The sequence below is a fragment of the Coenobita brevimanus genome, chromosome 61 (genome assembly GCF_032717465.1).
Source record: "Coenobita brevimanus isolate Jiangsu-jjx chromosome 61, ASM3271746v2, whole genome shotgun sequence".
Taxonomy (NCBI): Eukaryota; Metazoa; Arthropoda; class Malacostraca; order Decapoda; family Coenobitidae; genus Coenobita; species Coenobita brevimanus.
Genome location: NC_137014.1, coordinates 3,068,739 through 3,140,827, shown reverse-complemented (window position 1 = coordinate 3,140,827; position 72,089 = coordinate 3,068,739). Strand labels below are relative to the sequence as shown.

General features: G+C 40.4%; 1 protein-coding gene across 2 annotated transcripts; it reads right to left on the bottom strand.

Moving 5' to 3' along the window:
* Window positions 1–17,659: 17,659 nt before the first annotated feature.
* Window positions 17,660–70,281, bottom strand: LOC145403609 (protein lifeguard 2-like). Of its 2 annotated transcripts, XM_080275285.1 has the most exons (7): window positions 70,208–70,281; window positions 65,187–65,391; window positions 60,396–60,628; window positions 52,750–53,020; window positions 50,038–50,187; window positions 42,061–42,212; window positions 17,660–17,693 (listed from the first exon to the last, which is right to left on the bottom strand). In XM_080275285.1, exons 2-6 carry the CDS (start codon window positions 65,388–65,390, stop codon window positions 42,066–42,068), a joined length of 1,005 nt encoding a protein of 334 aa, XP_080131411.1. In that variant the 5' UTR covers window position 65,391; window positions 70,208–70,281; the 3' UTR covers window positions 17,660–17,693; window positions 42,061–42,065. The 2 variants fall into 2 exon arrangements, with proteins under 2 accessions (XP_080131411.1, XP_080131410.1); XM_080275284.1 differs by lacking the exon at window positions 17,660–17,693 and having other exon boundaries at window positions 41,469–42,212.
* Between the last annotated feature and the right edge of the window lie 1,808 nt (window positions 70,282–72,089).

The window sequence follows — 72,089 nt, the reverse complement described above, 5'->3', positions numbered from 1 at the left end:
AACCTGAAATAGCAGGATTTAGCAACTTAGGATGAATTAAGTACAAGTATGCTAACACAGCATGAATGATACTTGCTTAAAACTCCTTCAATATAATGCTTCTTACTGTAACTGAAATATATTGCTAACTGTAACTTATAAAAGTGACCTGTTACATATATCAACCACTTCACTGTGATGATCTCTCTCTAAATTATGCATGCTACCTACCAGATGATTAAGCCTGCTTCATAGAGACTTTTCAAGCTGGAGGAGTCAGATTTGGCCTTTACTGACCTCCGTGCATAGGTCATTTATGTAAGTTAAATAAAATCATCAGTAGGTAGCAAGAATAAAATAAATCACCATACCAAAACTGTCAAAGGAACACCATAAACAGAATATTACTGATACAGAACTGCAGATACATGAAATCTTATGGTACACAACATATTTACAATACCTGTACTTTTACGACAATATCTGAGGGCCATATTACAGCCTTTTTGACACTGAGTGTACAATACTATTAATCCACTGAGTCTGGGGATGCCTTTTTCAATCTATTATTATTATCTCCTGACAATTTTATTCAGCTTATACAGTAACAGGCTCTTTTAACTGGAGATGTGAGACAATTTTGACCCTGTGATTATGAGGATCTGGAAGATGCAGGCATGTCTGGTATGGAGATATTTCATTTACCATTTGTTTTAAGTACATGAGAATAGGATACATACAGTATACAGATTTGTTTACTGTAGTGACCACTGCTGGTGAGATGTGGAACTACAGAAGAACCTCATCTTATGGTGAACCAGTATGTGATGAATTTTTAATACAATGACTAAAGAGTGTGGTCCATTTTCAATGTATGATCACATTTCACCAATGAGATCATTATGATCCCGTATGAAGCCTTACTGGCCAATGTATGATTGCTATTTTTGCTTAAACAATTGCCGACATGCAAGCTCACAATCGTCTGTTTGTTCCACGATAGCCACTGAACTCACTCACAAACAGGTGTATTAGTGTCAGTAAAGAAACAACAGTATGGTGTTGGAGTTCAGTCAGTAAGTCATGTGCATGAAGTGAAATAACTACCAGTTTAGGTGAGTTTGAAGCTAATTTTGATACTTAATTTTGGTGGTAAGCAGCATATGAAGTGCAGTGAAGTTAAATTCCTACCAGGTTAGGTGAGCCAGAAACCTGGTTTTTTACTCTGTTGGGCAGGTGACCTGTGGACTGTGTTACAGTGTAATTAACTTTTATGCGATGGATTTTTTCAAATGCATCCTCATCACAGAATGAGAGTATGCTGTATTTCCATTACTGCCTGGGGCATTGATGATCTGTGCACCTGGCAATGAAACAGTTCCACTTCTCATTACCTGCAGAAACTATACTAGAAAATATGAGCAGATCTGTACTTCTACTGTACTTATGAACATAGCAATATACCACCCGTAACTACCTAATGAACCGCCACGGGAGTGCCAATACTACACCCTTAGTGTTAATGAGATCCTTCAATATGAGGCATTTTCTAAGCAGAATAAAATATTGTGGCAGAAGCATGAATAAACTAAAAAGGACACCACCCAGATCCACATGGCTAAAAGAAAACTCCAATCAGCTGAGTTACAATAAGTTTGGTTACCTCATTTAATGGAAATTTCAATTAGATGAGTTACGATAGGTTAGGTTAGGTTACGTTAATTTAGGTCAGGTTATACTGGGCTGGATTATTTTGGGATAAGATGAAATGGATTTGTTGACTTTACTATATGCAGTTTTTAATCCCTTCACCATGAAGACACCATTTCCATTTTGTTCTTGCTGTCTCCTGACTAATGTATTTGCAGTTTCCTAGTGTTGGAGTTAAAAACACACTCTTTGAACCCTCTTCACTTTGAGAAATATCTCCTGAACTGAACACAATTATCTGGCAGCAGCAAGAATAAAATATAAATGACCCCCTCAGGCTGAAGGTGTTAGGAATACAGTACTACACTGTATCTACCACCATCAATAATATAGTCTTACATCTTATAACTCTACAGTGTAAAAGTAATAAATCTTTAATTACCACTGGCTAAAATTCATGTATAGCATTTTTAGTGCTTTACCACTAATGAAAGAACACATAATATACTGTACAATGGATATTACAGCAAACTCTTTGTTAATATGGCTACCTTCCAATGGAAAATTTCAGCACGGTACCAAAACCCAAACCAACTCCACGTTAATGAAATATTGGGAAACCATTATAAAGGCATACCTGCTGCTGGCCACTCAAGTCACCTCTTTTTTCTCTTATCTCTTTCAAAATTATTCTAAGCACTTTGTGCACATGCACATGCATGCATGTGTGTGCACACACACACACACACATATGGGAGCTGACTACATTTGACTGGAGTGACATCACACTGCCTGTTATTATAATATTTCTCTCTCTCCCACTTATGGAGGAAGAGCCATAATTTCACCTGTGCTAAAGTATGCTAAAAGCTGATGCAATTAACCAAGGGTTTGCTGTACCATGACATTTTTCAGTCTCTAAAAATACATCAATCAGTATTTCTACATTCACAGGAACTTGTTCACTGACACAGTATATATAATATATATCTACTGTTACCAAATACATTATACACTTTCACTTTCCTGACACACTTTGCACCAACCACACTTTCATTTGTAACATCCTATGTGACATACCGGTATCTGAAGTCTGCGGCAGCCAATGTTTATTCCACTATTTTGGGTTTTAAAGTTCATTAAGCTTGATTACCCACTCCAACCATAGATGTGCAAAGTGGGAGTCTGGGGAGGTGGTAATCTCCCATGACAAGGAAAATGTGTCTTTCAGGGCAAAAGTTATTTTTGGGGGCACATCCTTCTGATTGTGTACTGATACCTTTAAAGATCATATTCATACAATACTGCATATTGACTTTATTTTAATAGTGTCTCATTCTCATATGACTGCACTCAACTTTCTCCAGCCAATCTGAAGTGTATTGTATTGTGAAAATTTTCTTATCAGACTTCTAATCCTCACACCGCAACATTCAGCTTTACTCATTTTTATAACTGTCTCTCTAACTCATCACGGGGATGGTAGAACTTACATATTTTATTCTTACTAACTCCATGTTATCTTATTTAGCAGAGAAAAACTATGCATCACCAAAGAGTTAAAGTCCATCTCTTTATCTCTTCACTGAGATGACAGAAGTACTGCACTGGCAATTTTCACAAGAAAACAGAGAAAATCCTATGCAGTGAAAGGGTTAATTAAACTGGGTCTTGCCCCAATTAGTCAGAACCAGTATGACTGAAAGTCATTAACTCCATTCCAAAATATGTGACACGAGCCAATGTCTCAATTTTAATATTTTAAAATTATCTCTTGACCTGAAATTTCCAGTATGAGAATGTGTTTTCCATTTTTATTTGCTATAAATTATTTTATTCAGTTTAAGGGAGACTTTCAATTGGAGGGACTAGACACAACCTTTCCGAGGCTGAACAAATTTGTCAGTGAACAGCTGGAATGAACTGTAACAACAAGTCACCATACTTAAATGGTTAATGGTAACTGACAAAATAACTCTATTCAGCAGGTTTATATGACCTGAATCTATAAAGAACAAAGGGTATTATGAGACTAGCTCGTATGTCCTATAAGTGATCCGAGGTCAAATGTCGGACCCTGCCTTGCAACCACGATCTTCAACTGATTTCTCTTACGTTCAAATTACATCTTCCTTGCCTGACCCTCAACCCTTCCAAGATTGGTCCAAATTGAATAAATGTGTTTAAGCTGACATTGATTTTTTACCTATTATTTTCAAAGCAGAACAACTGTATCCTTAGCTGACCTTAAACCCCTCCACCAAGTTAGGTTCACAGGAGAGAGAGAGAGAGAGAGAGAGAGAGAGAGAGAGAGAGAGAGAGAACCTTTGACCTAAACCTTTGACTGACTGTTCTCAAAACTATATCACTCCATCCTTTCCTGACCCTCAATACTTCCACCAAATTTGGTCTAAAATGGATCTGTAACTGTGTTGATGTTGCCCTTGATGTATGACCTTCTTTGAATAATATTTAATAATGTTACAACCAGGGCTGGGGTCAATTATGAATTGGATTGGAATTGAATTGGAATTGATTAAAAAACTGTGAACTGGAATTGAATTGGAATTGAGGAAAATATAAAATTAAATGAACTGAACTGGAAATGATATCAATGAATTGATATGACTGATGACCGAACAAATAAAATAATAATTTATACTGTAATACACAAATTCATTATTGTACAATAATTAACTTACAGTATACTCAAATAAACTGTAAAATACACAGTTTGCTATCACAAAAAAAGTTAAAAATAATTTGAAACCTCATTTTTATTTCTTTCCAATAGATTAATGGTACTGGGTCGATTAAAATTGATTATGAATTGAAAACATTTTAACTGAATGAAATATCAACCATAATGAATTGAACTGAATTGGAGCTGAAGATTTCTTTTTTTACGAATGAAGTGAATTGAATTGGAACTGATTAATTCAAATTTTATTCTGAACTAGAATTGAATTGAACCGAGAAAAATGCATTGACCCCAGCCTTGGCTACAACAATTTAATAATTTCTTGCAAACTAGACTGATAACAATGTACAGTATATCAGTATATGTCTAGTACTATGTAAGTGTGGAATTGTAAGAATGTTCCTGGCCTATGTGACAAATTTTTGTGGTACTGTATTCAGCAGGCATCACTTTCAAAAGATGCTGATTTAGGTCTTGCAAGAGGAGCAGCCTGACTTCTCTTCAGCACTATCATCAGTTCTCAGGCAGGGCTAGTACAGGCAGCATCTGTGTTCCTAGGAAAGTTCTCATCATTATTCCAAATATCGTGCAACCCCATTAAATCGTTTTTCATAACCTTGATAACAGAGACAAACTAAACCAAACACATACCACCCTCGTGCTACATGCATCTGTAAAAATACATAAAAAATATATGAAAATGGTTACTTACATGAGTGGAATCATGACTTTGGGGTTTTAATGATGTGTGAAAGACTGTATGGGTCATTTTCCTGTTGTCAGTGCTACATAACTGTTTTCTTATTCCATGTTTCTGGATCCTACCTAAGACCTGTCTTTGGGTGGAAGTAAGAGTTGGAATAATAATAACTAATAATGACTGCTGCTGCTGCTGATGATGACGATGAAGGCAACTAATTCTTTAACAGATGTATAAATATGATACTTTAACAGAGGTACTACAAATTTTAAAATAATAAGAAAAACAAATGAGGTGCTCCGAGCCAGAGGGGTGACCATGCATTTTGCTTATTTGCTTTGACATCTAATTATCAAACTGTAATATACTTTAAACACGTCATGTTTACCACCATTTTAATTGTCTTGGCTAGCACTTTCAAGCTAAACAATAAAATGCTGTATAATTAGCCATGTCAAAGTTTAACAACTAATTACCGAAAATAAGTAAAATGCACAGTTGCCCCTCTGGCTCGGAGCACCTCAAATGCTTTAGCCTTTCACTATGCTGACAACTTTTTAAATGTATTTTTTCCTCACCAGACAAATGTATTCAACTTAGAAGCTGTCTTTATCCAAAAAATGACCTTTCTTATAAGACCCTTTGTTGCTTCTCCATTACAGCTTTTATTTATTTATTTATTTAAAAAGAAAAGAAAAAAAAAAAAATGTATCTTTTAGTTTTGTATTGTCGAACAAATTTTAGCTTTCTGAGATTTCACTATTCTAAATATTTAAATATGAATTCAGGTACTACACATGCATGTACACCCCCCCTACCCACCCACCCACATACACACACACACACATGCACACACAAACACACACAAGCATGCAAGTACTCACACAATTTAACCCTTTCATTAGAATGATGTCTTTTTCATTTTATTATGGTTACCAACAGATGATTTAATTCAGCTCAGGGAAGACATGTCACTGTGAGAGGGATAATGAACACTATAGTTAACTATCTCAGTTCAAAAAGTCTTCCCCCAGCTAAATAAACTCTTCTGGAGACTACACAACTAAAATAAAAATGACGACCTCGTAGTGATGGGATTACCGTACTGGTAAGATGCCTGTATAGTTCTAATATTGGCAGTCATATCCAGAGATTCTACAATGAACTAAAATTATTACACAGATATTTATATATATAAATATACCACATACACTTTCCTACAATAAAATAAATAAGGAAATAAATAATTTTATATCTATATATTCTACAGTATAGCTACTTTAGCTTCCAGTATATATTCAATATGGCAAATAATGCTGGTTTCCTACTAGTTACAATTTTCCATGACAGACATACCTGAGAGCTTTATATTTTTTTCTGGAGGTAAATATCTGAAAATGGCCTGAAAATTTACATAATTATTAAACGCTAACACCAAGCAATACATTATACAAGAAGAGACTAAAAAGCACATTCAGCTGACATAAAGAATAAATTCCTTATTAATAATTATGTGTTGTCAGGTAACTTGGTATGTTCCAATCAGGTAGTGAGACACCTAAGAACAAAAGTATTACACATACTTATTCCTTAACAATACTGCAAAAGAACCATTTGACAAAACCAATGGTATTCCAATGACACCAAGCTTCAACGCACACTTTACATTTCGTAAGACTAAAATTAAACTAGCTGTGAATTTCCTTCTTATCATGACATGTGCAGCACAGGTACAGCTGAGGGCTCTGATGATTTCACTCAGATGAATCATATCATCATGTATTAACCAGAATAAAAAATGATAGTGATGTACTGTCCATACTGTACATATACAGCATACCTAAACATACACGGGTTCCCACAAAACTCACTTCAAAATGGGATAAATATAGACATCAGCCAAATCTGGATAGAAAATCCAGGCTTTCAACTAAATACTAGTACATTAATGGATTAACATAAATGCATATCAATATATACTGTAGGAAATTTACTAAAAACACATTTTTCTGAAAGAGATTAAAGTTCACAGCACAGAAACATGCTCAACACTAGGCGGCCACACTAAATTGGGCACTGATTAAGCTGGGAGGTTCAGTATTACAGTGAAAGTGATGATGGCTACATGCTTAATAATTAACCACACTATTTCAAGAAACTCAGTGTTTGAGGTACGACCATACTATTGCACGTCTCTTTCATATTTTGGATATCCTTTTCCTGATTTACAGTAGGTTGATGGTAGAACTAGCCAAGCAGCTAGTAGACAGGGTTTATAACCTTTCTATCAGCTGCCTGATGGTGGCTTAGTGCTACTGGTGGCAAGACTATATAGGTGTCCCAGATGTGACATAACTACCACTTAACCTTCTGTCAAGTGATATCCATTTTATCACATTCCTACAAACTCAGCAAGATTTTATTTAGCACAGGACTAAATATAGCAATCATTAAATCCTTCACTGCTAGAGCTCCTTCATATATTTGCTAAAACTGTCTGGCAACATCAAACATAAAATTATAATGCAGTACTGTATATGTTATCATCAAACTGAAGGGGTTCTAGGGGATGATGTGTGTCATGTACTAAAGGGTATAGGACAGGCAGATTTTACTAGCTAGGAGTTAGGTGGCTAAATCATGGCATTTCCAAAATTCATATCCAAAAAATGAAAAAACCAACAACTGCGGATGAAACAAATGTGATGGACCCAAACCATCAGAAGGTGAGCTTCCTCCAAAATATAAAGCAAACAATTGAACATCAGCAACATCAGCACAATGAGAGGCAGAAAAGTTATATAGAAGACTTCAAAGAGATAGGTGAATGTATTTCATGTGCATCATGCTGAAGGAGAGCTCAACTACAGTGACTATGGACAAGAGTAGTTTAGAATCTTTCAGAGAGGTAAAGATTCAGGTATGGGTGAGGTTAGAATCCTGGTCATTAATGGACTAAGTCCTCGAGGTAATAAGGGTGAAGAAGGAAATAATGAAACTGAGCTTATTATCATGAAATTCTAGTGGTTGTATTAGTAAATGCTCTCCAGGCTGGAACAGGTGAGACAGAAAAGAAATGCCCAGGTGTCAAGAGTTGAGTGACAAATTGCATGTTGGGTGGAGACTTGAACATGTAAGTGAAAAAGCTATCGAGTACACAAAGGTGTATGACGGGCTGAAATATGGCACTGGGAACGCTGAAAATTAGATATTTTGATTCTGTGATGCACTGTACAGTACATGGTCACAAACAATACGATGCTGCAAACTGAAAAAGTATTAAATAGGGTGCTAGCAGTCAGACTGATTACTGTACTTCTTAGTTAGGTAATTTTAGTGCAAACATGTCAAAGCAGTAAACATAATTGGTGGGGAAGATGGGGACCCACAGCAGAATCTACATATGTGTCTTACTGTGGGGGCGGGGGAAGGGGAGGAGGAAGATGCGTGGCATGACCTAAAAAATAGAGCAAATTCATAGTATTCAAAATTGCGCTGGAATTTCATGCTGAGATATGTAAAGATGTGTGGAACAGTGTAGGATTGCTAAGGACCCAGTGGAACATGCTAAAACTTGCTTCCTTCAAGCAACACTGAGATGGCTGTGAATAGGGAAGTAACAGTTTTGTGGTAATGAAAATATACACCCACAAGAAAAATCTGATAGATCTGATGGGTTTCAAAATGAGTACAGTACTAAGACTCAACCCATGCTCATTGGTGGAGTTAGCATTTCTGAATTCATGTATGCGTGTTATATAGTATTACATCACAAAAGTCAGAACAAGATTTTTTTTTCTGACAGTACAACAACTCAGGAACATATGAATGACAGAGGACCTGAATGTGTAGAATTTAAAGGAAAACTGACTTTACGATGTCTGTTGAGAAAGTATCTGACCGTAGACTCTAGAAAAATAAAAAGCTAACCTGTTGAGCTAGAACATTAATCCACCTCAAAGTAAGCCCCTTCTGACTTCATACACATAGCTCAGCATTCTTTCCAGTGCCTGAAACATTTTTCAAAGTTGGTTTTCAGTATTTCCTGTAGGTGCTTTGTCACATTTGTCATGATCTCTCTTGTCTCAAATTGGGAACCCTTCAGAGGAGTTTTGAGCTTTGGGAATAACCAAAAGTTGCACGAAGCCATGTCTGGTAAGTACGGAGCCTGCCAGACCTGCAGGATGTTGTGCTTGGCCAAAAATTCCTGAATCGGTTGAGAAGAATGGGCATGACCATAGGATTTTTAGGTTATAGTTGTAGTGGAAGTTGCTGTATTCATGCAATTTGGTACTGAATGCTGATAAATAGAAAGCTGATGAGGAGAAATTCAAGAATTGGAAGGAGGGTATGCAATATATGGGATAGTGAGTAAATGTGGAGAAGACAAAAGTTATGGTTGAAAGGGGTGGACAAAGTACGCTGGTGGAGTTGCAAAAAGCTCTATGACATAATCAGGTATAGGGTTGGTTTTTGATGGGAGGGTATGTCAACAAAGCAGTGGAATGAAAGGTAAACTGCCTGATATACCTAATTATGACTTGCATTATATACAATGGAAACTGGTTCAGCCAAGGTTACTTACTATCATAGCTCTGGAGTGTGTTGGTAAATTCTGTTACCTGGGTGACACTCTGATACAGAAGTACAAAGAGATGATGGACATTAGAGATATATTTAACCTAAAACAAAATACCACTCCTGCCCACTATCATCTGTTTCTGTGCTATGAACCCACTTAGATATTAAATTTTTCATAATACTAAAAGATTTTACTCAGATGAGACAAATCCTTCAGTCTTATCTACTAATTAACACGTATTTTCATGTCTCTTTTTTCATAAATAATGTAAATATATGTACAGTACAGTATATATCTATGGCAATGCAGAAAAAAAAACAATATACCTTACTTAAGCAGGCTGTCTACTATGAAAAAATGCAATTCCAGTTTGCTTTAATGTTCAGACCAGCCATGGCAGTTTAATTATTTATTCCTTGCCAACATCAGCTTCTCATGTGAGTGGCAGTGTGTGTGTTAATGGGACTATTTATGAATTAAGCCATTAACCACTACAAGGAAAGCTCAGCATGTTACTTCCACACTCTCATGGGTCTTTGCCTCAACTGCTTTCAATGGTGTAAGCTGCAGAGTCACTTCCCCTATAATCATGTGCAGCTACAGGCTACCAAGCCAACTTGAAGATTCTCTAATATTACAATGACCAAACTGACTAGAGAATTCTGCACTGAGGATGAGCTTATTGTATAGATACAGTATATTTGGTGCCTTATTAGAGGAGTGAAAGCAATGGGGAAGTTCAAACCCTTCAGTGCAATGTTGACTTTTTTCGTTTCAAACTTATGACCCTAAGATGATTGATTACAGCTAAGGAGAACTCCCTTGTAGAGAAGGGGTTGATGAAAGCTACATCTAACCCCTCCACTGTTTAAAGTGCCTTCCTTAAGCTGAAGACAATCATCTGGAAAGAAAGAAAGAAAACAAAAAAAAATGTCATTTGCTGAATGTTGAAAGCTGGAAAAAAAAAAGTCAGCTAGGTTAGAGGCCATGCATCATACTCTTGTAGGCTAAGATGGCTACTTAACACTCTTCCTTGACAGTGTACCTCCACAGACAGAAACTTAATATTCTCATTTAAGTTTATAAACAGTGCATCCCTTTGACTGTGAAATGTGAAGTTTCTGTTTTCTTCCAATGCTCTGCTTGGACAAAGTTAAAAACTATATTGATCGATGTTTCAGCTGAAAATTACAAGCTCGACATTTTATTCCCTCTAGCACAAAACATTTATATTTGACTCAGTAACCCTATAAAGTATGACGATTAATCAGCTATGATATAAGTATGTGCACCTTTATATTCTTACCTTTTACAATAGTGCACACATTAACAGTTCAGTCTACAATTATTTTACACATCTTAATCTTTTTGTGTATGATTTTTATGTACACCTTAATACAGTATTTCCACCTGATATTTATATGCACCTATGATATCTATGTGTAGATAATATTCTCATGGATAATAATTATGCACAGCTTAATATTCTAGCTAATGATATACATGTGCACCTTACTATGGTCATCTGTTTATGTGCACTGTAAGACAGTAATCCCTGTACTATTTGGATGCCCACTATCTGCACTCCCCACTTACCGGACATTTTGGGCCCGGGCCTTTGGAACCCCCCCCCCCAAAAAAAAAAAGAAAAAGAAAGAAAAAAAAAAAAAAATCCGGCATTTTTTTTCAACCTTACCTTGAAATTGGCGCGCAGAGCCAAACAGCTGTGTTTACGCTCGCTGCTTGCTTCACGCCTTCCCCCATCCCTCCCCAGTTACCACCTAACTACCATCCTGACTAGACGCTCATTCAATGGATGCCAAACATGCTTGTTTTTGTGAATAAACAGTGAATAAACTGCAATACCTCACCACTAAACCTTGTGGGAATTTACAGTGTTGTGCAGTGTTATGAAATTAGAATTCAGAGTGCAAAGATTAAGTGCAGAGTGTAAACTGGCGGTTGAAATTGGCGTGGTGCAATCAAGAACAGAATGTGCAGTTAAACAATTATAACTCATAGTGCAAAGGATTAAGTGCAGCACAACACTGGATTACTGTACATGCTTCAAGAACATTTTCACCACTGCCAGAGCCTTAAAGGAGGTGGGTTAACCTTCGTAACGAACAGCCACGGACGTGTTGTAAGTACCCTGTACACTGCTAATATTTTCCATACTCACTTCTAATTCCTCATTCTCTGGTTCCATTTCATTTATTTCTTATTTCTATCCCTTATTTGTGTGAATAAGGTCTTAAATAAGTGCTGTGCATGTCCAGTAGAGAGTTATGTAGGTGGTTTTCTGAGTTACGGTCCATAAGTACCACTCCAGGAGGCAGGGGCCCACTATCTGGACGTACCCACTTTCTGGACATACCTTTGGCTCTATTACATCGGATAGTGGAGGGATTACTGTATTCTCATCTGTGATGTTCGTGCACCTTATAATGGTATTTATGTGCACCTTGATATCCCATCTATTCTATTATATGCACATTAATGTTCCCATTTATGATATTTAAAGTGCACCTTAACATTTATTTTGTATGATATTCATGTGCATCTTCATATCCTCAAAGCTATAGTGGCTCAAGGATTAGCTTACTCATTTCTCAATATGTGACCCCCAGGACTAGGGTTCAAGCCCACCATGGCAGACACTTCAAGAGGGCGCTGACGCTGTCATGTCATACGTCTGTACTCTGTCAGTTTTGGCAATGACATATGCAGATCCTAACACAAACATATCCATTACAACACTAACCTTCACATGCATTACTCTTCCTACAGACACCACTCCCTCATTTATATTTCAACAGCATGGGAAAGGTTAGTTCTGGCTATCACTTTCCCTCCAAGGACAAGGAGCGGTCCTGCATTGATCTAATATTGACTGATACTGATATTGATCATATTCTCATTTGACATATATATGCATCTTATTATTTGCAGCAGTGATACTTATGCTCTCCTTAATATTCTTGCATATATTCACACAGACATTAATTTTCTCAGCTACGATGCATGTATTTGTGCGCACCTTACTATTCACATCTACAGGTAAGATTAATTATATACACCATATGTTCATCTATGGTACTTATGTGCACCTTATTATTCTGGTCTATGATTATTATGTGCACCTTAATTTTCCCACATATAATATTAAAGACACATGCAATATACAGACAACTGGAGAGGTGTCTATCTGTTTACAGTGAGACACCTTAGTCCAGGATGGGATGCCCATGAACACAACACTTCAATATTGTCTGGTCCTCCACTATCAAGCTAAGAAAGAGTTGTTAGGGAGCCTCCTCAACCAGCCACACTACATGTCCATATATGCTGAGCTGCCGAGGGTCTATTGCGGTTTTGTTTTATGCTGCCGCGGTAAAAATGTGTCATAAATCTGCTTGCATTATGAAACTCTGTCAAGGCCAAATACCAGGGGGAAAAAAAAAAAAAAAAAAAAAAAAAAAAAAAGTTCCTAAAGAGAAATATCACGTCTAGTATCATTTAAGGCTAATCTGCTTGCACAGTACAATAATATAGGATGGATTTCACTGATGGTGTAAAGCTAACAAAAAAAAAAAAAATTGCATACATATCTAGAATATTTATGACAGAATAAGGTTTTATGCTACAAATATGAAATGGGGCTCGAAAAGGTCAGTATTGTCTTGGAATGAAGAGGGCCCCAAGGTTACACTACTGCAGTTCAGATCATTTAAAGGTAGGAGACCAACCTACTTCCTTGTCAGTCTTTCACACTACAGAAAACTCTTGCATACTCATAATCTCTTCAGGGGTTTGAAACATGGCATGCAAGACACAGCCTCCATCCTCTGACTTGAAAGCTCTACCACATTTATGCTTTGAATATCAATGGCAGTGCTAGGCAACTTTACACCATCTGTCATCTTTATCCCATGTCATGGTACCATACTCAGCAGGTCAGTAAAGAGATTATACCACAGACAATATCATCACAACTCTTACACTCTCCAAGTTTAAACAGTATTAATTAAGCATCATATATTCTCTATCTATCAAGCATTGCTGAAATTTCATATCATGCAATAAAATAACTTTTTTTGAAACCTCAGCTTGACTGTCTAGTGTATAATGTAATGCTGACATTAGGGTTCACTTGCCAGGCAGTGTACAACATTGAGAGATCACCAACTGTATTCTCAGAACAAAGACCATCATGCTGCAGGCAAAGCTCCAAAATCTGTGAATCACTTATAAAACCTGCTATGAGAGTAAAGCTGCTTGTTTTACTTCTCTCTCCTTTGCTGCTGAATGCACACTAAATGTGGCAAGTGGGATAACCCCCCCTAATGCTCACAACTATGTCGTAAATGTAAAAAACCATGAGAGTCAACCTTTAAAAATCCGTGAGGGCTCTACAGGGTTCAGAGAAGGCTATTCCATAAATGATCCTCAGAAAAGAGCAGCTTGCATTACCTGCACCCTCTCAATTTTAGCAATATAGCTGCAAGTCCAAGCCATTATACCTGACATCATTGCCAAAGAGTGCACTATATAAACTTCTAAAATTTAACTGGGGGTAATGTCAGTAAAAATGGCCGTTTTATTAAAACAGAGTGCATGAGGATATAAGCAACCCCTTGGTTTTTTATGTCATTAATGGAACAACTGTATTTATTAGATATTTTCAGAATACATCCCAGAACACAGATTGTATTTAGCAACAGTACAGAAATGTCTCATATATTCAATTACCTGATTCAGAAATTAATGTCAAAAACTGGGGGCCCCTGTCCATAGCTTCATGCTCTTGTTTTAATTATATAACTCAAAGCTCCATAGGTCTTATCTGTCAGCGTGCAGTATAAACAGTACTGTACGGAGCCTAGACACCCAACACAAGATGGCTACACACAAAACTGTGGTGTCAAGGTTTCCACACCCTAAAAATCTTTGTTAGTTTTTATGAGGCACTTCACACTCAAAAAGCTTCAACATATTCCAGCACTACATTATGTGAATCTGAAGGTATTACACATCTGAGGTTATAACTCTATAATGGAGATAGTGAGCTCTTTACAGATTAACACGATGCAAATATTCACTGGTCTCATATTCTTGTTAGATTAGGAATCTTTCTAATACATTTCCTTTACCAGTATGCTTCTGCAGAAAGCACATTAATATTATCTTGCATGTCATTTATGCAACTGGTGCCTACTATCAAAAAGACAGTAATAAACAAGAAAATATTAAAGGTGTTACATAAAATGAAGATGTTTAGGTAAAGGTGGAAGAAAGCCTCCTCAGCTTACAAAAACGCAGCCCAGTTCACTGATAAAATATGTTATACAACACCTAGTTCCAAAACCCTTACAATCACTAGTATTGTATGAACCTACATTAGTGTCCTACTGTTCATTAACTATAAAGTTAACTTGTCTATGCACTGACAAAATAATATTTAGACTAACTTGACTTTCTATATATATAGTGAGAAGCATTCCTAAAATACACAATAAACTCTTTGCTGAATGACTTAATAAAGGCTAACTGTGGTGATTCAACTGTTGAGTTTCATGTATAGCTCAGTGTATTCCCTTCAATACAGCAGTGTCATTTTTACTTAATTCTTGCTGCTACCAGATGATTATACTCTTAGCCTGGAGAAAGTTCTATTTTGGCCTTTAAAGTTTCAAAAGTCTCTCCTGAGCTGAAAATAATCATCTGGGGGTACCAAAATTAAATATAATGATATCAATGGATTGTAGGGGTCTATGAAGAACTCAGAATATTAGCAAAGAAAACATTAAAATAGCAGAATACTGGAATACAGTACTTGCCATCAAGTAATTTTTAAGACAAATACAGTCAATCCTTGACTAACATGTGGTAGAGTACCGCATTTTTAACATGGTCAGCATAATGCAACAGGTTATATTCAACATGGGGAGAAACTCAAGCTTACATAGTAAGTCAGCTGGCTTGGTGATGCAATTTGAATGTCGCACGTGGTGACATCATCCGCCAGACTCACCACGATTGGCCACCTTACATCCAGATACCTGTCCAGGGCACACTCCGTCCTTTCTCACATCTCACAGAGTTCTACCTGTGCTGTGCAGCAAGGTTTTTTTTTTTGTGTTTGAGTGTCAAGCAAGGACACTGATTCTTGGTCATGCCATGTGTTCAGCCCCAGCCACCCAGAAAGTGGCACATCTTCACACAGAAGTATGAGATAGTAAAGGATTTAGAGCAGGGAAAGAGACAGATAGAAATGGCCAAATAGAATAAAGCACAATAGAAGGATTAGACTTCTATGTTGAAGAAGGAAATGCAGGAGCAATAAACATCTCAGCAATGACAACAACACTGGGGATGGGGAGAAGGGGGAGAGTGCGGTGGACTACAACACACAGGTACCCAGCCTAACTTTTGTTTTTGTTCCATCCATCCATCCATCATCTATTCCTGTGTTGCCCCATGGGGAGTGTAGGAGCCCGGGGCTAGGCAAGCTGGTCCTGACATTTAAGACGAGTGACCAGCCTCACTAATCCCTGAGTGGCATTACATGAGCAATAAACCCCAACCACCCCTTGGTTATAAACCTGTTTTTGTTAAGGCTACTTTAATACCATTCATGTTCTTAACTGCAGTAGTTACATCTCTTTCCGTGTTTTACCTGATGGTGGGTAAAAGTAGGGGGTAATTTATGTAGGGTAGGGTGGTAAGAAGGTGTAAAAGTAAGAGTTTTGGAAAGTCACCAGAACACATTGTACCATTATACATGCAAATATATTGTTTAAGTAACACGGGTTTGAGTTACATGGCCCTTGCCTGGTCCCTATTGTCCACATTAATCAATGATTGACTGTATTTTCTGAAATATTTGACATTTTCCATGACTGTAAAATAATCATATGGGCTTCACACAACCACCTCTGAACACTACCCATTGCCAGACTGATGAAATGGGAATCCTTGAAGATTTTAACCTCCTTCTGCACAGTAGTTTTTTTTTCTTTTATCTTATTCTTGTTATCTCCAAACTATTTTAAGATCCTGCTTAGGAGGAACTTTTCAAATTCAAGGAGTTAAAACATGCAGTCTCCAATAGCTCCTTCACTACAAGATTTCTTATACTGAATAAAATCACATGGGAAAAGCAAGAATAAAACAATAATGTCCTAATAAAATAAGGGAGGGAGAGAGAGATGAAAAGCCTCTCATACAGAAGGGGTTTACTAGTGTTATAGCTAACTCTTCTAGTTTAAAAAGTCTCTCCTAAGCCAGATAATACTGTTAAAAGATAGCAAGAATAAGATGAAAAAGACATTCTCAGATTCAAGGGGTTTGTTTTATCCCCAGCGGGTGACAAGTGCAAGGATGATCTGAACAACGTTGGTGAGGAGGATTAAAGTCCGGCTGGATAAAATGTGTCTGAAGACTGTACGAATATATATATATATATATATATATATATATATATGAGGGTTAAGTGGGAGAGGTAAGCTTGATGAAGAGCTGGAAAATCAACAACTGATCTTACAGTAATCCTCTCAAGCCAACTTATGAATATTAAGTGGCAAAAGTAAACTCGATGGCAAAACAGAGAAGCAACACTCTGGTTCATTTACCTTAACTTGGCAGAGATTTTCATCCCTTGGAAGCTTATTTCCCACAGCTCAGTAACACAGCAACAGTGCTATGGCTCTACAAGCTTTCCATGACACTTCTTCATGACTAGCACTGTATTCTAGTGTTAATCTCTTACAAAAGCTCTGCATTCAAGATGGAGTGATACAGTATCGGTTTTATGCCAAGTTAAAGCAGACAGAGAACTGTATACTAAAAAAGACAGAAGCTCACTCACTCCTTAAGCATGAGGAAGAAATGAGACCCTATTACATAAAGAATCTGAGAATTGTGAGGTCAATTTACTCCTTTGATCCAAAGAGGGTGAGGAGAGCAAGGAAGATCTGGACGATGTCAGTGTAGAGGATGAGAGCACCGTAGATGTGTTCCTCAGGGCCAAGTTCGTGTTTCCGCCCTCCCACCACCATCTGGGTGTCGTAGACCAGGTACTGTGCCATCCGGGAGAGAGAGATTTCAGATTGAAAAAGGCAATTTTAAAAATATAAGTTCAAATCACAAAGCGAGGGGGGTTTTTCAAGAATACTCCCCCAGTATCCCTGCTTGTCGTAAAAGGCGACTAAAAGGGTTGGCGGAGGGTTAGTGCCCCTCCCCGGAAAACAACTAACTAAAAAAACAATAAGCTTCGGACAAGGACTGACCAAACGTTGACGACCAAGGACCGGACAAAGGACATTGCAATTGGAACGTGGAATGTAAGGGGAGCGAATGATGAGGTGAAAGAGAGAGAGATTGTTCAGGTGCTTGAGGATGCGAAAGTGGATGTATGTGGAATAACTGAAACAAAATGGAGAGGAGAAAGTGTGAGAGAATGGGAGTATGGATGGGGTATATGTGCAGGAGTAGGTGAGAATGAGAGGGCAAAGGAAGGAGTTTGTATAGTTGTGAGTAAAAGATGGAAGAGGAGCATAAGACAGTATGGATCAGTTGGATCAAGGATTGTGTGGGTAACGTTGAAAGTTGGAATACAAATGTGGGCGATTGTGTGTGTGTATGCACCAACGCAAGATCGTGCTAGAAGAGTGAGAGAAGAGTTCTGGACAAATGTAGAAGTGTGCATGGAAAAGTTTGGAAGGAATGAGAGAGTGTTTTTGATTGGTGATATGAATGGTAAAGTTGGGAATGTGAAGGTGGATGGAATAGTTGGTGAGTGGGGTGTGCCTGCTGAGATAGATGAGAATGGCAGTGCGTTAGTGGACATTTGTGCTGGGAGGGGGTTGGTGATAGCCAATACCCTCTTCAGGCATAAAATGATCCACAGGTATACATGGCGAGTGATGAGAAGGGTGGGTGGTGAACTGAATGAAAGGAAGGCAATGATTGATTATGTGTGTGTGGATGAAAGGATGCGAAGATGTATATTGGATGCAAGAGTTTATAGAGGTTGGGGGAGTGGACTTTCTGACCACTACTTGGTGGTGGCCAGAATTAAAGTCCAAGTAAGATGGAGGAACAGAAGAAGGGAAAGACGAGAGGAAGGAGTAGTTGCAAGGAGAGTGGAAAGGTTACAAGAGGATGAGAAAAAGGCAGAGTATAAGAGAGAAGTGGAGGAACGATTGGGCAAATATGAATTGGAGCAGATGGGGGACGTGGAAGGTGTGTGTAGAATATTTACAGAAGAAATATGTGCAGCATGTGATGTGGTGTGTGGGAGGAAGAGAAGACGGAGGGGGGTGCAAGGAACAGCGTGGTGGACTGAAGAGGTGAAACAGGCTGTGGCACAAAAGAAGAAAGCATACAATGAATGGATGAGGAATAGGGGCGTGGAAGAGGTTGAGAGGCGGAAGAGAGAGTTATATGAAGAAAGAAAGAGAGAGGTGAAAAGATTAGTAAGAGAGAGTAAGAAGAGAGTGGATGAGGAATTTGGAAGGAATTTGAGTGTAAAGTGGAGGGACTGTAAGAAAATGTTCTGGAGAGAGGTGAAAAGAGTAAGACAGGGTGGAAGTGAAGTTAGCAGGGGAGTGAAAGATAAAAATGGTAGATTACTAGTGGAGAAGGGAGAAAAAGTGAGCAGATGGAAAGAACACTTTAAGGAATTGTTGAACGTGGAGGATGGAAGTAATGCGAGTATAAGTGGCTGGGGAATGGCTGGGAGAAGGAGGGAGGTGAGAAGACAGGAAGAAATCAGTAGGATAGAAGTTGTGGAAGCAATGAAGAAAGTTAAATCAGGGAAAACCCCAGGAATTGATGGAGTGTGTGGTGAAATGCTGAAGCATGGGGGAGAGATAGTAGTAGAATGGATGTGGAAGATGTGCAGATTGGCCTGGGAGGAAGGTAGAGTCCCGGAGGATTGGAAGTCAGGTATAATTATTCCCTTGTACAAAGGAAAAGGGGAAAAAGAAGTGTGTGGTAATCATAGGGGCATTTGTCTTCTTAGTATAATAGGAAAAGTGTATGGTAGGATACTTATTGACAGAGTTAGAGAAAGAACAGAGGAATTAGTTGGAGAAGAACCGGGAGGCTTTAGGAAGGGAAAAGGTTGTGTAGATCAGATATTCATTCTCAGATCTTTAGTGGAAAAGTTTCTAGAGAAGGGAAAGAAGTTGTATGCGGCTTTCATGGATTTGGAGAAAGCATATGACAGGGTGGATAGACTAGGATTGTGGAAAGTGTTAAGAATATATGGAGTAGATGGGAAGTTGTTGAATGCTGTGAAGAGTATGTACGATGGTGCGAAGGCTGCAGTGCGTGTGGATCGTGAACTAAGTGAATTTTTCTCTTTGAAAGTTGGGTTGAAACAGGGATGTATCATGTCTCCATGGTTGTTCAATCTGTACATGGATGGGGTAATAAAAGAGGTACAAGGTAGGGTAGTGGATGTTGGAGTGGCCCTGGTGAGAGAGGATAGTGTTTGGAAACTCCCTGTGCTGTTGTTTGCAGATGATACTGTGTTGTTGAGTGAAGACGAAGGGGAGCTGCAAGGCTTGGTGGATGAGTTTGGGAGAGTGTGTAAGAAACGGAATCTAAAGGTGAATGTAGGGAAGAGTAAAGTGATGGTCTTTGAGAGAGGTGAAGTCAGTGAATGTACAGCGAGGTTGGATGGTGAGGAATTGGAAAATGTGAGTACGTTTAAGTACTTGGGTAGTGTGATGAGTAAGGATGGAGGTTTGGAGGGTGAAGTTCTTGAAAGGGTACAGCAGGGAAGAAAGGTTGCTGGTTCTTTGAAAGCAGTGATAAGAAACAGGGAAGTGAGCATGGAAGTGAAAAAGTTACTACATGACAGTATTGTGATACCAACTCTAACGTACGGAAGTGAAGCTTGGACGTTGTTGGAAGGACACAAGTCAAGAGTGAGAGCAGTGGAAATGAGTTATTTAAGAGGAGCCTGTGGAGTCACATGGAGAGACAGGCTGACGAATGAGGATATAAAGGAGCGTTGTGGTGTTGATGTGGATGTGATAGGAAGCGTTATGAGGAACATACTGAGGTGGTTTGGCCATGTGGAGAGGATGGAGGGTGAAAGACTGACGAAGAGAGTGTATGTGAGTGAGGTGGAGGGGGAAAGAGGGAGGGGGAGGCCGAGGATGAGATGGAGGGATGGGGTGGAGAGGTATATGAGAGAGGGGGGTGTGAGTTGGGAGCAGGGGAGTGAAATGGCGGGGGACAGGGTGACTTGGAGGCGATTTGTTTGTGGCCACCCCAAACGGGACTGAGGCGTCTGGCAATAGATAGATAGATAGTATTTAATTAGCAATATTATTAGTTTCAGTACAGCAATTCCTCATTATAGGTCAAGGATGTGGCTCAAAATATAACTACTTTTTGCACCCAAGTGCTGTAAACTAGGGGAAACTGGCAGATCAGCTCTGAAGGTAGCATGGTGCAGTAATAGGCAATCTTTTTGTGATTTACTGTGAAAATTGCAAATAAGAGAATAAATGATGAGAATGGAATACAGTAATCCTCGATTACCCAACGTAATATAGCCAAGGGTATGTCCGGATAGTGGCTCTGTCCAGATAGTGCACTTCTCCCCAGCCCCCCCTTTGTACATACCCTAACTTTGAAAGCCACAACAGTACACTGTACAACACTTATTCCTGGTGTTTTACACTACTCTGTCTGGTCAAGCACACCTATACCACAGCCAAGCAATATTTATGGTCAACCAGACCCATCAACCACAAGCAAGCAAGCACCAGTCCTTAAACAAAAAAAAAAAAAAAAAAAAAGCGAAAATGCGAAAATGTTCGCGCAGCCATAATTTCCATCTGGATGCAAACATTTAGTCCAGATAAAATGGAAAAATATATGAATAATGGTTTTGAACAACCAGATCACAGCATCTGGAAAATGGATGGTCCGGATAGTGGCCATCCAGACAACTGAGGGATTACTGTAATATACTTGTAATGAGGACTTACTGTATTGTTTTATAACCCGATTTACATGATGTAAAATAATCATATCACTCCAACTCTATTTGTGATGTTATTAGTTTCAGTTCTCTGTCAAAAGCCACTGTACAGTATGTTATAAAAAATACCACTGCTGTTGCCAGTATGCTGTACTGTTTATGATTCTGCACCCCTCAGAGATGCAGAGGGCAAGCAGAACCCTCCATGCTGACACGTACAGAGACAGACACAAGTACCTTCCGAAAGTTTGGTGAATACAAAGAAAAACTGAACCATCTAAAACATGCACTAACAGAGATATGGTTTTCATCATATTTAGGCAGTTGTAAATTTTCTTCAGACATGACATGGAAGAGAGTTGTTGCTTTGACTGTACATAAAAGAGAGGTTACACGCAGTAAATTACTCTGCTGTCACACCATCAAAAGAAGAACTGCTAGGCCTCAGGGTATGGGCTGACTAGTCTGTGCCCCCCCTCCCCCCAAAAAAAAGGAATGTGGCAGGAAAAATACAAACTGTGAGATCAGTGATGAGAAATAGGTTAGAGGAGACATGAGGATGAAAGGTGAATAGTACACAGTAGTACAGTAAAAGCTCGATTAACCAGAATGCATGGGGATTCTTCCATTCCTGATATGGAATCTTCTGAATAATCAAATGTTACTCTTAGAAATTTTCTGGGAGTCAAAGAAATGAAATAGTACCAAACTTGGGACTTTATGTAAAGTACATTATTCAGTATTAGATACAGTACAGGTAAGATACGGTACAGGTACACTCACGCTCACTAATATCTTCCCAGGGGTGCCCCCTTCCTACCTCAGAATACCCAGGGAAGAGGGGAGGGGGGGACAAAACGAGCTCCACCCGCCACTACCCCTGCTCCCAACCATCCCCCATACCCCTATCCAATCCCCCTCCCCACCCATCATTCTTAACTAGCAGTTACATCTCAAGCTGATTTCATGCTTAACACTCTTGGTCCCACTACTAATACAAAGAACATTAGGATATGTTAAAAGAATATAACTATCAACATGTTGCAGCAAGAAATTAATGCATTATGACGTTGACAGTAAATAAAAATGTTAACAACGGCCACCTCAGGCCTCTTGTGTTGGGTGCATTGCTTTGCAAACACACACACACACACACACACCCAAACACACAGGCACAGACACGAACATGAGGCCTGGGATGGCCGTTGTTATCATTTTTGTTTTATTGTTAATGTTATAACGCATTAATTTCTTGCTGCAGCATGTTCATAGTCATATTATATACTTTTTACATATCCCAGTGTTTTATATTTGTGTATTAGTAATGTGACTATGAGTGTAAAGTACGTGGTTAGCTTGAGATGTAACTGCCAGTTAAGAATGACGAGTGGGGGGCTGGGAGGGGTAGGGGTATGGGGGAGGGTTGGGAGCTGGGGTAGAGGCAGGTAGAGCTCATTACGTTCTCCTCTCCCGTCTTCCCTAGGTATATGAGGGTACGAAGGGGGCACCTGAGCAGAAATTAGTGATCATGAGTGTACATGAGAATACACACAAAAAGACCAGTATCCAGAATATTTTCGACCCCATACCAGATCGAATTTGTATTCCGGCTATACAGATATGCCGATGCATCAGATGCTGGTTAATCGAGCTTTTACTGTATGTGGAAATCATTCTCAATTGGGACACTGGTAAGACAGGAAGAAAGGCACCAGTTTTCACTTGAAATAAAACATTGTAAATAAATCTTTAGATATCTATCTATCTATTGCCAGACGCCTCAATCCCGTTTGGGGTGGCCACAAACAAATCGCCTCCAAGTCGCCCTGTCCCCCGCCATCTCACTGCCCTGCTCCCAACTCACACCCCCCTCTCTCATATACCTCTCCACCCCATCCCTCCATCTCATCCTCGGCCTCCCCCTCCCTCTTCCCCCCTCCACCTCACTCACATACACTCTTTCGTCAGTCTTTCACCCTCCATCCTCTCCACATGGCCAAACCACCTCAGTGTGTTCCTCATAACGCTTCCTATCACATCCACATCCACACCACAATGCTTCTTTATATCCTCATTCGTCAGCCTGTCTCTCCATGTGCCTCCACAGGCTCCTCTTAAATAACTCATTTCCACTGCTCTCACTCTTGACTTGTGTCCTTTCAACAACGTCCAAGCTTCACTTCCATACGTTAGAGTTGGTATCACAATACTGTCATGTAGTAACTTTTTCACTTCCATGCTCACTTCCCTGTTTCTTATCACTGCTTTCAAAGAACCAGCAACCTTTCTTCCCTGCTGTACCCTGTCACACATTTCATCCTCCAAACCTCCATCCTTACTCATCACACTACCCAAGTACTTAAACGTACTCACATTTTCCAATTCCTCACCATCTTTAGATATCACATACCCACAATGTCTTAGAAGTTATAATGCAATGAAACACTGGCTGAAGGGCAAATGTAGCACTAGTAAGTCAGTATTGTTAATATTAACCACTTCAACATACAAATTCATTTACAGTAATCACTCCAATATCCGGATCAATAGAGCCATCGGTAGGTTCGGATATTGGTTTTGTCCGGATATTGGGCCCCAGCTTATGGACTTGTACTTACGGACCCTAACACAGAGAAACACCTATACAACTCCCTCCGGACATGCATAGCACCTATTTAACACCCAAATCACACCAATAAGGCACATAAATGACTGAAATAAATGCAATAGACACATAAAATGTGGGTTTAGAAGTATGTTCATACATTAATAAACATTCTGGTACTTATGGACTCTAACCGAACCTAACCTAACCGAACCTAACCGAACTCTGAAAAACCCATTCCTACTGCACATGCATGAGGTAAGTTTAGTATGGAAAGAAGTACAGTATGACACTTTCTGGTAAGTATAGTATGGGAAAAAATACAATATGAAACATTCTGGTAAATATAGTATGGAAAATAGTACAACATGAAACATTTTGGCTACTTACAGCAAGTCCCTGGCCACCTCGATGAATAACCGCCTCCTCTCGGACTCTGACAGTAAGAACGATTTCCTGAAGCACTTGCACTACACTCTTCCTGAAGTCTTGCACTGAACTTAGTCACTAACACACAGAAGTCCGTTCTTTTCACAGTGTTCACTTTAGTCCAAATAATGTTCCATTAAATTTAAGTGTTGCACATTAACTTTTCCCAAGTTTTTTAAGTTTCCAAAGCCAAAACAAAGAAGGTTAGTTACGTTAAATTTCTTTTCTACTTAGTCTTTTCTCCCAACTTGAAAACCTTAACACAACACACCGTTTTTTTCACTGCACAACACTCAAAATTCCCGTGTGGTCTAGTGGAGAAGTTCTTGCTGTTTATTCACTGTCAGAGCCCGAGAGTATCACTGGCAGGCGTCCAAGGGGTGCATCGGTGGGTAGTGGTGATGGCGTACCGACTACAGAAGACTCTGAAGACAGCCGCAAAACTCACGTCGAGCGGTGACTCCACTGTAGCTGATGTGCACGGCTGTGGCTCGGAGCATGAGGGCCTGACTTGGGGAGGCAACGGGAGTGGAACCAGGGCTTGGCACAGCGGGGTCACGGGCCTGAAAAAACTGTCAATCGTTGACTGACGCAAGGACCGACGATTCTGGCGATTGATGATGCGCTGCCGGAAAGCACGCACTTCCTCCACGAGTCCCAAGGGCCCCATCTCCCTGTCGCAGTCCGGGTGTTCCAGGTAGTCTAGGACGAACTCTAGATGTTCCCGGAGTGCGCTCAGCTGGGATGGCTGGAGTAGTGTCCTGCTGGGCGGAGTCTGCATCATCATCGCCTTCGTCGTCGGAATCTTCAAGTTCGGGACTGACACCAGCAACCGAAGACGCGATCTCGATATCAGACAACGTCTGATACCCAGGATCGCCCTCGTCGTCGTCCAACCACTCACGAACATCGTCCACATCAACATCGCGCCGTGCGTACGCCAGCCGTGCATGGAAGTCATCCACGTCAAACCCTAGGAAATCGCACTCCACATCTGTTCCGAGAAGCAGACGAGACCAACCATTTTCAAGAGTTTTCACAGGGACTTCCTTCCATGCACTAGCCCAGTTGTACAACGCAGACTTGATGTTGTAGCGGCGAAGGTTTTCCAAAGTCCGCTTGCCTCGAGTGTCACGGCCTTCCCTGCGCTCGTCCTCGTCCTCGAGAACCACCATCACCTCGTCCAGGAACTTCCGACGGTACAGGCGCTTTGTTGCCACGATCACTCCTTGGTCCATTGGTTGAATGAGAGCAGTCGTATTGAGTGGCAGAAACATGCACCTATCGGCCATTCTCAGCAACCAAGTCCTTGTCGCACGGGTGGGCAGGTGCATTGTCGAGGAGAAGGAGAGCCTTTACCTGGTCGCGAGGAATTCCCAGTGTCTTCGTCTGGTAATGTATGACCTCCTTGACGAAGTGATGGTGAAACCAGTCTTTGAAAATCACAGCTGTGAACCATGCTTTCAAAGAATGGTACCATACGACAGGAAGGACATCCATCACCCCACGAAGGCACCGAGGCTGCTTTGCACGGCCAACAATAACGGGCTTAAGCCGGTGCATGCCGTTAGCATTGGCACAACACAAAGCAGATATCCGTTCCTTTAGAAAGCTTGCGGCCAGGTACACGCTTCTCCGTCTCATCGGCGAGAGTGTTCGTTGGCACCGAGCGATAGAATAGGCCAGTTTCGTCAGCGTTATAGACTTGACCGAGAGTGAGGCCCTCCCTGTCGATCAAGCCTTTCACCTTGTGCCGAAACTCGTCCACTCCATCTCGTTAGCGCCCAATGCTTCGCCATGTGCTTTACGGTTAGTAAGGCCATGTCGCAACTTGAACGCGAAGAAGAGCCAACCCTCGGATGCCTTGAAGTCTAGGGCGTCGTGAAGCCTTGCAAACTTCTCAGCAGCAGCCTTCAGCTCCGTTCCACGTACCATCACACCAGCTGCACGTTGCTGTCGATACCAAATCAACGTGGAGCGGTCGATCTCTGCATACTTGGGAGTAAACATAACCTTCCTCTCCACGTTGCGTTTGCTTCTCGACGAGAAGTCAGCCGTGTACTGCATGAGCTTGTCTCGGGAACGCTTGATATCAAACAAAGTCGACCGGGCCAGGTTGAACTCGCGGAGAATGCGAGGAAGACCAACCCGCATCAACCTTCTCCAATATCTCCCGTTTCTTCTCCAGAGTCAACACCACTCTCTTCCTTTTCTCAGGAGGCGGGGCCATCATCACACACACACTAAGAGTAGGGCAGAGAGCAGCAGGAGGCCTTGCAGCAAGTACGGCACCACCACAAAAGCGAGCACGTGGGCAGCCATGACGAACAGCGCAGGTCCAGTCGCGGTGAGAGACAGGCGGGAAGTGGGGATGATGCAGCGGCGCTCTATCGGACGTCGGAGGAATGACGAACCAAAACAATGCTCTCACGCGGCGCTGCCGCTGCAAGTTCAAATTACGGACGGCAAAAAATCGGTTTTTTTTCCAATTTTTTTGGATTTTCGGACCATTTTGGGAATGTTTGATCCCAGGACGATAAGGTTCGGTTAGTGGGGATGTTCGGTTATTGGGCGTCCGGATATTAGAGTGATTACTGTACTTAGTTGAGTACCCAATACAGCAATAAATGCCCCTCCTCTCGTGTAAGTCCAGTCTGTTTTATTTCTCCGGGGAAATATATATATGTATATATATATATACAGTATAGTGAAGCCAAAAACCATCCAGCAATTTTTCCTCCATCAGCTGCTGGAGGATGGTAACAACCAAACCTGTTTACTCCCTTTCAAAAGCAAGAGGCCAAAGGTTAGGCTACCATAACTAAGTACAGTACATTTAAAGGTAGAATACTCGCCTGCACTCTTTTGTGGCTGTCCATAATTGAAAGATCCGTAGTTACCTTTTGGTGACTGAACTTATGCACAGCTGTAAGGCCGAGTCACTTTAACCATTAATCCACCTAAAGAAACTGCAGTGAGAGACCTGGTTCAGCCTGACACCAAGTCAGTGGCCACCATCTCACCAGGTTGCTAAATTCACTAGCCCAGTCGGGAAAGAACAAAAAATCTTTCCAAAATTTGAACTCCTCCACTCTGGAACATTTTCTTTCAGCTTCTTCTTGCATTAGTCAGAGTACAACACATGTGCTTGAGCTGAAAGTGTTATATATAATTACAGTAATGCCACAGGTACAATGACTTAACCATGAGTAGCCACAAGGGATCTGACCAGGATGTACACAAATGATGAAGGCATGATCGAAGTGGAGGTGGTGGGTACCTGAACACAGTCATGCGAAGGTGTGTTTACAATAGAACCTGTCAAAAAATACTGAGGCAGTGACATGAGGCAGGGATGAAGGTGATGCAAGAAATGGTGGCTAGGTTCAGTAGTGACTCACACACTCATTTATCGCTATATCAAATGAGGGTTCAGGGAAAGTTTCAAGTTTCACATTATTCTACACACACACACACACACACACACAACAGACTAATAACATTTGTCTCTTCATTTAACATTTGTATTGAAATGATCCCTCACTTTTAATGAGCTTGACTCCCTTATACTATGGACATTACTTCAATGTTTTCAGATTTTATGCAGCTCACAAAAGGGCTCTTGAAATGAGGAGGTTAATGAAGGCTTTATTTAACCCTTGAATTCAAAGACCCATTTATGTGGAATAAAATCATTGTGAGGTAGCATGCACAGTGAAATCTGACATCATCAGAGTAAGTGATTATATGTATTGCAATAAAAGTGGAAAAGTCTGGCATCTTTCCTAAGGCGATTGAATAATTTATCATGAATGAAACAGGATAATGCCTGGTGGCCAAGTTTGTTAAGGTGCTCCAACCGGATGAGGCCTGTAAGGGTCTACATCCAAGGAATAATTAGTGTTTATCGCTCATGTAATGTTACTCTAAGCTGAGCAAGGTTGGTTATCCTTGCCTTAAGTGTTGGAACCGAGTAGCCTTGTCTTGCAGTCCTATGCTCCTGATGGGGCTAAAAAGGATTGGATAACTGACAGGCATATAAACAAAAATATAATGTTTATCAGTTATGTGCCAGAACCTCTCCAACAGAAAGGATATGGAAACTATCTTGATTACAGACTGAAATCAATTAACCAAAAATATATACAATGTGTGTTGTAAGTCCAAGCCATAAGTTGCTTTTATTGATGCTTTTTATTCGCTATGAACTCCTCCTATGATGTACCTATATAATTATTTTATTCTTGTCATCTCTAGACAATATTATATTCATTTAAGTTTTTTATCTGATGGGGTTATATGTAGCCTTCACTAATCCCTGGAATACGAGACACCTCTCACTAGCTAAATAATATTGTCTGGTTGTACATACAAAACCAATCCCTGGGCTGTGAGAATTAAATTCATGGTTGCTACTGTTGCTTAACTCATCTCTCTGGCTGAGAAAACCAGTCGATTACAGGTAAGCAACTGCTTCTGTGGGGTCATCCAACAAACATAGCACAGTACACATATCATGTAGGGCATTGGAGCTCCCATGTGGTACACAGCACATCACCAGGATCAGACTAAGGTCCTTTCCATGGTGAGGTGCACAGAAATACGAGGGTGGATGCCACATTTACTCCACCTAGGGTGCACAGTGGCACCAAGTATGGAGTCCTCGCCAGTGCCAAAGCCACAGTAAATTACAGGAAACTATCATTATCACCACAGAAATCTATCACTGTCACCAATTCTGATGCCTTGCTCCCTCCTCTGGATGGAAATCACAGATTCATCGCTAAGCTTTTTCAGTCCTTCACTCTCCTGATTATCGCTCTTCCTCTTTCTCCCTCTCCATCATACCTGGATTATTCAGGTGATTATGCAGTGGTATTAACATTACCAATGATGGTCATCAAACTAATGCAGCGATATTCCAGCTCTCTGAAACATAGCACACTTGTAAAACTTCATTAGGTTTTGACATTTTCAAGATGTTGGGGGGGGAGGTCTCAGTCAATAAACATATTCCTTTATACCTCTGGGGCCACAAACCAATAAGGCATTGACATGGTTCTAAGATGACGTCAAGGAGCTACTGGCTGCAACTGTACTGGCAATTACTATACACTCAGGTGGTGATTCGGTTAAATAAATCAGTGACAAGTTGTATTGTCTATCACAATTTTTTGCATACAATTGGTATAGTAAATTTGGGAACATGAACAAATCAGCTTTAAGGCCAGCAATTCTTTAACATGAGTTTGAGAGGAATCCTTGCAGTTAACCCCTAAAACGCGGGTGTTTACAGTCGATCCCCCCCAAGTGGCGGGGTTGTATCGCGGTCTGAGTACCTGTAGGAAAATATTCGCCAAAAATCAGAGATTAACCCTAGAACATTATACTTGGTATGGCAGATAGTACTTACATTCAGCTTTCTCCAGAGACAGGTGTTGAGCCTTCGTGGACTACCCAAGGACTTGTGGAGACTTGCAAAGTTGGGTAACCAAATTTTCACTTTCACACCTCCAGCAACCCGGTTTCCCCTCTACCACAGCCTCATTCTGTCACAGTAAACTTTATACTACAACGTAAAGGTAGTTAGGAATCCGTATTTGTACAATAAGCACTGAAAATAAGGCTAAAATCAACGGAGCGTACGGCCAACATGCACTGTGGCGGCGGTCTTCCCATCACTCAACAAACATTTCCATTTTCACAGCTAAAAACATGTATACTACATTATTTTCAATCATATTACTTCCCAAAAGATCACCACGGCGCGCTTTTTATTCTGCCTTACGTCCGCCACTTTATTCTCGTTCCTGTCGGCCGCTTGCACTGACTGGGAAGAGCCAGAACTCGCCATAATCTCACTTTGAAAGCCTGCAGTAAACTGACACTAAACAGAGGCAAAAGCTAGTGTTACAACTGGGGAAACAGGCGTTTCCTAGTAGCATAAACTGCTTGTGAGAGGAGATCGCAGATTTACAGTTCTGAGCGCTCAGAGCGCTGCCATGTATCACAGCCAGGCTGGCCGGGCCGTGGTAGGGGGGGTACGGGGGGAAAACGCGATATTTGGCAACAACTGAGGTCAGTAGTACAAAGGTAAAGTATGCTAGTTGTAGCTAGAGGATGGTGGTACTGATAGACAATACCAGCTGGAGCCTGCTTGCCCGCGGTTATTCAAAATTTACTAAAATCGCAAACGCGACGACCCGCCGTCCTGCCCTTAAGGCCGAGCGTCGCAAACGCGACGATCCGCGTTTTAGGGGTTAATATCTTCAAAATACCCTGAATAACCTTTTCTCGTACAGTATTCGTACATCTAAAACTCTAAGCAATTAACACCTTTTAGTCTGAGACGATTCTTAGCAGTCTAAGGGTTAAGGGAAGTCTGTTTTTCTTTCATGACAAGTGGGGTGCCAACTTTTCTCTTGTACACTCTAGCTACATCAAGATGGTTCCCTCACTACAATGTATTTTTTTTTTCTAATCTAATGAAGATACCTATTTCCTTCCAGTTTAATTGATGGCCAAATGTTGTCAAATTAGAGGATGGATTGGACTATAGTTCTTTTATACTAACTTAGCCTACATTTCCATTTTTTTGTAGCTTAGTTCAAATATCTCAATGACAGAAAACGACCCTACTACAGCTCTACATCCTTTGCACTGCACTTCTTTGTGACTAGTGTTGTATTCTATTGTTGACCCCTTATCACAACTCAGCATTCATGAAGAGATGTCAATTTCAGGCCAGGTTAAAGTAAAAAAGGGTATATTATTCAAGAAAAGTAATTACTACCTCACAAGAGGTTCATCAAATTTCATTCAGTGTTAAAGTTGTGGGTGTGGCACAGTTCCATCAGGTGAAAACAAAATGACTACGGTAACCAAAGGGACACATTCCTACCGCATATAAAAACCGAAACAACCAAAGAGATAACTTACAATGGAAACCTTCTGTACTGTATAGTGTCAGACAAAAAATATATCATATTGGAGACCTGCAACACTGCATTTTATTAGTCATTCATACACAGCTATGTAAATGTCTATAGATTCTCTTAATATCAACCAATAACTTGATAAATAATTACGGTAATACAATATTTCACACCAATAAAAATAAGTTTTACATTACAGTGACACAACAGATCATAACCAGAAACAACCATGAAAAACACAAGAAAACTAAAGGGTATTAGGTTATGCAGGCATATCTGGTACAGTATATATATGCGTAAACAGAATAAGACTTGTACATCTGGCTGAGATACTACACAAGTAATGGCATTCACATACACAAGGCACAAAAGCTACCAGCATTAAATAAAATAGATATGATTGGAGGCTGCTAAACTGCAGAATGAATACAATACTTTTCAGTAGAATCAATTCAATCAAGCCTTCAGTATTATAAATAGCAAATACAGTATTAGCACACTGTAATGTATACACAAAATTAACTGCAGCAAATATATCCAATAGTACCACTGCAATAATTCTTATATGTACTGTAGATTTGTATATGGGATTAAACCATTCCTTACCATTATTTTCAAACAATATTCAGACCACTCATACTCCTGTTGGCCATTATCCTCTTAAAACTGAATGAATGCTGAGTAAACAAGTATTTACCTAATTTTTGGTGCTGCTGCAAATCAAACTCTGTTTTAGCAATACTGATAATACTAAATCTTCATACACTTCATATATATACATATATATACAGTAGGCTCGCACAGTGCGCGAGAGATTGGGCAGTCCACGACCTCGCGCACTGAGAATACATAATGTTATGGGAATAACTACATATGGGCGGTACCCCCTCACACCTGGACATTTTTTGGCCCTTAGAGACATAATAAAGGTCATATTTTTCAGACACTGTACTACAGATATAGCTACAATAACAAATATATGGGTAGTCACCTTAACAACAGTAGACAACAGGCCTGATGACCTTAAATAACAGGGGTTCTGTGGCGCGGCAACACTTACAGTGCCGCACCCCCCACCGCACCAACACTTCCCTCCACAGACTCCTCTTGAGCACCTTCCCCAGGAGCATCAAAGTCACTCATTTCGGCCATAAACCCTTTGAAGTGCAATGCTGACATTTCTGACATTGCATCCTCAACAGGAACAGGAGCAGACGATGTCGCTGGTTCCGCAATTTCACCAACTTGAGCCTGCTGTGTGTAACTTGTTATGAGCATCTGTCTTCTCCTGTTTATTTCTTCCCTGTGCCTGTCTGTGTAGAAACGGAAGAGTTTGTCGATACCAACCAGAAGTTCCTTCGTTCTTAGGTTGCTCACTTCCTGTTCCTTCACCTCTTCCTTGAGCTTATCCGCTGCAGCAAGGATCTTGCTTATGTTTGACATACACAGCTCAGTCCTGCCTTCCATCACACTAGGCTGCTTAACTTGACTCTGCCTGGTATCGGGCATCAACATGACGACACGTGACGCGCTGTGTGAGGGGTGGTCGCGCACTAATAGAAAATGGTATTTTTGAGCCACTCCTTGCCTCTGCCTTGCGTTCTCTGCGGTAAACTCATGCATTCAAGGTTTTTGGTTATGATTTTTGGTCACTCACGCACAATGCGAATCGCGCACTGTGCGAGCCTACTATATTAGATTAGATGATGATGATGATATAAAGGGGGGAGGGATGAACAACTATTCTTTTTAACTCTCTGGACCCTCTAGAGAGTGCTTAACTACGAGCTTATCTTCCCACCAGTACAATATCCATGTAGCAGGAGCTAGGAAGCTTTAGACAACCCTCTGCTATCCCAATAGTAAAGCATTGGCTTTTGACATCCTGGGTACGTCCTCGTACGCTCCTACTGCCTAGAAATGATGCACAGAGTACGTCATCATGGCAAAGGGATTAAAGTTCTACGAGAGAGCTCAACCTCCTTAGCAGGATTTCATAAATGGAAAAACCTCAAGCATATCTTGGCCTTGAACCACAGACACATGATTCCTCCAACCATTGCAAGAGCTTTGTCTATCTATTGCCAGACGCCTCAATCCCGTTTGGGGTGGCCACAAACAAATCGCCTCCAAGTCGCCCTGTCCCCCGCCATTTCACTGCCCTGCTCCCAACTCACCCCCCCCTCTCTCATATACCTCTCCACCCCATCCCTCCATCTCATCCTCGGTCTCCCCCTCCCTCTTCCACCCTCCACCTCACTCACATACACTCTCTTCGTCAATCTTTCACCCTCCATCCTCTCCACATGGCCAAACCACCTCAGTGTGTTCCTCACAACGCTTCCTATCACATCCACATCCACACCACAACGCTCCTTTATATCCTCATTCGTCAGCCTGTCTCTCCACGTGACTCCACAGGCTCCTCTTAAATAACTCATTTCCACTGCTCTCACTCTTGACTTGTGTCCTTCCAACAATGTCCAAGCTTCACTTCCGTACGTTAGAGTTGGTATCACAATACTGTCATGTAGTAACTTTTTTACTTCCATGCTCACTTCCCTGTTTCTTATCACTGCTTTTAAGGAACCAGCAACCTTTCTTCCCTGCTGTACCCTTTCAAGCACTTCACCCTCCAAACCTCCATCCTTACTCATCACACTACCCAAATACTTAAACATACTCACATTTTCCAATTCCTCACCATCCAACCTTGCTGTACATTCACTGACTTCACCTCTCTCAAAGACCATCACTTTACTCTTCCCTACATTCACCTTTAGGTTCCGTTTCTTACACACTCTCTCAAACTCATCCACCAAGCCTTGCAGCTCCCCTTCGTCTTTACTCAACAACACAGTATCATCTGCAAACAACAGTACAGGGAGTTTCCAAACACTATCCTCTCTCACCAGGGCCACTCCAACATCCACTACCCTACCTTATACCTCTTTTATTACCCCATCCATGTACAGATTGAACAACCATGGAGACATGACACATCCCTGTTTCAAACCAACTTTCACAGAGAAAAATTCACTTAGTTCACCATCCACACGCACTGCAGCCTTCGCACCATCGTACATACTCTTCACAGCATTCAACAACTTCCCATCTACTCCATACATTCTTAACACTTTCCACAATCCTTGTCTATCCACCCTGTCATATGCTTTCTCCAAATCCATGAAAGCCGCATACAACTTCTTTCCCTTCTCTAGAAACTTTTCCACTAAAGATCTAAGAATGAATATCTGATCTACACAACCTCTTCCCTTCCTAAAGCCTCCCTGTTCTTCTCCAACTAATTTCTCTGTTCTTTCTCTAACTCTGTCTATAAGTAACCTACCATACACTTTTCCTATTATACTAAGAAGACAAATGCCCCTATGATTACCACACACTTCTTTTTCCCCTTTTCCTTTGTACAAGGGAATAATTATACCTGACTTCCAATCCTCCGGGACTCTACCTTCCTCCCAGAGCTTTGTAATGCTAACAATTTGCATGGATATCATATACAACGATATTAAGGAGAAGTGAATAAGAACAAATGCTATGAAAAGTCGCCTAAACCAACAAGACTATGGCCCACTGGTCACTATAAAATCAATGCACATGTAAAACAATGTAAATTATGTGCCAGTACATAACAAACCTACTCCCACAGGTAGCATTGTAAAACTGAAAAAACAGCATTATTGTGTATGAAAAAAATCTCCAAGCACCTCTTGGGGACTGAACCCATGTGAAAAAAGCAGTCACCACTCCAAATGGGGCATTCTAGCCACTAAATCACCAGGTACCTATTATAATAGTCATTATAAAAATAAGAATGATAATAAACTGTTTATTAAGTAAGCAGCCTTGCAGCTGTAAATACACATTCTTTGGGTGGTCATATGTGAAATTTCCAATATTCTATATAATTTGTATGCAGTATATAACGAGGAAAATAATGATAATACAATTTATACAAATATTAATATTAATTAATTTTTAAGATACTATGAAGTATGGATGGTGGCAGTAAGTAAAGCCCATACTACCTCTGTTAAGTTACAGGAACACAAGGCTACGTAGGATTTTGTAGTCCACAACATTTAACCCATTAAGTCCAATGATATATTTTATATTTCATTCTTACTCCCTTTGGGTGCTTTTATTTAGCTTAAAGAAGACTTTCAATTGGATGGACAGAAAAAGCCTTAATAAAACTCTTTACTAATGCAAAGTCTACTTTAGGTAAACAAAATTATTTTCAGATAACATGAATTCAGTGAAAACATCACTGAACTGAAGGAGCTGAGGGAGCAAGAGTAACCCCCAAACCTCTAGTTACCTGTGTGATTCAATGGCATATGTGCGAGTATGTGTACAGTCAACCAAAACAGTATCATGTCCCTGGGGCTTAAAGGATATGAAAATGAGTGAGATCTGTACACACATGACTCTGTTAACCTGCTGCCTCAAAAAATACAACACCTATGTTAAGGTTCTTTAAATTTCTGGTCACAGACTGATATTTGCACTTTTAATCTCAAGGTGGCCCATACATCACAATACTTTGTCATGTCTCTGAATGACACACACAATAAGAGGACCGATACTTTTTTGGTTGACTATACACATATTTAGATGTATGTACTGTTGTATGTGGAGGGGCTTGCTAACATGTGTGGCAGGGACAGGCAGCTCCACTAATCTGTATATGTCCAAGCTGTGTGATAAGTCTTGGAAGGCAAATGAGCCACAGTCCTGAACAACTACACTGTCACTGCACAAAAGACCAACCTCCACCCAATCATTGGTGTATAAAGCTTCTGAAGTGTAATGTATGAATTGCATCTGAATATCTGTTGCTGAAAGGACAGAATTTGTTTGCGTGAGAGTGTGTATGCATTCAGCCAGTGAATCTTAACAGGATGTGAATGAATGAGATGCATGAAGGGACATTGCTGCACCCTCATAAATGTCTGCCCCTAGGTAGTATGAACTACTGACCAGGATATAAAAGTACAATATCAACTCTCAAATCTGAAATGCCATGGCCAAAAGACTTTAAACAAAATTTAACAACCTGGAATGTAGAATAAAAAGGATAGCTAATGGGAAAGTCATATAATGAACAGGCTATATCATCATTCACAACAGACATGTTTTTCTTTTTTATGCAAGGAATAAGGAACCAGAGGTTAGTAACTTACTGTGTTCTTATGTGTTCCCCCAAAATTGTCTTCTGAAATGCACTGATTGTGTGAGGACAAGTGATGTTGACACTGTGTGTGTGTGTGTGTGTGTAATTCACCAGGTCGGTCAGGATCACTTGATGGTCGTGATCATCAGCTTTTACCCTCCCGGAAGGGAGCTGAGAGCTCATATAGTCCGATCTAAGGGCAAGGCTGTGACCTTCACACAAGCACACACCCGTCCCCTTGCTCGAGGGGGACAGTAACCACCCACTTCGTCAGTGAAACTTTTCGCAACCTGAGTGAGGCGCGAACTCCCGTCCACCAGTTGGCAAGCGAGAACGTTACCACTGCACCAGCGAGCAGTGTGTGTGTGTGTGTGTGTGTGTGTGTGTGTGTGTGTAATAATAATAATAATAATAATAGTAATAATATATTTTAGTTTATTTATTCATCGCAGCCAGTGGCTAAAAATACATAAGTCCTTAATCTAATGTCCTAACATAAGGGGGTCACCAGGCTGACCCTGGTTGCTCCTGAGGAATGCCAACACACTACCATGCCTCTCCGAGGCTGAAGTGAGGTGTAGGCACATGGGGACCAACCACCTAAATCTTTACCCCGCTGTGTTTAAAACCTTTGCGGGTCTTCCACCACGGCATGCCTTGAGCCAAAGTTGGCAGGTGAGAGCTCACCTCACACATGAAAGCAGCACGGTCTGAATGGGGCTCGAACTCTGGTCACCTGAATTGGGAGTCAAGTGCTCTATCAACTGCACCACTCGTGTGTGTGTGTGTGTGTGTGTGTGTTTTTCATAAGCATTCCTATGTACCATCTGTGTGTTAAGTATAATATCCAAAGCTCTATGTTATAATCAGATAAATAATATAAACCACTCCTTAAAATACCTACAATACAGTGATACCACAACCTTTGATTCGAGTAGAACTCTGGAGCCGGATTCACTAACATGTTTGCAAGCTGAGGAATCCAACTTAAATTCAATAACTCAGATTATGCACTATTAAGGCACCATAATATGCACTGCAATTTCGTATTCATTACAGATTTTGACAGCACCTTACCCATTTCACAAACTGTATCCACCTCAAATCTGCTGTACCAGCTGATTTCTGCCCAAGAAACAAGAGAGGCTCTTATAAGCAGACCTTTGGCACAATCAACCAATCAGGAAGAATTTCTCATGAGCTGTTTGGTTCCACAATATAAACACAAAGTTCGTCTGTCAACTAATGCAAGGAAGTACAAAACTAACTCATTATTTAAGCCAATGGCAAAATGAAGGGCGAAAAAAATAAGCCCATGTCTGCTTGAAGAACTGAAAGATGGCTTTTCCTCTGCTACTTCCATTTAATACATATTCCTGTTATCATACCAAAGATCAGGCAATCTCAAGACTTCCTACAGCACAAAAATGATTATGGCACTTATTTTATTACAGTAGTGGTTGCCTTAATGATTTAATAACACTGATTAGAGTGGAAGGTGGCCAGAGGCTAGCAATGGGCCAAGGGGTCACAAACAAACACGTCGTTTCCGTGTTGTGGTGTAGGTTAAGGTATGGTATGTCCTCCCTGTGCTTAACTTGTGGCGCCAGATACTGCTGCCAGATGGCTGTAGCCATGCTCTGTGAATAACTATATCAGCCTCAGTCCCTTACCTTCAGACAATGGTAGGGGATTTGGTGCCTTATGTTCTGTGAATCCGACCCCTTGTGTTCAAAGCCTCACAAACCGTACATAAGAACAGTTAAGGGAAGGGGGAGGGGGGGGGAATCTATCCACCTCTTGATTGCTGTACCTATGAATATAGCAAGGCTGCCACTCTAACTAGGGTGTTCTAACCACTGGACCACAAGCACGTGAACTAGACATACCAATTGCACTCACTCCAAATGTGTGCCATGGCAAGATTTTGAAGCAAGACCAAGGGTACCAAAGAATAAGATGCAAGCACAATAACACTGGGTAACCATGATTCCATGCTATGGTAACACTATGGTTAAACAATGTGCTTGAGATACCAATAACATATACTGTAGTTTCAATTTCTGGGTATTGCTGGGACTGACAGTGGTGCAGGAAGTGACAGCTCAATATATATTGATGCAAAAAGATACAAAATCAAGTACACATGTTATAGATAAATACTCTATGGAAACTGAAACTGGAGTTTTGAGTCATTCTAAATTCCACTCACCTCGTAACAAAATTTGCTTGGAATACTTTAAATTACTATGCATGTTCTGACCATTTTAAGTGGTCTGATACTCGAACTCCACCAACTTCGACCTAACTCCTGCAGGATTTACGTGGCAGTGGCTGTAATTTTCATTCTCGGGGGAGGGAAACTTTTCTCTATTCAGACCACAGGGCTAGCAAAGGAATTCTAGCAACTGTAACTGCGGCTTAGTAACACAGTGACCTGGTGGGTTGAAGGGCACAAAAGGGGACTTTTGGGCTTGAAGGGGGATGGAATAAAATTATTCCCATGAGCCCTAATATTCCTACAGCATTATGCAAAAAATTCCAAAGTAATCAGTTGTTGAGACAGAATATATGAGTTATTAATGAGTGGATTAAATTCCCAATGACATCTAAAAAACAGACGAAAGCTCAGAACCAGTTTCATTTTCCTGAAAAGTATTTGCATATACACAAAACTAGGGTACATACTTAAGTAGCCTTAAGTAACTACACAGTACATGTGGCAGAAAAGGCTAAACGGAAAACAACAAGAACTGAAATGCCTCAGGCACTGTAAACGAAATATAATAATCATCATATTATCACTGCTTTCCTACTTTACGGGATGGGGGGTGAGGTGAGTGCATCCACAATCTTGACTACGAAACAAGCTTGTAGTAGAGCAGCAATTACCTGCAGAGTGTCTCATGAAATGGGACACACATTTGTTCATTCCAGATAAAATTCAGGTTTATCCTAGATGTTAAACACTCCCACAACAAAGTTCGTTCTTATAAACTACATCCCTTCACTAACACTATTTTCTTCTTCTATGTTCAAGTAATTTTATTTAGCTTAAAAGATTTTTCTCAATAACCCTTTGAATATGGAAAGCTTTCCTAAGTTAAATAAAACTGTCTGGGTGAAGCAGAAATAAACTATATCAGGTAAAGAATGGGTTAGGAGATTCAACCACTCGGGAGATTCAAGTTTGAGGGATGTAACCCTGTTGTGTACAGTCATAGGCAATAGTTCTTTTACACATTTAGGATTCCCAAACTAATGAACAGGTACAAGGAACACCAAAGTCCTTCAAGGCTGTTCACTGTAGGAGAGGTTATCACAAACAAAACTATTCTATGAGTAAAAGATAAGGAAAGAAAAGCAGGAAGTGAGATTTCAACCAACCCGTTTGATTAATACTGGTTAGATAGTCTGTTTAATATTGACTAGTTTATTAATTGTCTCGTGATTGCAGCAATGCTAGGATTCTATTCCAACTAAGACCAGACAATTTTAGTTCGCTGAGCGAGTCATAAGAACCTGAGTGTTATGTAATGACAGTGTTATAGAACAAATGAAGTTAGATTACAAGCCTTCCAACACATCTGAATATTATATTGCATCCTCATTAAATGTTGGTGATGTTCCAATGTTTTCCATTCAACTGATACTGTAATTTGGAGGTAACTGGCAAAACAGACTTACAGGTACAAAAGGAGGTTTGACTGACAATTTTTATCATTTTACTTCAGTCTTACAAACATAATGAGGATTTTTTGTACTGATTAGTTCAGCAAGATATGTTAGGAAAGTCTAGAGAAACTAATGAAGTGAGATTCCAATCCTTCCAACACACTTGATTGATCCAGTTATTGAGCAAGATCACCAGATTTGGCACAGAAAAAAGGGAGTAACAGAATTATTGACCACAACTGTACAAAGTTCCTCTATTTCACGAATTTGTATCTTCACCTTCCTATCTTCCATACAAAACATCCTTAACACCTTCACTCTGTCTCCCTTAAGCTGAGTGAAATAATCTTCCTAACATTACATGATTTTAATTACTTAAAGAGACATGCTGAAGGGGTAGGGTTAATGATGGCTATATATCTAACTTCTCCAGTTCTATCTTCAACAAAGGCTTATTAAAAAAAAAAAAAAAAAAAAAAAAAAAAAAAAGGTGGCTTCCCTTGCCCTCTGTCATTTAAGATTTAATAATACAGACCTATTTTTCTTGGGTACTGAAGGCTATTACTAACCCCTCCAGTTTATTCTTCTCGGGTGATTCAGAAATATCAGTCAACAACTGAGGGCCTGCCATCACCACACAGGCTTAAATAATACAGTATAGACATACAGTATATTTCTTCCCTCCACCTATTACATTCTCACAAAACTCATTTAGCTCTTCCTGTCATGAATTTCACATTTTTCAACGGCCACCTTCCATTATCTTCCTCAAATTTATAGTCACTCTCACCAGTCAATGTCTCTTGCATACAACTTCCAAATTTCTCCCATGATTCCTTTTTGAAAAATCTAGACTCCTAGTATCAGCTTAATTTACCCCACATCTATCTACCTATAGCCAGATCCCATAATCCTATAAAGTGTGGAAGTTTGACTTACGTTAGTTGTTTTACAGGGACAGGCACTAAATCTCCGTAACACAACTAACTGAAAGTCAAACTGTCACCCTGTATGGGATTATTGCGTCTGGCTATACAATACAATAGATAGACAGATGTAAGGAATAAATTAAGCTGGCACAAGAAGTAAAGCTTTTTTACAAAGGAATTATGGGAGCATTTGGAAGTTGTATACAAGAAATACTGACTTGTGGAAGAGACTGTATAGATTTTGAGAAAATAATGGAAGGTGGTTGTTGATAAACCTGAAATTTTTTTTTGAGGAAGAACAAAATCCCTCATACCCTTAAACTTTTACTTATTACTGCCCTCATCCAGAACTAAGATACAACACCAACACTCTTTTAGTTTCCCCTAACAACATTACTTACATCCACCTTTCACATCACCCCCAAAGTTCTTTATTTAAAAAGAAAGATGATATTCCTGGATCCACTCTCCAAACTTCTACTGCAACCTGTTTACTCTTCCCACCAAATAAGCCTATTTCTCACATCTACCTCTCAAAAATCTCCCACATTTCCTAGTCCTCCCACCAAAAACTTTATATTTAAATTTCCACTTTGCTCCAACTGATGAAAAAGTCTACCTTCTTCCAGCCCTTAATTCTCAACCTAATTATCTTGCATCAACCTCCTCACTTCCTCTAGCTCTTCCCTCCAAAGAGTTGAAGGAGTGCTAGGAATATGTTGATGATGTCCATGTAGAGAGTGAGAGCGCCGTAAATGTGCTCCTCTGGGGAGAGCTCGTGCTTCCTGCCTCCCACTATCATTTGTGTGTCATAGACCAGGTACTGCAAACAGAAAGATGGAGGGAGGTGGATAAGATGGATTCACGATGTTGGTGATTATATATGTGCAGCATAAAGGAAGGGCATTTGCAGACCTCAACCCCTTCAATATGGTTAAAGTACATCTTTCTTATTTTATTCTTGCTATCACCACAAGGTACTATTCATTAAATCCGATGGCTTTTGAATTGAAAGGGTTTGATTCCTTCAGCACTTGGGGGCTCCCCAACAGTGAATAAAACTGTTCAATGACAAGACAAATAAAATCATGTACCATAATGGTAAACTGAATAAGCTATCTGGAGACAGCAAGAATATTCTCAAATAAAGATGTCATCATAACGAAGTGGATTGGGCTCACTATGTCACATGATACACAGACTCATGCACTATGTTCTGAACAAAGATCACACTGTGGCAAATAAATTAATAACACATAAAAAATAAAATAAAAACATCAGTGCACATGGTAGTAAAAAACTTTGTAATACCACATACAATCTACAGTGAAAATATGAGTAAAATTTAAAGAAGACACATGATGACAGATTTTGCAATCTAAAGGGGGGGGGGGTTAGACTACAGTCATGCAGCCTATGGGGGTGGAGGCTACAATTATCACATTAATGGGGTTAATCATCTCACATTGAGACCTTAATTTAGTATTTTCCTGCTGCTACTAAATTTTATTTGCATTACAAAACACCTCATGTTATACTTAACTCCTTCAATTTGAAAAGTCTTTCCTGGGCTGGTTACTAGACTCGGGAAATGGCTAAAATAAAGTGAAGAAATCAGTGCACCACTGTACTCAAAGAGTTACCTATTCTTAACTATTACACTAAATCCACGTGTCAGTGAGTAGTTCACTGAATCATGATATTTGTGAAGTGTGCTTCTTTTTCCTTCCTTTTTGCATCCTACCTCACCCCATCCTTGTGTGTGTGTGGGGGGGGGGTCTGGATGATGACACTTTTAGTAGTCATTGATGGTTTCAGTACAATGATAGTTCTGTATTTCAATCATGCAACCATCATACAAATGCATTTGGACTAGAAAAAATCTGCTAAAGTTAGTATAAAAAAAACTATTATAGTAGATACAAATTCCAAAACTTACTTAACCTTGGGGGTCATACTTTGTATTTAAAGTGGCTAAAACCAGACTACTTGAATAAGCTGAAGAGAGATTGAAGTGTGGCCATGTGGCTCATTCAACTGGGTAAACTTTGGTTAGTATCTCAGTCTATTCAGTTCTCTCTGGCTTTCTGGACCCTTCCTTAGAAAGGCTTCTCCTAAGAACAATATAATTCAGGATAACATGAACATATTTAAAAGTTGTATTAGTAGTACAGTACTCGTTTTCATTTTTAAAGGCTCCAATGTGCTTGCATGCAATGGCCTTGGTCACCTAATGGCAGTTTTCCATACTGCTCAATATCTGGCAGCCTCCCTATTCAGTCCCTTGTCTCTGTGGTCATGCTCACTGACCTCATCCCAGGTCTTTTTCTGTATAACTCTCACACCCCTACCCCTAACGTTAATACTTCTCACTGTCTTCACCCAGCTGTCATCCCCCATCTTCTCTACTTGTCCAAACCACCTAAATCTACCTCTCATCATCACAACACCAAAACACTCCAGTCCTGTCCTACCAGCTTTTCCATCGTAAACTTAGCCCCCCCAGGCCTTGCAATAAAGGACACACTGCACATCCACCTAATCAATGTCATTTCTGTACATTTGGGCCAGTGAATATCCTCTTCCTTTACTGCCTAGGCCTCACTACCATACAGCATTACAACCCTAACACATGCTGCATACAAAGATCCTTTAGCACAGAGGGAGAGTCCTCTCAGCGTCAGGAGAGGCAACAGCTCCCTGAACTTCTTCCAATCACTCCTCACTCTAGACACAGAGTTCCTACCCCACCTCCAGCACTTAACGTGTCTCCCAAATAACAAAACTCTTCCGCACACTCAAGAGACTCACCAGCAAGATCAAGCATTTCAAGCCTGACAATATCCACGTGCTCTCCCCGACACTGCGCAAGTGAAATCAGCATTATCCCCCACTCAACCGACTTATCACAAACACTGCATAAGTGGAATTACTTCCCACTTGTGCAGTGTTTGTATGGGACAACAAAGTTATAACTACAACAGCCGTGCATCATGTGACTAAAAAAGTGTAAAACCTGAGATCAAAACAACAATAAGGAATAAAAATGGAAAAGGTAAAATGTGCTAAGTCTTAAACATGCCAAATAAAAGTACAGTACTGATTAAAGCTATGGTGGAATTAGCATCAGAGTTTTAATGATGATAACACCGAAGGCTTTGGTAATAATAACACTATAGTAATAATAATACAGTAAACCCTCTCCTTACCGGATCATTTCAGGGGAAGCCTGATCCGGTACAGCCAATAATCCAGTGAGTTTGATGCCTGCCCCTTCCCGATGTGGGATTTCAAGTACATAATGGACTACAAATGAGTTAAACAGCATATTCTGTTAACAATATGAAAACTATACCCATTTTCCTTTAACCTGGCCCATAATTTCACACCCTTCTTATAACACTCCTTCATGACTAGCCCATGGGGGGGGGAAAAAAAAAAAAAAAAAAAAAAAAAAAAAAAAAAGCCACCAATGCTAGTAACTGCATTCTGAGACACCCAGCACACAGGAGACAATCCAGTTTGATCCAGTAGGCCGGTGTCATATGCCCCATGTAACAGATCTGCCAGATAGTACAGTATCTGGTATGTACAAAACTTTACCTGGGAAGTTCAAAGTGATTATTAAATCTGACATCTAGTCTAATGGGGTACGGTAATGTGAGGGTTTACTGTAATAATACTACTACTAATAATAAAAATACTGTAATAATAATAATTAATAATAATAACAATACGGTGATGATGGTAGTGGTAAATAAGGAGGATGGTTACTGAGATACTATTATGATGATGATATGATGACATAGTAGTGGTGGTGTTAAACAGGAAGAGGATAGTTATTATCAAGATGATGATGTTAATAAGTTATTGTTGAGCAATCCCAGTCTGTCTGGCCAAGCATATCCATCAACTGCAGGTAAGCAACTGCCTCTACGAGGCCGTCCCATGCAGTGAACCGATGTTCCTCTGTTGCAGACAGCAATTTGTCACAGTGAGGAGTAAGGAAGAGTGTGGAGGTTAGGTTCCCGGATGAACACGCATTTACGTCTCTCCATTCAGTTAGCAAGGGCATACCTAGCAGGCCCACATCACCCTGTTATTTGGGTTTATGGTTACCAACCAGCACTACAAATGGTTTCCGGGGTTACAAGAAACCACCAGGTTTGTCACACAGCATAGAACCACCTGAAGTGGGAAATGGAGTAATAAAAAGTGTGGGATGGATGACAGAAATACAAGAGAGGAGAGCATATAAAGAAAAAGAACGATGAAAATGAAGGAGGCAGTAGATAGCATTATATCCAGTGCATGGATGACAGCTGCCACCATCCACCAACACGATGATAAGTTAAATGTATATCGAGTATTCAACTCAACCCCTAGGTATGATGAAATCCACTTCACTTTAATCAGGTTTCCACCTGATAATCTAACTGAAATAACAGGAATTAATGATGACTATATCTAAACTGCTTCACTTTGAAGACTGTCCCCAATACTGAATAAAATTATCTGGAGACAGTACAAATAAAACAAGAGATGTCATCATACTGAGGTCAATGCAGATAAAACATACCACAAAAGCTGCTAAACAAAAATGCTTTATCATGCAGAAATCTAAAATTTAAACTCAATCCTGTAACTTACACCATTAGTGCCTGGAGTCCTTTAAAAGGGATGGAATTGGCACTGTCAAAAGTTAATTAAGAGAGGAATCCCATGATGCATAAGGGAACCCTGGGCACCAATGGGTTAATCATGCAAAAAATATAAAGATCAGCAAAAGCTCCAATGGGTGCAAAAAACAAATTTAAAAAATAAAAAATAAAACTGAATAATTTTGTACATCTATGCACAGTCAAATAAATAAAACAGTAACTTACAGTCCTACAGCACCCCTGGTGGGTACAGGGGCCTGAGGCGAGGCTACACCAATCCAAAACATTAGAGGATGGATGACTAAACCATCAACGGCATTACATGATCAGAAGTCACCAGCCACCTCCTAGGAATTCAAAGCAATGTGTTCTTTGTGGTTTGCTATGTCACAGCTGTCACATTTTCATAGTTCTGTGGTGGTTACTGCAGCTGTGGTTGTGGTTGTCAATAAAGTACAAATGTGCTGGAACAGTTGCATTTATGGTTGCCAAAATGGTATTACTGAGCAGTTGCAGTTCGAGAAAGCTGTACATAAGCAGCTACAGTTGTTAGAATGGTACAACTAAGCAGTTGTGGTTGCAGGTGCAGTTGTCAGAAAAGGTACAGTGCATCATATCCCTGAAACTACAGACCAATGGGAGGGAGACAGCGTACGATGATGCCGCAGGTCCAGAGTTGCCAATGAACACTTTTAAAAAATTCTAAATCACTACCCATATATCTATAAACCAGTACTAAACACTGAAAATTAAAGCTGTATATGGAACATGCATTATTTTTACCTTAATTGAAGAGATGAAAGAAAATCCTGACATGCCTGTACGATGGATGGCATTGGGGTATGAGGCACTGAACTATTACAAGTATTGGTACAAGTACTTGCAAATAGCCTGAAGAATGTATCAAGCTTTAGTTGTCAGCCTCACTGTTATTGCTCCCTTATGGTAATTTCTCCAGTATTTCAATTGCGTTCATAGTTCGTTTTAATTTCATTTTTGGAGGCTCCAACATGCTTGCATACATCAGCCTTGGTCACCTAATGGCGGCTCTCCATGCTGCTTGATCTCTGACAGCTTTCCCCATTTAGTCCCTTAACCCTGAGATCACACTCAATTACCTCGTCCTAGGTCTTTCCCAGTCGACCTCTCACTACCCTACCCCCAACATTAACACCTCACTTTCTGCACCAAATTATCATCATCCATCCTCTCCACATGCCCAAACCATCTCAACCTAACTCTTTTCGTCACATCACCAATACACTCCAGTCCCATCCTACCTCTCAACTTTTCCATTGTAAACCACAGGCCTTGCGCTCCAGGATGCACTACACACCCACCTAATCAATGCCATTTCTGTACGTCTGAGCCTGCCAATATCCTCTTCCTTTACTGCCCAGGAGTCACTACCAGACAGCATTACACTCTAACACATGCCACATACAAAGATTCCTTAGCACGGAGGGAAAGCCCTCTCAATGTCAGGAAAGGCAACAGCTCCCTGAACTTCTTCCAACCACTCCTCACTCTAGCCACAGAGCTAGTTCCTGCCCCACCTCCAGCACATAAAATGTCTCCCAAATAACAAAACTCTTCCACACACTCAAGAGACTCACTAGCAAGTTCACTCCTTTCATGCCTGGCAATATCCACATACAGTACTCTCCCCGATACACCGCAAAGATGAAACCGGCATTATCTCATGGTCTACCTGAACCAGTCACACAAATGCCAAAACTTTTGCACATACTGCTTGCCTCTTCTAGGTCTCTCATCAGTCTCAAGAGTTCTGTTAGATAACCACCACTGCTTAAACTTACATCTACACTGTCCTTCAGGGCAAATTGCATTCTATTTTTTTTTTTCCCATCCTCTTCACACATGACACAGGCACCTCAAATTAAAGTTTCTTTACTGGTTCCAGTTTCTGTACAACACTTAAAACTACATGTTTTCTCTGAACACCTGATATGTCTTTTCATTCCACAGTTAATTAGAATACAGTATGAAAAGCACCATACTGAAAACAACATTGGATTTCAGGGAACACAACCAAACACACGAGTTATGGGCTTCACTGACTAAACAAATGATGGTGCACTGGTTGTGTGGCTGATGAGCTGCCTAGGAGACACTTCCTGAATTAGCAGTCACGGTGGGCTACTCAAAAAGGGTTGCATCGGCAGATGGATAGACCAGGAGTGATATGTTCTGTCCATTGCTTCCAAAATATGATGAATCTGGGTCTGTAATTTCAAGTATCTACCAAACAACTTAGCCATTATGACTGCTGGGAATAAAGACAATTGCAATAATGTAAGTGAATGAACAACATGACAGGAAGGCATCTTTGCATTATTAATAACTTTATCCAGGCTGATCTTGGGTTAAACTGGAAAAAAAAAAAGACTGCTGATGGTAAATCAAAGATCAATCTGATTTAACCACACTCCTGATGCAAATTCCATCATTATCAAGCTTCAACAACCAAAGAGTATTTCCAGGGCACTGAAGGCACATCACACATGTTAAACACGCCACCTACCACTTTCCCAAGCTTCTGCCCAAATGAAAGTAGTTATATGTACACCTTCTATATTAGTTACAACTGACCTGTATTTTATTCAAATTATGATACAGTGCACCTGAAAGTGGTTATGTTTACACATTTTCATATTTACAATTTATCTATACTTAAAGTCAAATACAGGTAGAGTGCACCACAGGAAAAAAAAAGATCTGCATCTTTACCCCTTACTCAGCCAGTGTTTCTTCTCATACCAAATTACACCCACTACATTGGACAGCTCCTCACTGTGGACATTTGTGGGAGGGCAATGTGGATGGGCCCTTGCTGCTTTAATAACAAGAACATTTTTCTTTGTTGTTTATCCAGCACAATAAATAAATATGTACTGAAGTAAGTTAATTCACATCTATTTTTACCACTGATATTGCTTACTACTGTTGTGCATCATTCAGTTTACCCACTCAGCTGATCCAAGCAACAGAAAGATAAAACACTCAAAAAAAGTTATGTAAACTGAAATTCTCAATGTTAGTTTTTCATAAATCCTACAACTACAAAAGTTCAATGCAACTCTGAGGATGCTGAGCATGCTGTTGGCCTAGGCACCAATGAAATGAGTTCAGTTAGAAACTTGGTGGGCAATCCAGAGTTAAAGAAACAAGAAGACATTTGTATGAGTTATGTGTATGGACAATGAGAGTTAACTCTGCCTCTATATAGTTACAGAATGCAGAGTGAGATGGGATGGTAAAGAAATGGAGAATATGAGAGAACTGAAGTACTTAAGGTAGTGTGTGACGAATAAAGGTGAAAGTTTAGGAGGAGTTATAGTACTGTGGATATTGAAAGTGTTAAGATAAACACTCTGTGATGGTTTGGCTATGTGGAGAGGATAGACAGTGAGTGAGAGACTCAGAGAGACTACGTGAATGAGGTGGAGAAAGGAAGGGGGGGGGGGACAGAATGGGATGGAGTGGACAGAAATATCTGAGGCAGAAGTGTGAACTGGGGGGAAGGCAGTGAAATGGTAGAGGACAGGGCAACATGGTGGCACTTCGTTTGTGACCACCCCTTACAGGATTAAAGCATCTGGCAAAAGATAAAGACACAGATAGTCTCAACATCTGCAAATCTCCTACCTTCAGTCTCTAATCCAGCCAGCTTCCCCTTCCTCACCAGCTCAACATGCCTCACTGACCTGCCCTGCCCTGCCTGTGCTACCATCCTTGCCAGTGGCCATCACATCAAGAGCTGCAAACCCCTTACACATTGACCCCAGTGATTTTTGCACATGGGGTCCAGAAACATACAGTTGCCAGTGTGGAACTGACTGTACAGGAAAAAATGCATACTGTAGTTAATATGGCTACTGTGGCGCTAATTCCCCTCTTTCTGTTGTTATTCTGCTACAAGTATTCTCTCTCTCTCTCTCTCTCTCTCTCCACCCAGCCACCTACCATACTGAAGAGCAAAGCAATCCCAGCGGCATAGACGGTGTACAGGATGCTGCTGCCAGTGGTCACATAGGTAATGATGGCGATGATCCCAAATATAAACAACACCATCGATGCCACAAACAGGTAGATGCCACACCCAGTGAAGTCATACTGTGGCAGAAGAAAGACAGATGATAGAAATGAAGGTTATGAGCAAGATTAAAAGGGGAGTATGATTTTGGCTGACACAACTCCTCCTCCTCCTCATCATCAATCACCATGATCAAATATGATGATACCAGCAACCAGAACATGAACACTCAGCTTTGTACTGTTCATTAATATCATCATCCTATCACCATTATTAACACCCTTCAGCCCAAGAATGTCTTTCTCAATTTGTTCTAGCCAAAATCAGACTACAGTATTTTATTAGCATACAAGATGTCCTTCATAATGGCAGGGTTAATAAAGGCCGTATCTAACCCCTCCTGCTGAATAAAACTGTCTGGAGGTAGCATAAATATATTTAAGTTACCACACTGAAGTGAAGGGGTTAAGACATTGATTATTATGCCCTCAGACAATTTCACTCTTCATAGTGGGGGGAATTTAATAAAACCTACAATATCCTTTGATGTTACAATTCCCTCCTTGAAGCTTAATAAACCCATGTGGCTGCAGCAAGAATAATCAAGAAATGACACTGCATTGAATGGATTTGTTTAGTGTATATTGTTTCTTATCTTTTTCAGTATAAGGAGTCTTCCCTAAACATAGCAAAGGGCCTGGTAGTAGTGAAAATAATCTGATGTCAGAAAGGAATAATGCATATTGTTTTTAATTCTTTCACTAAATGAGTTCTTTCCTGAAGTGAATAAATAACTCAGGCAGCATCAAGAATAAACAGGAAAGTACTACAGATGAGCTTTCTTAAGGTGCATTTGCTCACATGGTGCTTGCAAATGAAAATTACGAATGCTATCGTACTAATGTGGTTAAACTGTGGTCAGTACATTAGACATATAGTCAAAACACGAAAGCCCATTCAACTCCTCTGCTTCTGTTTCATTCCTGGCTTCGCAAACTTGAAAGTGAAGTAGTGGACTGAGGTGTAAACTTATCATCATTCATCTGTGGGTGATAATACGAACCTTTATCCACTACATCACAGGAAAACATCAATGACTCCAGTGATGAAAAAGACAGGAGATGCATATGATCTTCTGAACCTAACTGAACTTGTCTGCAGCCTTACTTCAGTGTGCATGGCAGAGAGAGTACTGCAGGAGATCCCCCTAAACTAACTATGAGGAGCTCCATGGAGTAACTATGAACATACCAAACCTCATCAACCAAGAAAATAGTGGTTAGACCGCTTTTTTTTTTTTTTTTTTTTTTTTTTTTTTTTTAAACCCATGGCACCTTCAAATTTCCTTCACAGAGCAGCAGCATAAAATAAACATAGGGTGTTCTGTGAAGGAACTCCAGAGGTGCCCAAAATTATTTTATTTTATCCTGTTTTCATAATACAGTATCTCTTTTGGTGCACTCTGAGTTACTCCACAGAGCTCCTAATATAATGGTCTGCAGCAGCAAGCATATTCTAGAAATGATGTTTGAACTGAAGTGATTTAACTGATGGCATCCGGGTGTCATGTATAGAAGGCAGCCTGGAGACGAGTGGGTAGCATTCATATGTGATCTAGTGTTTCGCGGCAAAATCTGAATATTGCGCATGTAATTACCACTACAGGCAAACACTGGCAACCCTCCTGCACACATCCCAGCCATGCTCCAGCTTCCTGCATACTTCTGTCATGGATAGACCTACACAAAAAGTCTTCCCTGTGTCCGGTGAGATGTCAGCCAGCCTGCCTCAAGGTTGCTGCCATGGTGACCACACTACCTGGCTCACACCACTGCACACTCACACCACACTTCCCAAAGCCTACACGAAAATGGTGTTTGTGGTTGATTTTTTTTTTTTTTTAATTTATTTTTTTTTTTTTTAGGGCTAGTACTGTATAAGCCTTACTTGCACCATGCATATGAACACAGCCACATAAAACACAAAAAGTTACCTCATTTCAAAAGGATCTCTTTTTGACGCTACTCATTACGAGGACAATCTGAGGCCATCAGCTTGAAGTTGAAAGATTGGTGAGTATTATGACACTTAGTTTTTAATTTTTTGCTAAATATTAACAATTATGGGGGAAAAAAAAAAAATCCATAAATCCCCAGTTGGGGGAAGAGTCATTGGAAATGAATGCTGGATGTCACTCATGGTGGTATATCTAGGGATAAAAATTCTCATATGGAACAGAAGTGTTTCAATTAAACTAAATACATATCTACTGCAGCTACACTTAAGTCTATGTGGCAAAGAGATTAATGTTTGGATCTCCCAATTTATATATTCAACTAATGAAAAAGGCTGCTAAATTTTAAAATATATCCCTGATTTCAAATTAGGACTGCCGGTATCTAACACTCTCTGACTCACTCTCAGCTTAATGAAACTGTCTGGTGGAAGCTGGAACAGAATATTAGAGTTGTTTCCACCATGCATGGGTTAATGCTACCAGTATTAACATTCACACTTGTATGAATCTGTCTGAGCTGAATTAAACTACTTAGGGACAGCTGGAATCGTATCCTTGAGTTATTTTGACCATGATAAGATTAAGTTCTCAAATTCAACTACAAAAATATGTACTGCAGCCTCACCTTGGTCTGAGTGGCAAAGAGGGTGATGCAGAAGCAGATGGCAGCAGTGATGCCAATGGTCATGACCACAATAGTTGTTTCATAGGTTGATGAAATAGCTCCTGCCATGTATGACAGTGCCAGGGTAAATATTCCCAGCATGATGAAGTTGGCGGGCCACTTGCGTCGCATCCCAGAGCAACAAATCAGTGTGAAATAGGTCACAATAAACACCCCATATGACAGCATGGAGATCCACGCATGAGTTCGTACGAAATAAGCAACACCCTCACTGAAACAAAGGAAGTAATGGAAAAGGTTAATTACAGTAGTATGTTGGTGATAATTCTCCCATTTTTATACCTTCTAGCATTAAGGTTACCACAAACACTCCACATGACAACTTGAAGATCCATACGTCTTTGTATGAAACAGCAGATGTCATTGCTGACACAAGGCAAGTGATGGAAGGAAGTTAATTAGGGTGGGGGCAAATACTGCATATCCAATCACTAACTGGTTAATACAAATGAATGCTTCCTAAATTGCTGCAACCTGCTGGCTTGTGAAGATTTCCAAAACTTTATTTTTTCTTTAATGACATACATGCATTCTACTTGATACTTTCAGTATGAGAGGCCTTTCTCAAGATGAATATAATCATCTATATACAATAAGTGAATGTGAATGTTGCAATATATGGAAGAGGCGGTAGCAAAACAAATGATAAATGATCAAAGTGAAAGGATGAAGTACAGGAGTTCTTGTCATTAAAGGTTCGTTCACAAGATAATGATTCTTCAGACAAACCAAACTGCTACCAGTAAAATACCCTTGGTTTAATCTGCCTGCTTTCAAACAAACTAAACCAATGGTGTTTTACTGGTAGCAGTCAACACAACTATACAAAATAATGGAAGTTCACACAACCTCTCAACAGTCAACCTTTTCATGGATACAAAGTTAAGATGCTAAGCTCAAATGTTGTCGAGTCTACGGGTTAGGCATGTGAGCAACTCATAATTCATCTACTAATTCAATTCCCCCTCTAATATTTTCTTATTTGCTTTGTTACTTCATGACAGCAGGATGTCAAGTTATTTTTTTCATTAACCCCTTAAACGCGGATCGTCACGTTTGCGACGCTCGGCGAAAAGGACATAACGGTGGAGCGTCGTGTTTGTGATTCTAGTAAATTTTGAATAACCGCGGGCAAGCAGGCTCCAGCTGGTATTGTCTATCAGTACCACCACCCTTTAGCTACAATTAGCATACTTTACCTTTGTACTACTGATCTCTGTTGTTGCCAAGTATCGCGTTTTTCCCCCGTCCCCCCCCCACCACGGCCCGGCCAGCCTGGCTGTGATACGTGGCAGCGCTCTAAGTGATCAGAACTGTAAATCTGCGCTCTCCTCTCAAGCAGTTTATGCTAATAGGAAACGCTTGTTTCCCCAGTTGTAACACTAGCTTTTTTTCGCACGGTTTGCCCCTGTTTAGCGTCAGTTTACCGCAGGCTTTCAAAGAGACATTATGGTGAGTTCTAGCTCTTCCGAGTCAGTGCAAGTGACTGACAGGAACGAGAATAAAGTGACGGGCGTAAGGCAGAATAAAAAGCGCGCCGCGGTGATCTTTTGGGAAGTAATATGATTGAAAATAATGTAGTATACATGTTTTTAGCTGTGAAAATGGAAATGTTTGTTGAGTGATGGGAAGACCGCCGCCGTGCTGCATGTCGGCCGTACGCTCCGTTGATTTTAGCTTTATTTTCAGTGCTTATTGTACAAATACGGATTCCAAACTACCTTTACGTTGTAGTATAAAGTTTACTGTAACAGAATGAGGCTGTGGTAGAGGGGAAACCGGGTTGTTGGAGGTGTGAAAGTGAAGATTTGGTTACCCAACTTTGCAAGTCTCCACAAGTCCTTGGGTAGTCCACGAAGGCTCAACACCTGTCTCTGGAGAAAGCTGAATGTAAGTACTATCTGCCATACCAAGTATAAAGTTCTAGGGTTAATCTCTGATTTTTGGCTAATATTTTCCTACAGGTACTCAGACCGCGATACAACCCCACCACTCGGGGGGGGGGGGTCAACTGTTCACGGCTGCGTTTAAGGGGTTAATGAGCACTATTCCTGACCACTATGTAAACATCCTTGCCAAATAATTTTCACCAATCTCTGTGACAAGCTGCTCTGGTAATACCTTCTTGGTTCATGATGGTGAGAGACTTAAGGCAGTAACCTGATGCCTGGGATGAATGGAACCAAGGAGGGTGCATTCCATCTTGTTTGTAGTATGAATTTCTGAATGGAGCTGAACAAATCTAGTTATACTATTTTCATTACACACTCACAGTTGCACAATAAATGCAATATAAGTCAAACACTGAAAACACTTACAGCAGAACACCACCTTCAATGGAAATTACCATACACAACACTCCTAATCCAAGTATTTTATATATACTGTATATATATATATATATATATATTATATATAGTACTAGCAATGGTACTCGGTGTTGCCGGGCCAAAAAGGCGAACACTCTAATTCTATTTGTTCTAATTCGATCTTCCTTTCTACTGCATAAAGACCATGTACCTCTTATGCTTTTGAAGAGGTATTATAAAATGTCCAGAAACTTTCTGTTTCAGCTTTCGCAGACTAACACACAGCATTTGAGCGCATGTGTTTCCTATTACCAGAGACCTCAAATGATCTCCGATCACTGACCTTAAATGACCTTGGAGGTCAATCTCACACAGCCTATGTCCGGACTGGAAGTCATGTGAGTCTCCATGTCAAAAATTGGGTTGCTGGGTCCAGTCGTTTGAACATGCATTACCAGTGATCTAAAATGACCTCCATCCAGTGACCTCAAATGACTTCAGAGGTCAACCTCACATAGCCTATGTCCAAACTGGAGGTCACGTATCTCCATGCCAAAAATACTTGAATGTATTGGTACTGTGATGATGAGGGGTAGATGGTGATGGTATGGGCATGTTGTGAGGGTGGATGATGACAGCTGGGTGCAAAGGGTGGGAAGTGTGAACATGGAGGGGACAGCTGCGAGAGGCAAACTGAAAAAGACCTGGGATGAAGTCACAGAGAGTGACTTCAAGGATAAGGGAATGAATAGGAAGGCTGCCAGAGATCGAGCAGCATGGAGTGCCGCCATTAGGTGACCAAGGCAGAGGCATGGAAAGATGCCGGAGCCTTTATACACTATAAAATATGATTAAAGGTAAAATGTGACAAGTAGGATTTCCTACTTACTATGACAGCCTTGGGTGTTTGGGACAGGAGAGCATCCGAGGCTGAATGTCTGGAGAAAGGGGAAGAGTAGTGCCCCTAACCTTTACAGAGCTAAGACTAGGGGTCAAATTTATAAACCCTACTGAACTGATGTCATTCGCAGTCAACTTGGTTAATATTAAATTGAAAAAAAAAAAAAAATAAAATAAAATAAAATAGTCGGTATTATCAAATAAATGACATGGAGACCTGTTTATCCTGTGTATTGACCGTGATTGTTTCTTGCCCAGTCTCATCACTACTGCTCCAGGAGAATGTATTTGTTGATTCCATACACATTTATAAACTACCTTGACAGACAGAAGGGCAAAAACTAAGGGTCAGAACTGTTAAATCACTAATTATGAGGAAGACAAGAGAAAGGGCTCACAAATGAGAGAGTCAGGAATCTTCATAAACAAACCAACGCCACACCTGCTTGGAGGTTGACTGTGTGATATTTTCCCTGCCCATGCAATTCAAATCATAGCTGGGTTGTGTGGGATTTACACTCAGAGCCCAGTACAGTAACATATGGATATAAACACGTAGAACAGCATATAATGGCTGCAACTCACACAGGGGCAGGAGGAGACCGAGTGTACATATGTGGTGGCTAAGATGGCTTACCATATGTCACCATGCTGGCACTCTGAATGTCAGTGGCTATGATGGATGTTGGCCAGGGGATTTTAGTGCAAAGACTACTTGGAGTGCAACTGAGGTTGATACTATGAGCAAAATCTGTGTGAACTGAACCAGCATAAATGAATGCCTATTTTGCAATAATGGCTAATAACACAACATTCATTAACACTTCCAGCAAAAATGACACAACACTTTGTGGTACAAGTATAAAATTACCATACTATGAAGCAATGCAGAACTGCATAGTGGGCAACACCAAGGTAAGCAGTCTGGCAGTAAAACCTTCGACTCTCACGGGTTTCAATGGGTATTTCTTCATAGCAAACGGTTCATTAATTAGGAAATTTTTTACTTTGTATTTTTGCATATCAGTAATTATGATAACTGAAAATCTATCTATCTATCTATCTATAGACCGACTCCCTAATCCCGCAAAGGGTGGCCGCAGACGAAACGCCTCCAAGTCGCTCTGTCATCCGCCATTTGACTACCCTCTCCCCAACTCACCCCCCCCTCCCTCATATACCTCTCAACTCCATCCCTCCACCTCATCCTCGGTCTACCTCTCCCTCTTCCTCCCTCCACCTCACCTACATACACCCTCTTAGTCAGTCTTTCATTTTCCATTCTCTTCACATGTCCAAACCACCTTAGTGTATTTCTCCTAATCTTCTCAACCACATCCACCCCACATTGTTCCTTCACTTCTTCATTCGTCAACCTGTCCCTCCACGTCACTCCACATGCTCCTCTCAAGTAACTCATTTCCACTGCTCTCACTCTTGACTTGTTCCCCTCTTGCAAGGTCCATGCCTCGCTTCCACACGTCAGGGTAGGGATCACAATACTATCATGCAGTGACTTCTTAACTTCCATACTCACCTCCCTATTTCTCATCACTGCCTTCAGTGTACCAACGACCTTCCTTCCCTGCTGTACCCTTTCACGCACTTCATCCCCCAAAGTTCCATCCTTACTCATCACACTACCCAAGTACTTGAATGCACTCACATTCTCCATATCCTCACCATCTAACCTCACTGCACACTCTGTGACTTCATTCCTCTCAAACACCATAACTTTACTTTTGTTTACATTAACTTTCAGATTCCTCCTCCTACACTGTCCCAAATTCATTCACCAAGCCTTGCAACTCCCATTCATCTTCACTCAAAAGTACTGTATCATCAGCAAACAGCAACACCGGAAGCTTCTAAATCTCACCCTCATTCATTAGAGCCACCCCCACATCCACTGCCCTCCCCTGCACCTCCTTTACAACCCCATCCATGAAAATACTGTCATTAAAAAAAAAAAAAAAAAAAAAAAAAAAAAAAAAAAAAGGCAATAAGGATACACAAAACTCTGGTTATCGGTCAGTCATATACTGGGGGATCCTTGTATGTATGGATTTGTAAAACAAGGGCTGCATCCCTTTTCAAATCTGGTAGTTGGCAGAATGGTCTCTATGCCACAGGCACTATGAAATGCAATTTTTATGGCACCTTTGATCTGTGGGGCAAAGACTAAGATGGCTCTATTAGCTTTTCTGCTCCTGTATCCTCTATACCCTTTTTAGTAAGCAACAGAGATGATAATGCTGCTGCTGATGATATGATGGCAATATACATTATAACTAATAATGAAAATGAAAATGACAACAAAAACCAGTACAGTAATCCCGCATGTTTCGCGGTAGTTACGTTCTTGTAACCCCCGCGAAAATTTAAATCCGCGAATACTCTATTAACAATTGAATCTTGCACTTGTGTCCACCATGCTGCCCATCACACAGTCCATGTCCATACTGATTGCGAGACAATTCGCCGTCAGACAATTCCCCGTCAAAACATGGACGATTCCCCTTCAGAACAATTTGCACCCTGGACGATTCCCCGCCATTTTATAAATATACTAATCAATACTTTTATAAATATACTTTTTATTAATTAATCAATACTTTACTAACTATATTTCAGGGGGATCCGGGATCCAGCAAAGTCTATGTTCAGTAACGTAGGTTCTGGATATTATTTATTAGTTGCACCTTTAGTCAATAATTAACTTGTTTCTTCCTCGCTGTAGTCGCCTTTGAATTATATTCTAGCGTCACCCATAGCTATCTTCATTAATGAAGGCGAATTATCTTGTGTTTGTTGTGACTGCGAATTGTCCCGAAACCTCCATACTCATCCCGAAATACCTTCTTACAAGATTGAAAGCACATACTCCATTATGAAGGAAAAACGTAAACACCGTACTGTAATACACAATTATCTACACGTTTATTCACAAAACAGTACAAAATGAAAAGATGCATTAACTGGTGATAGCAAACACTCGCACAGTCGCTTCTTAGCTTGTCCAGTAACACAATTTTCTCTGCTGTCATAACTTTTCTTGATCGTTTTGTCACTTTGGAGTTCTTACTAATTGTATTATTAGCCTTTGGTGAGGCTGGCTTACGTCCTGGGGCCATGTGGAAAGCAAGTGGGAGGCAAGAGGCTCGTATCATAGTGCAGTTACAAGAACACCATACACGTGAGGCAATCAGGCGTGGACTGAAGAATGTGGGTCAGAGAGCAGTGTTGCCATATCCAAACAATGAAATTATGCTAGGGCAGTGAAAAAATTATGCTAGATTGAGCAAATTTGTTCCAAGTAAAAAATGAATTACGCTAACTTGAAGCTAAATAATAAAATTCTATACATAATCATGCTACATATTAATTATGTACTGTTTACTATGAAAATATTAAAATGAACCTACATACAGTAAGAGGGTAAATATCGGTTTTCTGCCCATACTGCTTTTTCCCACGAAACTTACGTTTTTCTGATGGATTTTGATGTGATTCATTCGATTTTGAGCATCATTTCCGTCGGAAATAACCAGATTTTGATATATGCCCCCCCCCCATCCCCCTGCAACAATGGGGGAGCTTTGGGGAATCGGGGGTTATAGGGAGGGGGGGAAACACAGAAAATGGTCATTTCCGACTGAAATGAAGCTGAAAATCGAATGAATCATATCAAAATCCATCGGAAAAACCTAGGTTTCATGGGTAAAATACAAAGCTCAAACTTATCCTAACCAAACCTAACCGAACCAAACCGAACCTAATCCAACCTAACCTAATCCAACCCAACCAAGCCCAAACTGAAAGTAACCAATTATTTAAACCTTACATCTTCTTACCTTATTCGTCTCTCTCTCTCTCTGATTTGTAGCTTTTATAAAATTATTCCAAAAATATTCCATTCCATTCTAAATTATACTAGAATGATGCTAAAACTTCTAATATGCTAAAAAATATTCCAGACTCGAAAATTTTATCAAAATTATGCTAAAAGAATAAAATTATGCTAGATATGGTAACACTGGCAGAGGGGCCGCGGGAAAGAGACAGAGGGTGGCGTGAGTTTACCGCGCTACAATTGGAAGTTGCGGGAATTTCAAATTTTTTGTTTTCTGTATATTCAAGGATATTTTAGTTGAACTTATTAATGCTAAGAAAATCCGCGTGAGGGCAAAACCGTAGACAAAAAATCCGCAAAAAATGCGGGATTACTGTAACTCACTGGAAGATAACGAGATGACGATGATAGAAATAACTGCAGCAGCAACTGTAATACAGTAATAACAATGATGATGATGATATGATTACAATATACATCAATACTAATATTGAAAATGATAACCACAAAAACTAATAACTCACTGGAAGGTAAAGAGAGCCACAAATCCAAAAGTAACGAGGAGCTGGACCATGAGGATGAGGTACACCTTGCGTATGAACGCGTGCCTCACTGCCTTGTCAGAGAATGATGACCCAAACTGACCCGCTAACACCTCTGTGTCATCCTTGGGGAATCCTGCCTCCGCACCACCCATATTTCCTGGCCCAGGCTGGATTGGGAAGCCTCCACTACTGGCATTGTACACGGGCTGAGGCTGTGTGGACAGGAAACAAGCTTCATTTATAAATCACCCTTTTTTCCCTCTTACATCTTTTAAGTCAACAAATTTAATGTTCTTGTTTGTTTTCCTTCATTGCACTGCCTTGTTCTATTTTTGTTCTATTTTTTTTTCCCCTTGTTATATATATTTTGCCCCCGTTATTCTTTCATTCATTCATCATCTAATCCAGTGTTGCCCCATGAGGAGCACAGAAGCCTGGAGCTAGGCAAGTGTGTCCTGACATTTAAGATGACAGCGACCAGACTCACTCATCCCTGAGTGGCATTTATAAACCCCAACCACCCCTTGGATATAAACCTACACCAGCTCAATCCGACTGGAGTGCCTTAATTGCCCACTAAACCACCACGCGCCATAATTTGGTTATACGATTGCCACCCAGCATCATAAATGGTTTCCTGGTGTACGGGAATCCATTTGGCATACCACTCAGTCTAGAGTCACTCACTGACAAAAGAAGAGGAAAGAATGAAGGAAAGAAAGACAAAAGAGGAAGGATGGAAAGAAAGAAGAGAAGTAAGGGCAGACACTCGAGAGCAGCACTACATCCAGTTAGAGGATGGTACATATCCCCACCAACCCTCCTGTTATTATTGTTGTTATTATTATTATCATTATTATTATTATTATTTTTTTTTTCTTTATTTTTTGGCTTCTCATTATTGTAAGTCAACCTTCTTAATTTTTTTTTGCTTTTTCTTATTGTCAGTCAACCTTTTCCTTATTATTTCTTTTTGCTTTTCATTATTGAAAGTCAACCTTTTTCTTATTATTTTCATCATTAACACTTTCAGCTATGGGCAGCTATACTTTGTGAATTTCTGTAAGAAAAAAAATGCCACAAACTATACCAGGAAGGTAAAAGGACTCAAACCTTTACTCACAGCACACACTTCTGGTTTCAGTTTCAAACTTGGCCTAGCCTACATGATGGTATCATCAAAAAACTCAAAACAGCTCAACATTCTGAGTTCCAACACTCCAATCTCCCCACAAACAACTCTTTTAAAGAGAGTGATGTCAAATACCTTTTGTCTCAACTCCCCTCCTCTCACAGCCTCTCTCTTCAGCACAGTGTTGCATCTTTATCTACTTACAATAACTACTTCACTGGTCACTGCACTTCTGCACTGTCTACTTGCATACTTCCTCAGGATAGCTTGCAGTACCTGTCTGGTAAAGCACTCTTACCCATTTTCTGTCCAACTCTCTAAGGCAAGATTATACTAATGCTCTCTGTCATTCACATAAGTGACAGGTCAACTCTGAAGCAGTCTCTGTACTCTCCTCCATCTATGACTTTTGGTCTTTTCAATGCAGTGAGCCAAGGCATCTCAAAATAAATGTGCTAGAATCTGGATCTCTTGCTTACTTTTTCTGGGAAAGAATGACTTTGCTGGGTTTCCAACCCTCTGACTTATTCTTCAATGCATTCAGAAAAAAGCAACGTGAATTTCACCCTTAACAAAGATGACAAATCAATACACATATGCATTCCCAAGGCTCAACGTCAAGTCCACAGCAACAACAGAAAAACTGCCCATTAACTTCTACAGTCCACGGATGTCACTGGTCAGGTCTCATATTTTTTAATCAGTCACTGAAGGCTGCAAGAGTGATCAGTAAAATATTATATCACTGGGATACTGCACTGTGGATTCTCTGCAACCTGATGGCATATGGTATGTGATGGTATCACTTCTACAGTACCGTAGATACTGTATTACAATTCTGTACTGTATATGATTCGTTGGTGCTGCAATGAAAGGAAATAACGTAAAGACACTCCTCAACTTATGACCAATTCACACTTACGATGAGGGCCCCATACAGCCTTCACAAGTGCTTTCGAGCTGCAACCGACAGCAGTTGTACAGCTGTGAGCAGCTAACCAAAGTTTGCTCATATAACAAACCAAATGTGCTGCCACTGGTACGAATAACGGTACTGAATAACAAATTTACAATACAGGTACAGTACTTTACAGCTATAACAAAGAGCTATGTTGTCGATATATGAATGTACCGTTTATTGTTATGTTATAATTTACAGCTTTTCTTTACTCCTAAAATACATATATCACTTGTATGATAGTTTGCTATCAAGGATGCACTCGTTTCATACTAAACCCAAGCCTACAGCCTATTTTGTTTTTGTGATACGAAAGAAACGTGTGGGCCTTTACTGTGATGTGCAATTTAATGCTAGTCATGGCTGGTTAATGAGGTTTAAAAACTGTTTTTCCTTCCATAATGAATAAGTGAGTGGTGAGGCTGCTAATGCTGATGTGAGGGCAGCTGAGATGTTTATGGAGGAGTTTTGTCATTCACTTGTTACTACTGCTGTTGTATGGTTATTTACCTACTGATCTGTATCTTGAGTAAGAGTTATCTGCAGTATTTGTGTGTATTATTAACTTCAAAAGTGTTTGGTCATATGCGACACTTCATAATGTGTATTGTATATCTGACTACTGACAGTACAGTAAAGTATAAACATTTTTGACTTATGACAAATCGACTTAAACCGAATCTGTCAGAATGTAACCCCACTGTAAGTTGAAGACTATCTGTACTGTAGAGTGTGTGTGTGTGTGTGTGTGTGTGTGTGTGTGTGTGCAATCCAGCATTTAAAAAACTGTACTGCTACATGATAATCCTCCAGGTAATGAGCATGAAGAAGGAAACTACCCTCCCCCCCAAAAAAAAGTGGTACCTATGGTGATTCATTTTTATACTTCACCTATATGTAGTGCATATCATTTATATCTTTTCATTCTGACAGTCTGCATCAGTAACATACAGGGAAAAAAAAAAAAAAAAAAAAAAAAAAAAAAAACGGTGAGCGATGCTATGAAATCTACATTAAGGTGAGTCCAGCCCTCTGACTCTATGCCAGTCAGTAGTTACTGTCCATATGACAATATGCTACTCCATAACAATATTACTTCTAGAATTTTAAGGCATTTACTGTCTATGAGAAACTGCCTAAGGTACAAGCAGTCAGTACTTCTAAATTAAACTGTCAGAACTTTATAGCCTCTATACAATTACATACAACTAAGAGTCACTTTCATAAGATAAGGCATATACTGGAATTTACCTGCCTATCAAGATCAGAAAAGCCGTACAATACTTACACAAACCCAACTGGAACTATACTATATAAACCCAACTATGTTTGTCTGTATCTAGACAAGTTCAAGTATGATTAATGAGAACCAAACACTGTGTTGGCAAACACAATTAGACTTTTTTGCCCACTCAAGTCCAATATGTGCAACAACAATTACCCAAATACAAAGCCAATCTCTCCTTGATCTTATATTTTTCAACCACAACTACGCTCATTTGTAACCAAACAAATTCACACCTGATAAGCGGAACAATGTTTACACCAATGTAACTACACTGTTCTGTATCTACAAAAGGTCACCTGTACCCCAGGCTGGTGCATAGAAAGGATGGGCTGGCCTTGAATCTTTAGGCTGCACATGGGTCCAATTTTCGAGTAGTAGACGGTGGTGTGGGGAGCATGTGGTTGTGGCCCCTGCCAGGTGGAAGCCAGCATGCATCGTTAACCACTGGGTATGGAACATTAAGCTCTCCTTTATATTTTCTAAGTTCATTAATGCTAACTCTAGATGACTTTACTCTGCTTGAGACTTTTCACACTGAAGAGGGTTTGTCATATAACTTTCACTAGTCTTCATCACTAGATTACTCTCCATCCATCCATCATCTAATCCTACATTGCCCCATGAGGAGCGTAGAAGCCCGGGGCTAGGAAAGTTGGTCCTGGCATTTAAGATGAGTGACCAGCTTCACTCATCCCTGAGTGGCAAAGATAAATAAAAATCATCTAACTTCAGCAAGAATAAACTACAACTGATGTCCTCAGGCTGAAGGGGTTAATATTATGAGCAGAACAATTACCGTAATTTGTGATCAAAACTGTTCACAGGTGAACATGAAGCCTCAGAGGCACAGCTGGCACTCCTCTTCATACCACAGATTGGCTGTTGGATAATATATGCAATGCCTGGCAGGTATATCTCAGCATTGGACATTTACCAATGCATAACCTTTGCTGTGCTGACTTATTCGATTACATCCAGATACTTCCCCCTCCCCCTTCAGTCATGGGGAGTAGTTTTGTGGTGAAGACAATGATATATATATATATATATATATATATATATATATATACACATCTCTACCAGACAGCCTAAGCCACTTGGTAGAGATACATTGGCTGCATCATCCCAACTTCGGTCGGAATAGGCCGGTCCTGCAGTGGATACTCAAATGGCAGATGATGATGATGATGATGATGATGATGATATATATATATATATATATATATATATATATATATATATATATATATATATATATATATATATATATATATATATATATATATATATATATATACATACAATTATTGAGGTTGAAAACTAAATCAAATTGTGAATAACCCTCCCTCCCACACAACAATCTCTCTCTCTCTCTCCTCAGTAGCTACTCACATAAGGTCCTGGAGGGGCCACATAGCCAGGTTGAGTATATGGTGGTGGAGGCTGGTTGGGGTACGGTGATGTAGGCTGTGTGGGGTATGCCGCAGCGGGCTGGGTTGGATACGGTGGGGCGGCCACTGGCATGCCCCAGCCAGCTGTGGGTGGGCCACTGGGCAGAGCAGACTTGTTGGGGTCAACAGGGTATGGGGCAGACATCCTGGAACGAAGGCTGTCACTATTATACAAGACAACAACCAACCTACAGTTGTTCATTCATTATTATATTGTCTCCTTAAAGTACTTGTGACTCAATAACCCATTGAATCCAAGTGACATCCCTTTTACCTGACGAAAGTTTACTGAACTTGACAGTTTTTTTTTAATTGATGGGATTTACCAGTGCTACTGCATATCTAGCTCCTCAAGTTCAAAGTCTCCACTAAGCTGAATAAAATCTTCTGCAGATCACATGAAGAAAATGAAAAATATATTCCCACACAATTTATTTATGTTCTTCAAATGGTTTTAACCCTTCAGTCAAGAACTAGTAACAGGTCTCACAGCTGTACTTTCAGTACAGGCAACACCCCCATATGTGAATGGGTTATGGTCAGTTTGGCTCAAATACCTGAAGCAATTTTTCATATTGTACAGTATACCGAGGTGGTTATAGCATGAATTATATGGGGTTGTAAAGTAGCTGTAAAGCTTTACTCTTGTGTGACTTCAGTCACCCTCCCCCCAGGTACATACCGCAGCTTGTCATAACGCACATTACACACCTACTGGACGTCTATTGATTTATCTATTACCAGACACATCTATCCCGCAATGGATGGCCACAAACAACTTGCATCCATGTTGCCCAGTCCCTCGCCATTTCACTGCCCTACCCCCAGCTCACACATCCTTTCTCTCATATACCTCTCCACTCCATCCCTCCATCTCATCCTTGGCCTCTCTCTCCCTCTATCCCCTCTCCACCTCACTCACATACACTCTTCTCGTTAGTCTCTTGCTCTCCAACCCTTCCACATGGCCAAACCACCTCAGCGTATTTCTCCTAATTCTTTCTATTACATTCACACAACACTCCTTTACTTCCTCATTTGTCAGTCTGTCCCACAACTCCACATGCTCCTCTCAAATATAGGTATGGTAACTCGTTTCCACTGCTTTCACTCTTGACTAGTGTCTTTCCAACAGGGTCCAAGCCTCACTTCCATATGTAAGAGTTGGTATCACAATAATATCATGCAGTGATCATCCACTCACTTGATGTACTGCTTCCTAAGCCTTTATCATTCTTTTTCTGTGCCTGCCCTCCTCTCTTCCTATTTCTCCTATCTTTTCTTTCACTTCTTATTGCTTTTCTTTCCTTTACACTGAACGACAAGCCAAATGGTTTCCTGTAAGCCAAGAAACCATTTACAACGCTGGGTGGTAACCATATAACCAAACCATATGCGCTCCCTTCATGTCAAAAAGTGGGTTGGAGGGTTAGTGCCCCTCCCCGTAAAACAAATAACTCAAAGTCAAATGGCCACCCCTTACGGGATTATGACATCTGGCAATAGATAGATAGACAGATTGACTTTTTTACTTACCGAACATGCTCACTTTCTTATTTCTTATCGCTCCTTTCAAGGAACTTACTGGACATACGGCCATACATCACAACCAAAAAAAGGTAGCCAAAAGTTCGACTTCATAATCAACAAAGTCCTAGTTACTCTTGAACTACTGGGCGTACACCTAAAATCAGATTTCCGGGCTTACCATGCTGTGTATAAAATGACTAATTCATTAAACAGCTAATACTAAGGTGGCGTGAACCTAAACTGCAGCTAATTATCAACTTTTTGTTCTGTCTACATCCAGTGACTACCACCTGTGGCAGTTTGAACTGGTTTACAAACAAATGCCTTTGGCACACGTATCTCTTGTCAACTTTTCAGCAGGGATCATACTGTATATGCAAAAGCTCCGTACAGTTCACTGTACAGTATTTTGGGATTTTGGAATGTCCAGGTGAGCGTTTGTTATGTTTGTTTCTGCTAATTGCAGTCAAAATTATACATATTTCATATATACATAATAATTGAGAATGATACCGAACAAAAACAATTACTGTACTGTCAATGACTCTTTTACTTCCTACCTTACATGTACAAATGAAAGTGCCATGATGATGACTGCATTTTCTGGCACATGTAACTTGTTTCAAAAGGTCAGTACCCTTTAAAATGTAAATGTGGTCACACAATATGAAGTATTACATTGCTGAAATATGCAAACACTGGGGCATGTTTTACTTTTCTGGTAGTTGCAGTCATTGTACAGTCAAACGGAATGTAATTCAAAACTTAAGTTTATTGCATTAAATATCATGTGACAGAAGAATACACCAAACATGTGCACACTAAAACAATATAAATATGTATATAACTAATAAGGATAATTAATCTATCTATCTACCTATATACCTAGGCTGCTTCCCCCAAGGAAAGGGAGGTAGCCGAGACAGGATGACACACTCCCCATTTACTCATCCATTCAAACACATTCATTCGCATCTTAGCCCCAAAGGGGAGAACGGACAGAACCTCACCGCACAAGGGTCAACTGCGCAATGCAATCAGTGACATCCGCAGCAGAACTGGTTTACCCCTGCCACATCATAACAGACCCATCCCCTTACCCGCACCTGACCTGACTAGCTGATCAGACCAAATGCGGGAGAATATCCCCTCAGGGCTGCGTCATCACTTATTCATTCACAATTTCTCTCCATTTATTTCTGTCACGCACAGCCACTCTTCCTTGCTCAACAGACATCCCTCTCGCATCCAGCGCTCTCTTCACAATGTCCATCCATCCTATTAGTGGTCTTCCTCTCAGCCTTACACCTCTCACATCAGATCTAGTTATCTTTTTCACCAATCGCTCATTATCCATTCTCTCCATATGCCCAAACCATCGCAACACCCTCTGCTCAACTCTACAGCCATCTCCCGAACAACTCCAGTTCTCCTTCGCACTTCATCATTTCGCACTTGATCCATACGCGTCACTCCACACATACTCCTCAGACACCTCATCTTCATTACATTCAAACTTTTCCTCTCTGCTACACCCATATTCCATATTTCAGCCCCATATAATGCAGTCGGTACCACAACACCCTCATACAGCCTTCTCTTTACATCCATTCTAAGCGAACGACATTTAAACACTTTTTTCATTCCTCCCAGCACCTTTCCTACTTCATTTATTCTAAACTTCACTTCTGCATCTATTCTTCCAGCCACAGCAACATGTGACCCTAGATATTTAAAACAATCTACCTCCTCAAGCAACTCACCATCAAAACTATATTCATCCCCCTACCATCTATCAACCTCGTACACTTCATCACTTTACTCTTATTCTCATTTACTTTCAATTTCCTCCTTTCACACACCCTTCCAAACTCCTCTACCAACTGTCTCAATCTCTCCTCTGAATCAGTCACCAGTGCAGTATCATCTGCAAACAGCAGCTGCTTCAGATTCCACTCTCCACCATCAACATTCACCAGACTCAGACCTCCACCTAAAACTCTTGCATTCACCTGCCTTACAACATTAATACCAGGTATCAATAATAAATGAGTGAAGACTGCAGCTGTTGGTAACTCAAATCTGTCTGTATCCACCTCTTCACCAACTGAGCTGAGATCCATGCCTGGCCTGCCACACATTCTCGCTGGGACATACGGTACTGTACCGGTAGTACACATTCTTATGACGTAGTGAAATCAAGGCTGGTACTATATTATGTACTGTGGTTTTTCATTTTGGTACGGTAACTCATTACCACATGGCCTTATTGAAATGAGACTTTCACAGGTTACTTGTTATTTTTCTTGAATTACCAGAGCTACTCGACATTTTCATAAACTTACCTCTGAAGGCTGTAAATGAGAATTTAGAATGCATACATATTCTACTGACATCAGTAGACATCTACCAGTAGCTGGCCATATCTAATATTCCTATTGCGCATTCTTAAATTTGAAAGCTGGTTGTCAAAGACAGGAATTGGTTGTTACGACAGGTGGTGGTGATCATCATCACTTTATGTAGTGCCACCTCCTTCCTTCTTCACCTTTATCACTCTTTTTCTGTCTGCCCTCTTTCTTCCAACTTCCCTGTCACATTTTATTACTCTTCTTTCCTTTTCAGGTGACTTTATATTGAGTAACAAGCCAAATGGTTTCCTGTAAGCCAGGGAACCATTTACAATGTTGGGTGGTAACCATATAATCAACCTAACTACATGTGTTCCCTATGTGTCAACAAGTGGGTTGGCAGAGGGTTAGTACCCCTCCCCTTAAAAACTATTAACTTAAAGACAAATGGCCACCCCTTACAGGATTATGGTGTCTGGCTATAGACGGCTTGACAGATCAATCCTCTCTTGGCTGCAGATTTCAGTGTGAAATGTAAAAATGATGTTCATACAATGCAATAACAAGTGACTTCCAAAATCGAGGGTTAGGACGTCAGGACTTTCAAAATCTGAGCCCTAATGGAGGGCCTGGCAACGGCGAAATACTTTCTCGCCCATAACTTCTGTGCACAAGAGCTCTCCTAAATTACCCTAAAATGGCAATTACAACTTTGTAAATAGATCTCTCTGACTCATTTTAATTTCAGGGCATCAACTAAACCTCTTCACTAACGCCCCCGAGATGAAATGAGTCAGGTTATGACTAATAATATGGCCTGGAACGTAACATCGATGTGTTACATACCTTGCTGAGCACTAGTACACTGGAAATGAGACGGCTTAGCTCTCGGTCACACTAAATGATCATGGTGCAATAACTGCTACTTATGGTAAAAGAAACGTCACTCGTCACTTCAAGGAAGAAATGTAAACTTCCTACGCATCCCAAATCACACAGTCCCTAGAGTACATTTCTACTCTATGTCCACTACTCTCACACCTAGGCATGACTTTACAGCGAGACAAATAGTAAACCTTACCTTGGGCGAGATAACGGAGATACACGTATTGTTGGGAAGGCCACAATATTATGGTTTCCTGCAGCGTCGTGACAGTGAATCCTCCAACAAAGCACGTACGGACGAGTAAAAACTGTCGTGCCTCAATTATCGTACTTATCTTGCCTTAGCGTACTTATCTTCCATGTTATACTCATTTACCTATTTTTGTCTTTCTGCCTGTCTATATACCTATCTGTTTGTCTGCTTCAGTTAGTTTATTACGGGTGTGACTCAATAAATTAGAGGAAACTGACATGTCAACCTCCGTCAGTTTCTGTCGCCTTTGGCTGATAATTCATCGCTGGTTAAAAAAAAAAAAAAAAAAAAAAAAAAAAATCACGAGAATTAGAGTGTGTTGGTGATTTAGCGTTTGTAAGAGAAGATCACGAAAATCAGTGTGTAACCAATCATGTAGCGCTTGTAAGGAGCGAGTCGCGAAGTGTGGAAGTTTGGCTAGCGGTGATGCCACATCTGCGTCTCCACCCAGTTACCGAGCACCTTAAATGAAAAGAGGAGTAATAAAAAGTGACAGACAGGAAAGGGAGAGGTAGCAAGAGAGGTGGGCAGACAGAAATAGAATGATAAAGGTGAAAGAAGAAGTAAGCAGCACCATGTCAAGTGAATGGATGATTGTGCCACCACCTACGACTTGTGAAAGGGTACTGTATTTTCGTGTTGTTACCTAGGGAGAGATTTGTGCAGAAGTATACTGTCTAGTCAACAACTGGTCAAATTAACTGCACAAGAACGCAGCTTAAATCTAAATACCTCCAGTTTGTAATTCCTCTCGTGAATTTGATGTAATATGAAAGTGTTAGGAAAAAAATAGCGGCATTATAATGAAACCAATCTTACAATATTCTGTGTTCGGGGTTTGTACTGCGTTATCGAAAGATGCCAGTGATCACACTTTTAATATTATTTGCGATGACTCTCGAAAGCAAACATTTGACAAGAGTTCACGCCTACAATTACCGTACAAATACGATAATTATCATAACTCTGGAACTTTCTTGCTCTGCGGCTTACTTCCGCTAGAGGGCTTTGACGTCACTATCGTATCCTTTCATCTCAATTTTACTAAACAAATCATGACTATTTTTTTTTTTTCGATATCCCATTTCCTTTAGCATATATTATATCAAGGGCTATCTCTAAAGGTAAATACAAAATTTAATTTAAAACGGATTTAGAAGCCCTAGAACTGTTATGCAATTCTCTTCCACCTAAAAATCACGTGAGGAAGGATCCAGAAGCATAGGATCTTGTAAAAATCACGGATTAATTCCTGAATTTGTATCTTTTAGAAATTTCAGTGAGTGCTGTCTATTTATCTATCCATTGCCAGACGCCTCAATCCCGTAAGGGGTAGCCACAAACAAATCGCCTCCATGTCGCCCTGTTCAACACCCTTTCACTGCCCTACTCCCAGTTCACACTCTCCTCTCTCAAATGCCTGTCCACTCCATCTCATCCTCGCCTCCACCTCCCTCTTCCCCGCTCCACATCACCCCCATACACTCTCCTTGAAATGCCCACCCCAACGGGAGACCACGGAAGGGTGGCGCAACACCCACACCATGGAGGGACCACGGACAGGGTGTCGCAACACCCACCCCAGGGAGGGGGGAGACCACAAAGAGGCACATAAGGCGCGCAAAGGGCCCAGTCCAGACGGGCCTATGTCCCCCACTACCTTGCACCCCTCTTCCCCTCAACGGAGCCAGACACAAGAATGCCGCCCCGGCAGACTACTCTCCAGCCGGGCTAGCACTTGCCAGGATCGGGGTGGCACTTGTAGCCATACAGTCCCAGGCAGCACCGCGACGACGGCCACCCTCCACATCAGGAAGTTGGCCAT

Coding starts and splice junctions, on each gene's coding strand:
- LOC145403609 (XM_080275285.1), bottom strand. CDS start 65,390: ATGTCTGCCCCATACCCTGTTGACCCCAACAAGTCTGCTCTGCCCAGT. Junction 60,629..65,186: donor TGGCCCCTCCAGGACCTTAT/GTGAGTAGCTAC, acceptor CTGTCCACACAG/CCTCAGCCCGTGTACAATGC. Junction 53,021..60,395: donor GTGGCTCTCTTTACCTTCCA/GTGAGTTATTAG, acceptor CCTTTGTTTCAG/TGAGGGTGTTGCTTATTTCG.